This window comes from Athalia rosae, chromosome 6 (genome assembly GCF_917208135.1).
Source record: "Athalia rosae chromosome 6, iyAthRosa1.1, whole genome shotgun sequence".
NCBI lineage: Eukaryota > Metazoa > Arthropoda > Insecta > Hymenoptera > Athaliidae > Athalia > Athalia rosae.
The window spans coordinates 6,743,946-6,815,879 of NC_064031.1; the positions used below are offsets into that span (position 1 = coordinate 6,743,946).

General features: G+C 42.0%; 7 protein-coding genes across 7 annotated transcripts; 3 read left to right on the plus strand and 4 right to left on the minus strand.

Annotated features, from left to right (window-relative positions):
* The first annotated feature begins 6,141 nt into the window (after positions 1 to 6,141).
* LOC105683481 lies at positions 6,142 to 12,392 on the plus strand. Its single transcript, XM_048656639.1, has 3 exons — positions 6,142 to 7,112; positions 9,764 to 9,926; positions 10,022 to 12,392. Exons 1-3 carry the CDS (start codon positions 7,038 to 7,040, stop codon positions 10,549 to 10,551), a joined length of 768 nt encoding a protein of 255 aa, XP_048512596.1. The 5' UTR covers positions 6,142 to 7,037; the 3' UTR covers positions 10,552 to 12,392.
* Positions 12,393 to 21,110: 8,718 nt separating this feature from the next.
* Positions 21,111 to 23,836, plus strand: LOC125501370 (zinc finger MYM-type protein 1-like). Its single transcript, XM_048656882.1, has one exon. The coding sequence runs from the start codon at positions 21,111 to 21,113 to the stop codon at positions 23,691 to 23,693; it is 2,583 nt and encodes an 860-aa protein (XP_048512839.1). The 3' UTR covers positions 23,694 to 23,836.
* A 19,927-nt stretch (positions 23,837 to 43,763) lies between these two features.
* LOC125501329 lies at positions 43,764 to 46,547 on the minus strand. Its single transcript, XM_048656642.1, has one exon. The coding sequence runs from the start codon at positions 46,395 to 46,397 to the stop codon at positions 44,349 to 44,351; it is 2,049 nt and encodes a 682-aa protein (XP_048512599.1). The 5' UTR covers positions 46,398 to 46,547; the 3' UTR covers positions 43,764 to 44,348.
* A 485-nt stretch (positions 46,548 to 47,032) lies between these two features.
* On the minus strand, positions 47,033 to 49,961 carry LOC125501328. Its single transcript, XM_048656641.1, has one exon. The coding sequence runs from the start codon at positions 49,664 to 49,666 to the stop codon at positions 47,033 to 47,035; it is 2,634 nt and encodes an 877-aa protein (XP_048512598.1). The 5' UTR covers positions 49,667 to 49,961.
* On the minus strand, positions 49,762 to 52,336 carry LOC125501371. The gene is made up of 2 exons (XM_048656883.1): positions 49,840 to 52,336; positions 49,762 to 49,787 (listed from the first exon to the last, which is right to left on the minus strand). The coding sequence occupies exons 1-2, from the start codon at positions 52,334 to 52,336 to the stop codon at positions 49,762 to 49,764; spliced, it is 2,523 nt and encodes an 840-aa protein (XP_048512840.1).
* Positions 52,337 to 65,148: 12,812 nt separating this feature from the next.
* Positions 65,149 to 66,340, minus strand: LOC125501503. Its single transcript, XM_048657703.1, has 4 exons — positions 66,220 to 66,340; positions 66,012 to 66,105; positions 65,711 to 65,933; positions 65,149 to 65,605 (listed from the first exon to the last, which is right to left on the minus strand). The coding sequence occupies exons 2-4, from the start codon at positions 66,064 to 66,066 to the stop codon at positions 65,572 to 65,574; spliced, it is 312 nt and encodes a 103-aa protein (XP_048513660.1). The 5' UTR covers positions 66,067 to 66,105; positions 66,220 to 66,340; the 3' UTR covers positions 65,149 to 65,571.
* A 3,785-nt stretch (positions 66,341 to 70,125) lies between these two features.
* Positions 70,126 to 70,983, plus strand: LOC125501372. Its single transcript, XM_048656884.1, has one exon. The coding sequence runs from the start codon at positions 70,126 to 70,128 to the stop codon at positions 70,981 to 70,983; it is 858 nt and encodes a 285-aa protein (XP_048512841.1).
* The last annotated feature ends 951 nt before the right edge of the window (positions 70,984 to 71,934 follow it).

Here is a 71,934-nt window from a genome sequence, read left to right on the forward strand (position 1 = left end):
AGATGTCCGGCTTGCGGATCATTATGCGCCTCGCGGAGGGCATTGCTCCGAAGGTAGTCGGGCAGTACTAATTTCCACGCATCTAAATCCTCTACTAGTTTGCCGAGTAGGGGTTCCTCGCGGTAAAAATACAGCTCGTCGTTGACTATTTTCCATGCGGGATATTTATGCGGGAAGGCGAGAAGGTCTTGTTTACGTTAGGCGTACCTGGTGTCAGCCGGTGGGGCGATAACAGCGGTAACGTCAGTGAGGCGGGATGGAGCATCAGGCACGTGGTTTGAAGCGCCTTTGCGGTAAACTATTTTGAAATCGTATCCCAGCAATTCTAAAGACCAGCGCGTAAGTCTCCCGGTAGGGTTTTTACAATAATGCAGCCATTGCAGGCTACTGTGATCCGTGACGACAGTAAATCTATACCCCTCGATATACGCGCGGAATTTTTGAATCGCCCAAATAACGGCGAGACATTCTAACTTGGTAGCGGAGTAACGGCGTTCCGGATCGGACAGTGATCGGCTGACATATGCGATAACGTATTCTACCTCATCTCGGGTTTGCGTTAGTACGGCTCCGAGGCCTACGATACTTGCATCTGTTTGTAACACAAACGGTAGTTCGAAATCGGGGCAAGTCAGCGTGGGGGCGGTAGTTAAACGGGCGCGTAGCGCGTCAAATGATCTTCGTTGCTCGTCCTCCCATGTCCATGGTTGCGATTTCTTTAATAAGCGCGTGAGAGGCTCAGCGATAGTTGCGAAATTTGGAATGAACCTACGGTACCATGATGCCATGCCTAGGAAGCGACGGATTTGTTTTACGTTGGCGGGTTCAGGATAATTTACAACGGGCTCGATTTTCTCGGGGCCGGTTTCCCGGGTGGTGCGGCATTCATTAACTCGACGGGGTCCTCCGGAAAGTCAACGGCGTCAAGGGCGACACGCGATCGACTCGCGGTACGCTTTTCGGGGCATGATAAGCCAATTCGGGAAGCAGGGAGTTCTCCGGTTTTGGTGGAACTTGGTAACGGCCGGCGTGACGGTAACTGACTTCTAGTCGACGCGCGATATCTTCGAGGTGCGATAGGTTAAGTAATTCTTCCCTTCAAATATTAATTTGATAACGCGGTAACAAGTTGTAATAAGCGTAGTCGAGCTGTTCTTCTTCGGGCCATGCGGGCCGTAGACGATCGCATAGCGCACGCATGCACGTTAGATAATCGGCGACTGACTCATGTTCGCCATGGGTTCGTCGACGAATTCCTTCCCTTAACAGTAAGCGTAAATCTGTGTTAGCGAACCGGTTGCGGAAAGCTACCTCAAAGTCTTCGAACGATTCCCATCCCGGACGCTGACTGCGGTACCAATAAAGAGCGATACCGGACAAAAAGAAGGGCATGCACTGTAATGGGTGTTCGTCACGAATGTTAATTAGAATTCTCCCCTCTTGAATCCGCGTTAAAAATGCTTCCGCATCGGCGGTGCGAGCACCGGAAAAGTGGAGATTCCACTTTCGAAGCGCTTCAAGGCCGGCTAACGGAGTTGGTGCCCTTGGTTCTGGTGCGATCGGGTAGCGTGACTGATGATTGCGGTATTGCGGTACGTAGCGATCGAATTCACCAGGAGCTGAGGGCCCTGGGTGGTCCTGATATTCCATTCGCGTCGAAGGGAACGGAGGACCATACTGGTCGCGATAGCGGTAATTTTCCTGTTGCAGTATTTGGGAGGGAATATGGTCTCGTGGCGATATATGCTGGGGAGTGTGTTCCCCTTGCGATAGTCCGGTTAGTATTCGTTCGTACTGCGGTAGTGGTTGCGATAGTCGTAGCGAGATTTGTCCGTCATGCGGTAGGGCGGGGGGCGCCCTGCGGTACGTTTCGCGATACGGTGTGCGATACTGTCGGTAAAAATCGTTCGTAACTCGGTCTTCGTTGCGGTACGAACGGAGGTCGAGTCGGATCTTGTCCTGTCCTCGGCGAATCGTGCTCAGGAGGTGGAACCTGACTACGGACGTCCTGCGTTTCACCTGCGGGCAGCGGTGGATTTACACTAGGGGCAGTCGGGGCTAGTGCCCAGGGCGGCAAATTTTTTGGGGCGGCAAACTTTAGAAAGTGGAAAAAAATTATTATGATATCATAATCAGTCAAAATTAGTGCAAAGTCTATAGTGCTAAGAACACTGAAACTAACGTTTATTCTAAACACAATTATTTTTATATGTTATGTTAAAGTATTTAATACATAGTAAATTGTTTGCAATAGATTAAAGACTTTGATTTTTCAAAAATAAGATGTCAAAACTGTATAACTTTAAGTAAAATTTCAGTGATAGGGCGGTATTTTTTAAGTGCCCAAGGGCGGCAAAAATTTAAATTCGGCCCTGCCTGCGGGGATCGCACTAGGGCTCTGAACCGACATGAACGGCGAAGCCGTTAACGTGGCGGATCCGGGACGCTCGGTAGGGCGGGAATGTGGTACCTGAATGGAACTTTCATCCAGCTCCACTGGTTCGGACGGAGAGCCGTCCTCGAGCCTATCTTTTGCCGACATGGAGGCACGTGCTTGCCGAAACGACTAGATTACTCTTTAGCGGAGTTCAGGAATAGTTCCTTCGTTCGATGAAAAACGTTGGTGAACGACGGATCGTAACGCAAGTTCGGAGAGTAAATAAACCCACTCGTAGTCTCTATGTGGCATAAGCCGTAAATAAACGGTCGGTTAGTACCGGTTCGGACTAAAAATTTTTGACGTTAATCCTCAACTGCGAAAATATCTAAAAAAACGGCAGGTTTCGCGGCGTAATAGCAACACCAAGTGACCGATCAACGGACTCGAGAATCAACAAAGGATGAGGTGTTAACAACAGTTTTTCACTCAAACCACGCTCTTCATGCGGAAATCCTAAATATTTACTATTTAGAGTAAATTGCGAGTTCGTACCTGAACAGCGGAAATTTGAAAGCGGTAACCCGTCAAGACAACTAAGGTTCATTGCGATAAATTGACGAAGAAGTTAAGCGAGAAAGTTAGCGGAATAGAACCTGCGGATTCCGATATTCAGCACCCTCGTGGACCCACGTTGGACGCCATTTTGTAACAGGATTTTTATATCAAGTGGCGCAAAACCAACGTGGTGCGGTAACAAAAAATGCCAAATCTGAGTGAAAGGGGTGTCAATCAGAAGTTGCCGACTCAAACCTGAGTTCGACTTTTGAAAGAAAAATAAAACCCAAAAAATCGCAGAACTTTGACGCCGGGAAGGCAGCCCGTCGAGAAGAGGAACTAAGGGCGGAAGTACGCAAATTAAAAAGAGCGTTAGAGGCAGGGATATCCGAATGTGCGGCGCGAAAGGCAAAGATATGGGACTTGAAAACCGCCCTAGAAGAACGAAGACCAGAGGCTCAGGTAGAGGCCGAAGCCGAAGCCGCCGCTCCGGTCCCTCAGGCGATCGCCGTTCCGGTCCCAGAGCCAATCGCCCAACCCCACGTGGAGCGCCATTTTGTGACGGGATTTTTATATTGAATGGCGCCAAACCAACGTAGTGCGGTAACAAAAAATGCCAAATCCGAGTGAAAGGGGTGTCAATCACAAGTTGCCGACTCGAACCTGGGTTCGACTTTTGAAAGAAAAATAAAACCCAAAAAAATGCAAAACTTTGACGCCGGTAGGGCAGCCCGTCGAGAAGAGGAACTGAGGGCGGAAGTTCGCGAATTAAAAGGAGCGTTGGAGGCAGGGATATCCGAATGTGCGGCGCGAAAGGCAAAGATATGGGACTTGAAAACCGCCCTAGAAGAACCGAAGACCAGAGGCTCAGGTAGAGGCCGAAGCCGAAGCCGCCGCTCCGGTCCCTTACACTGAGAGAAATGAAATTTCAAGCTGTGGTACCGAATGCTCTATTCTATCAACGATTGCATTATGCTTATGACTCTGTACGAAAAACGGATCAAATATTTCTATATGTATGGCAATATTTACAAATGAGACAAAGAGCTATCCACGTTTATCATCTTGTAGTGTAATATGTGCAAGACGTACCTACTCATTTGCGTGGTGCTCGGCGCAGAATCTCGTAGGGCGAAGAAGACTAATACATCGAATTGTAATTTATGATCCACGTAATCATTTTTGTTGCCACCGATTGTACCGATTTTCGTGATGCGATATTCCGTTATGTGACAATAACGATATGTATCAGTCACTATGTCTAATACTGTAACGAGACTGGCACAGCGTGGCGGAAAGTAACTGACTCGTTTTCAGTATATCTGGCTAATGCCTGGCATCGACTACAATACCGTATGGCAATCGTTCATTATCGTTCTGGGTTGTGTGATAAAGATATAATTCGATTGTATTACCTAACCGATAGAGAAATGGTTAATCAATACCCGGCATCTGCTGCCAACCTGTATGGCAATCTCTTTTATGTGCAAGGGAGTAAACGCTAACATGAATGCGAGCATGAGTGGCGAACTTCATCTACCGACTGTGGCTATTGGTCCGTTTCAGTTCAAACGCGCCGCGCCGAACTGGTTGCTGCACGAAAAGCGGCTGCTACCGTGCTGTATGGCAATTTTTGCTTTCCGCATAGCAGTAAACGCTAAATGAATAGCGTTGTTTGCTAAATAAAGAGCAATCAGTGCCATCCCGGTGTCCCTTATTAACAGATGCAATAGAATTATTCCGTATTCTTGTGGGAACCGTGTAGATCTGAGCATCGCCAAGAATGGATCTTCAACAGTTATTGAGTGATTGGGGGCTGAAGCACATCACACCGGATTTCATAGGTAAGTACAATAATGGAATTGTTTCCACATATAATATGTATCAGTGTACGCAATCAATGAAAATCTCGTGTTTTTAAATTACGATCCATGAGGTTTATAGCTTCAAAATTTGGCTTCTCATTTTCTATGTACTCTTCCAGTACGATAGGAAAATTTCACGTCATCCTAAAAGTCTGCTTATTCATGTATTTAGTATTATATTTCATCGTTTCTCGGATGGCAGATTATCTTATAATATAGGCTACCCTACAAATTGGTAGAGCCTATATTCTCTCGTATATTCTGAGACGCACATGCCGATATGAATTTTTCAGGAAGTTTTCTTTTCAAATACATCTATTTTCGGCTGAGGTATCCCAGTACCTATGAGGAACCTTGGTGTTCAGTTTGCTGCATGATTGTCTGCATCTCTTGTCAGAGATTGTCTGCATGATTCCTTTAATTCCTCATTTGTATTACTTTCTAATTCAGCTGCGGGAATTTCCCTAGCCGATTTCCCAACCCTAAAATTCGACGAGCTCAAAAACATTATAACGAGTGTACACGATGTCGTGTACTTTTTCGAAAAATTAGAAGAGTGGCGTAAGACAAATTTAGGATCATACCCTGAACAGGTATTACAAATCCACCTCATTCTTTTACGTTTTGATTTTTTTTTCCAATTTTCTTAATCCTCGCTGTATTCAATACTGTATTTATATGACATATAATCATTGTTTGTAGCGCATTTGCATGATGATGGTCATTATGATATTGGCTGCATGTATGCTCATATTTGATAAAAGAATCGAATGATTGATTAGAATAGAATCATTTACCTGATCGAGGATAAATTTATGTTCGGATATTATTTTTCACGTCGTCAGATTCACCACAGTGAGGAAAACGACCAAAACACTGTAGGATTCACAGCATCCGATGATTTTCGGAATTGTTCATTGCCAAATACCATGATAATAGATTTGGATAGTCTTATTTCATTACCGGGTAAACAAATTTTACATACATAAAGAGATAGCCAGATTTCAAAGCACATTCATGTCTATTGTTGAAATAACTGAAATTCTTATTTTTTCATGCCTAGAACTGAATGAGTCTCTTTACAAGGCATCGAGTCCCGTTACGGTGATGCAAAATCAGCTACCCTGGTACAAGCAGTACCGTGGTTACCACAGTCACGTCAGACGAAAATGCTTTGGTGCAATCGACATTAAAGAGATTGGTAGGCTTTCAAAGACCTCATAAAAAAAAACTAACTGAATGCTAGAATTTGCAGAATAGTACATCGGTGAGGGGGTATTATAGTCTAGAAATTTGAAATAATCTATTGTTTTTTTTCATATTTTCAAAGCTTGATTTTTTACTATTTTTTGAATTCACAATTTTTTTATTTGATTTTTTTCAAATATCTTTTGAAAAATAATAAATATTTGGTAAAATTATATATGATCAAAATATTGTTCAGTTTTATTTTATTGCAATATAAATATCACCTAAAATTCATGCTTCTAGACCACAATACACGCTTAAGCCTGTGCGAGGCGGTGCATCATATGAGACACTTTCTCTCATTCCAATCCCAATAAGTTTTTAATTTGAACTTGTCACAATCGACTACGTATGCTGAATCCTTATAGAATCTACAAGAGTTTCTGAAAAAGGAAGCGAGGGTAAGGCTATTTTGACAGTCTACGGCAGGACAGGCTATTTAACATCTCGTCTCCGCAATCTTTTGGTTCAAACAATATTAAAATCTAAACAAAACAAAGCTTTTGAGAATATTCTGGTTGGCGAAGAATTTCCTGAATTTAGGTACATTAGTTTTTGAATTTTCCACGTACTTAAAAATTACATAATTGACCAACACTGAATTAATAAATTCGTTTATACATGTCAATGTCACTAGAATCACAACAGAAGAATTTGTGAGCTGGGCAAAAGAGATCCACGAACTGTTTCCCACGGAATCTGTAGCAACATACTACATTCCATATACTAAGGTGCAAGGACAACGAATTTGTGCATCCGGGAAACTATGGGAACATTTCCATTATGTAAAAACCACACTGCATAAGAGTGGTCTCTTACGCAACAAGCGCGGAAATAAGACAAGCACGGTGCAAGAAGATCGTGAAGAAATTCTCGAATTTACAGATGACGATGTTGATAAAATTGACTGGCTGAAAACTCATATTGAGCCATGGAGTCGCGTCTCAGAATACTGGGATAAAACCCATCAAATCCGACGCCACAATTTGATGAGCGATAATACGTCTGTGACGGATTACATGAGAACGTACAGGTGTTTGCAGCAAGAACTGGGAGCTGAATTGGTATGGATCGATGATAAAGTTTGAGCATGCTGATAGGGTATAACTCCGTACACGCTTAATTTATATTGGCCATGTATCTACGACATCATGTTATACAGATGAAACATTGTACATTGTATATGTATGTACTGCAACGTGGCTTCTTAAAAAACTCAACCTTTTTAGTGGCCCCACATTGGGCGCCACTTGCGACGTAGAAGGTTTCCTATTTTCCCCCAGGCGGGTTGGACCCGGGAAAAAACCACGTGCCTTCGGCGCGATCTGTACGAAACTGAAAACGGAAAACGGAACGGAAAACGGAAAACGGAACGAAAAGATTGTTGGGCGCCAGACGCGTGTCGCGTCACTTAACGAAATAACAAAAACTTACGGAATAAACGAATACAGATCCGGCGGAGTGGCTGGCTAGGCACAGGCTGTTCAACAGCGAAATAAATGGTAGAGTGGCGTGGATCCACAACAACAATTCGGGCACAAATAAAATAACGATAACGTAACGTAATTTCGGGAGACTGTATTTTAACAAATTCGGTAGGAAATACAGAATCGGTAGATTTACAATAGGTCGAGAGTAACAAAATATAATTCGTTTAACGGTAGCGGGAGGTCATTTACGGGAGTACAGAATTATAATTTCGATATTCGGAAGGCCTACGAGAGTTTTACTGATTCTTTTACAAATTATCCGAATGTGCGATAATTACGAACGGGAGAAAAGGCGCGGTTTTACACGGAGCGCTTTTCCGTGGCTACTCTACGGTAACAGACGATAGATTTTCCAAATTGATCGGGAACGTAACGGAACGCAAGATTTACCGTAGGGGTAACAGATTACCCAAAGAATGACAAATTAAATACGGGAGAAAATATTACATAAATTATAACAAAATACCATACAGCATCACCAAATATCACCAAGGCTTTCCTTAACGTATTACTTAACTTTTACTTAGTGACTCAACGTATTAACTGATGCCCCGTGCAGCAAATGCACGGGAGGAACGGTAGACGACCAATTAAAGGCTCAAAGAGCGAAAATATAAAACGTACGGTAACCGAATTCAGCCACGAGGTAAACCGGGAGGAATTACAAAATTGCCCAAAAAAACCGAAGAACGTAACGGACCGGACCGTACCAAATTGCGGTGGGGCTCGTTCCCACCGACTTATCAAATTACGGGATGCAGTGGGCCTTTTACCCACTGACTTACACTCTAAATTTACGGGATGCAGTGGGCCCTGTACCCACTGACTTACACACAAAATAAACTGCGGTGGGGCTAGTTCCCACCGACTTACAAAAACAATAAAACAAAATACGTAATATTTTAGGCAATTTGCAATCCCCACGTGGCTACTTCGTGCCTCTCTCTGAAGGTGGAAAACCTTACCTTAACGGAAGGAGTTCGGCACCCACTGACTCTAACTTAATGCAAAGGTTTTAACTGGCTCTAGATTTAAATATACTGTAACTAAAGGGCGGATGGGACTGAATCTAAAGTGCAACGGTAGCGGTAGCGTTAGGTGAGAAACGGTAGCGAGAGACGGTAGATTTAGGACGGCGGAAAAGGAAGATCTGTATTGGTGAGGAAGGATCTAGCCAAAAACGTCCTGTCGGGTCAACGGTATCTCGTAGAGTAGGACGAGTTGAGCGCCGGTGTCCAGGATCTTCTTACTCGGAAATCGTCCGGATTGGCGATTCCCTCTCCTAATTAGGCCACAGGTGTAGGGCGCAATTCTTCGGGTGACAATTGAATTTGCCTATTCGGCGCCTCTCCTCTCCTCTGACGTCATCATCCATGCTTCCTCATCGGCCGCGCTCGCTTTTGAATACTGACCGGCTGGCTGTCTGCGTTCGGAAGGCCATCCAAGGCTGCGTCGACTCAGGCACTTGGAGTCCTCATCCTAAGAGCAACATCTCTATCCTATGTCGTCTCGGGAGTCGGAATGTAGTCCTGGGCTCACTTGTGCCTCGGCTCCTACACACCTTCCTAGGCAGAACGTCATCTCGGGAGGTTATCAAGTTTTACCCGGTGACGGGATCAGTTCCGGAACGGTAGATGTTATTTTGGTCTGGCTCCTGGCCAGTAAGTTACGGGACGGGAGGTGACACTACTCAGTTCATGCCACCCTATACGCCGCCTTCCGTAGCATCCATTCGTCGATAGCAGAGCGTCTTACGCACCTATCGTCTAGCGGGAGATCGTAGACGGGTCGTCTTGCGGTCCTATACGCCGGTAGCGATTCGGTAGATCGGGAGGCGGGAGATGTTGGCGATGCTGTCATCAGCTGGTGGTCCGGTCCACCGCGAGAGAGTGCACATCGGTAGTCTGATTGGCACGGATGACGTCAGAGTTGTACCCTTGGAGGAAAGGGCCCGGGAGGTCCTCGTAGGTCGTCCTGGCTCAACTCGTCGGTATTTTCCCAGGTCACATAAGAGAATATTCGGAACAACAACGAAAATTAGCTTAACATACGGAATATCTCTTATTTCAATTTAGCCTTGGTGATTCGTTTCGGTGTGCTGCAGTTTTCTAGATTATTAACGAAAAACGGGATGAAATTCCGGGAGATTCGGGTGCCGTAGTAACGGGGCTGAAAACGCCACGTTACAGTACATACACTAACTACACAATCAAATGAATTTTCAGATATACCGTGATTTCGAAAAACTGTATCCTGGAAAAGGTCAGTCATTACTGAATAGATGGGATGCTATTCGGACACGTCTTGTCGAATTATTACAAGGCCCCCGAAAGCCAAAAGGCTTGGATAATGAATTGTTGATTACGAAGCTAGAAATTTCAACTCCTGGTAAGTAATATCCCCAAATTTATGGATTGGAAAGTCTGCATGGGTAAAGCTTCACGTGTATACTGGATAGAGTAATACTTCGATGATATTTGCAGAGCGTCAAGATGGCCTAATATTATACCTACTACCAACATTAGTGAGATCAATACAGGTAAAATATCAACCAGCTAGAAAAAGAAGACGAGTTGAGGACGCCGAAAGTAGCTGTAACGGAGGAGCAAAAGCCGCAGGACGAAACAAAAGACCTTCGATCTTGGAATCACAGGAGGCATTTGTTCTACACGTCCATAACGCTGCATCCGTGGAACCGGCGATAGCAACTAGAAAAGAACAGCTACGGCAGCAAGGATTGACGGCGCAACCCCAAATCGTGCTTGTTGGACCACTAGATGATGTTCAAGCTAGCTATGTTGTAGTAGATGATATTAGGTATGCTACAACTTCCCCGTTGAGAGCATTAGACTTGAGTTTCAAACTTTTCTACGCGACCGATTGCCAATATCCTCTTCAGGCATTTCACATCTGGCTCTTTATTCAAAAAGTAGGATACGATATCACCAACACGGGTGACAAATTCGGTACGAATATGAATTCACTTATCGGCGAAATTTTCTCATCCGATTAAGCCTTTACATAGTCATTATGTCGTGTTTCTCGTGTGAGGGTATATTTGCTACTAACTCCGAACTCCTTCGAAATATACGACTTGTACATTCATCTTCTGCTTCGTTTAGATCACAGATCGTTTTGTCACAGAAGTTTTTCTTCATTGAACTCGTTTAGTAAACACAGACTTAAAAACCATTCACCCGAACCATCCACTCTATTGCCTTCTGTAGCCATAAAATTACCGGCTACTACTTATCAACCAGTAAGGTCGCTCGATCTAGAGACCGATTCGATTTCAGAACGGCTTGCGTCAAATAACTTATCACTTGACGATGATTGGTCTGATGATGGTGATGATGTTGATGATGATGCATGCAATTCGAATATATTCCAATCCAATTCAAATATTTCTAGTACAACTATCGCCGGCGACACACTTTCGCAGTTATCTGACCATTTAGCGCAACAAGCAGGTCGTTTTGTAAGCAAGTTGTACAATTTATCTGATCTACCAAGAAAAAGAGTACCGTTTATAGTAGAGGAAGTCACTAGCCTCGCCAATGGAAGTGCTGCGAATATTGTACGAGACGCGGTGCTAGATCGTTTAAAATCTTTGGATGAAAGTGCGGAAAACTTATCACAAATAACTGCATTGTTCGATAGACTCCAAAGGCCATTTCAAAATTTCGAAGCTGAGTATTCTTGTTTTAAACAGTTCGCATCATCTGGCACCTTAATTTTACCTGAGCAAATTCTACTTGGCCAGCGGAATGAATATAAAGAAGAGAACGGCGTACGAAAATTAATACATGTTCCCGTTACTGCCGAGTTTATACGTATTCGCCTGGTATTTAAAAAATTTTTCGAAATGACGAACGTTTATCATGATACGATGACATACATTCAATCCCTGTATAATAATTCTGGCATAATTTCAAATTTTGTACAAGGTTCATTCTGGCAAAAAAAAATTCAATCATTCGAAAATAAGACTGTTCTGCCTCAATTTTTGTATTTTGATGATTATGAAAACAATAATCCTCTTGGTAGTCGTGCTGGGATAGGGAAATGTGGAGCTGTATATTTGAGTATACCCTGCTTGCCAGTTGAATATCAGTCGAAACTGGAGAATATTTTCTTATTCATCTTTTTTAATACCATTGATAGAAAAGTTTTCAAAAATAAAATAATATTTTCTTCGGTCATCGACGAGCTCAAGTTTCTTCGAACACATGGTATTACGGTTTCTACTTCAAGTGGGGATGTACAGATCTATTTTGAATTGGCATTAATATTAGGCGACAATCTGGGCATGCACGGAATGTTGGGCCTTGTCGAGTGCTTCCGAGCAAACTTTCCCTGTAGATTTTGTTTAGTTCAAAGAGACAAAATCAATAGCATTTTTGACGAAAATTTTTGTCAGTTACGAGATGTTGCTAATTATGACTATGGCTTGGAATTGAATGATGTTAGCCGTACAGGAATTTCTGAAGAATGTGTTTTTCATGAACTAAATGATTTTCATCTAGCTCGCAATCTGTCGGTAGATCCAATGCATGATTTGGCTGAAGGTATATGTCCACGTGACGTTGCAAAGGTTTTACATTATTTCATATGTGCAGTTAAATTATTCAGTCTAGAAGAACTCAATTCGAGAATCAGAGGATTCCATTACAGTCTTCACGATAAATTTGATAAACCACCTGACATTACTATTGCGCGTATCAAACACGGTTTTTTATCAATGAGTTCCTCGGAAATGTTCACTTTCGTGCGAAATTTACCAGTAATCATCGGTGACTTAGTGCCGGAAGGAACTATGCCGCACTGGCAGGTAATCATACATTTAAAAGCTCTAATTGATGTCCGTGAACTTAGCTCCGCCATTTTTAAAATGTTTAAAAATGTTGATTGTGCCAGATTGTGCTACACTTGTGCTGCACTGTGCCGAAAAGCCCACGCCAAAATGACAAAAAATGACGAAAGTAGAGCCAAAAAAGGTTTTTTCGAGTAGCTCCGCCATTTTGGAATTGTCTAAAAAAATGATTGTGCTGGACAGTAAAGGATGCACTAATTGTTGTGCCGCTAGCGTATTTGCAAAAACTGCAACGGTTCTTGCACAAATCGAAATTTTCAAAAACCATCCTGGATAAACAAAAAATTTCTCAAAACCATGGTAGCTTAGATGACTAACTTGTGATGCTCATCGAAAGCATCAATTTTCACTCATGAAGTTTTGTTCTGAGTATCGCAGTTTCCGAAATAGGGCAAAGTCAAAATTTCGAAAACTGGAAAAAAAATGAAAAGTTTAAATCGTAGACTTGTGCCGAGTTGTGCTCGTTGAGAGCATCAATTTTCACTCATGAAGTTTTGTTCTGAGTATCGCAGTTTCCGAAATAGGGCAAAGTCAAAATTTCGAAAATTGGAAAAAAATTGAAAAGTTTAAATCGTAGACTTGTGCCGAGTTGTGCTCGTTGAGAGCATCAATTTTCGACCATGAAGTTTTGTTCTGAGTATCGCAGTTTCCGAAATAGAGCTGGAAGCGTTTCTTATACCATAGTTTCGTACTAGTGCATATTCAAGCATGCGCAAGGAACTATCCCCACTACTCTATCACGTATGCGGGACTGCAGTAGAGGCTGAAAGGAGCATTGCGACCTCGTCATGTACATGGTATGGTAGCCACAAGCTGTAGCGGAGCGACTTGGTTATATGCGTCAGCCTAGGCTTGCAACTTTGTATACATCTAGGTTCAGCTGGAAGCGTTTCTTATACCATAGTTTGGTACCCTATATTCTGTATAATTTTCATTTGTCCTTTCATTAATGTTTTACATCTATTGCGTTATTTAAAATTTCTATTTGGAAATTCGAACATATCTTTATCTGAGGGCTAGTTTGCACTGTTTTTATTTGATTATTCTGCTTATAATACGATTTTTGTCAATATAGCGCACCTCTGAGAAGTTTCGTATATTTGTTATTAAGTTAGCCATCGTGCGGCGAGTTATCGTTATTTCAGGATAGCTATTCGCACACAATAGAGACCGAAATCTTTAAAACTTCATAAAAAGCCATGACTGATAAGCCGAGTATCTCCAACCTCAAACATCTTTTAAGATTACCAGAGTTCCATAACGTGATAGAATCCGATGGACGCGTTGTACCACCAAGTTCTGAAATATTTACAAAAATATCATCAGTCATGGAATCGAAATATCGGCTTAATCCAAAATATATTTATACGATAATTAAAATGAATCGCTACAGTGTTTATTCTGATTTATTACAAGAGCGTGATATAGAAATGCCGGTAAACGTTTCCGTTGCTGATAGTAGCATTGATTCCGTGAATAATCAAAAAGTTACCGAATTCCATATCGATATTACGGATGTATGGGACAAAATGCAACCAGAAGAAGTCCACTATCGATTAAAAGGTCGAGCCCAGCGAAGCGAATTCAAGTTAAAACGAAGCGCATGGACTAATGTACTTTTTGAAGCGATCTTCCGTAAGACTAGACTTCCGTGTCCTTTAGCTTTTAAATCTGTAAAAATTTCTCGAAGCGGATTTTTTGCCACAGTTGTTGGTAATTGCCCGGAATGTCAATGTTCATTTTTCGGAAAAATTGTCAATGATCTGAAGGAAGGAGAAAAAATAATAATGGAATGCACGATTACCGATTTCGATCCTGATGCACAGCACAAGAAGAAGCGCCATTTGAAAGGTCAGGTAAGAGAAACTGTGGCTAAAGAATTAGTGGATAAGAATATGCTACCTTGCATATGGCGACGAAAAAAAGCTGATGAGCTAATGAAAATTGGTGACGACGAACCTCCCCATTTTTATAGCAGTGACGTACTACGAAGGGCAAAGTTGGAATATAATGACAGAGAGCTTGGTCTTCCAACGAAAGATTTATACAGTAATTTACAAGCTATGAAATACGATATAAAATATGAGGGAGCGATTCATTCAATTGGGTTAGATCCTATATATGTGCACTATTGGATAAAGGAGCAGCTTGCCATTTTTGAACAGTATCCTATGACTTTATACATAGACGCCACAGGATCGGTGATCAAGAAGGTTTTGTTACCAAATGGGGAATTATGTCCTCACGTTTACTTGTATCAAGCAGTTGGTCAAGTCGGAGATAAAACAGTACCCATTTTTCAGATGGTGTCCGCTATTCAAAACACCAATGCAATAAGTCATTGGCTAAATGAATTTCTACGTGTCGGAGCAATGCAAAAAGCCTCTTTCCCCATCCCTAAAGAGGTGATCACCGATTTTGATAAGGCTCTTTTAGGAGCTGTTAGCCGAGTGTTTGCTCAAAGGCCAAGTCTGAAGGCCTACTTATGTTTTAGTTACGCGCTGCTGACAGGAAAAACTAACGATGTACCTTCTCCTTGCCTCTTACGGCTCGACATTTGCCACTTTATAAATATGGTGGCTCGGTGGAAATGTTTCGCAGGAAAACCAGCTAGGGTTAGGCAGATGTATTTGCGTTCTATGGCCGTACTGCGAAAGCAGGAAACCCTCGCAGATTTGGAAAACGTTGCCAAGGCAATATTTACACTTGCGCTCAGCGAAAACAAAGGGCATGATAGTCCAGCGGAAAGAGCAAGGTCCACGCTAACAGCATGCATCAGAGCCACTGACGGTAAATACTCAGCCGAAATACTGGAAATCGAGGAAGCCGAAGGACTTGACGAAAAACCTATGGACAACAGTTACTTATCAGGAACTGATATTTGGAAATGGGCCGACAAATTATACAGCGAATGCCTTTTGACAATTAATAATGAAACCACGGATCTTGACGACGTGAACGGTTTTTATTGTCATGCATTTGCCAACAAATTAAAATCCTTGCTTCCATACTTTCCTTTATTCAGTGAAGTAATGCGTAGTGTATACAATTATGGATCCGTCAATGCAACATCTGCAGCCGTTGAATCTGAATTCAACGATCTTAAGAATCGTTTATTCAAAAACGTCGGTCTGCCAATGCGGATCGATAAATTTGTAGCAAGACACATTGCTTCTTTTCCCGGTAAATTAAAACTAGCAATGGCAGGTCGGTATCACCAGAGCGATTTAAATGAACTGACTGTCGATAGGGACTGTGCACACGATGATTCTGAACGGTCTACGCATATCAAACAGATTATGATGGATCTGACGTGCAACGAGTCCGGACAAGCACAATATATGCTCGAAAATACCAACTGTTATTCGAACGAAGTTTCGGAGGTTCCGGATGTTGCTGAGCGGGCAATAATTGATGGAAAGACTGACAATACGCAAATTGAGATAGTCGCCGAACTGAAAGAGGAACAAAATTGGAGAAATAAAAATGATAGACCGAACAAAAAATTTAAGTATACTGAAACTAGTTTTCATAACATTCCGGATGCTGCTGACCGAACTACCACGGACGAAAAAGTCACTGCAAAAAAATCGATAAGACACCAAAATAATCGACCAGATTTGAAAAATGAAAAATACTCGGATATGAGCAAAAAGAAAATGCCGAATACATATTTTCGATACACTGACCCGTGTCCTGATTTTATATCATCTGATGCAAAATATACGAGGTTGCCACTTATCGTGAATGCCAACCTTTGTCCATTCATAAGAGACGGATCGAACACTTTTATTATATCTAACACCTGCGGTTACGATAGCTTATGTCAGATCCTCGGCATGGCAGCATCGATCAGCGACATTTACCGTGAAGCAATCAAAAAGATGCAGTCCAATATATTTGCATGCGTGAACACCTTATTATCAGATGGAGTATGTGCTAAATTATATCGTCAGCGTGCAAACGTACTACGGAACTTGTCACAGCTCAAACCGGAAGTAAGACGCAACGGCGTGATAAAAATAACTGGGAATTCAACGCTTTATAACTTGGCTACTTATTTACTCGAAGATGACCCGAGCTGTGTGGAGAATGCCGAATGTTCAATCTGCGGAGTAAAAAAATCAAGAAAATATCCCGTGCAAACCACTAATTATAATGTTATATGTGAAAACGGAATTGGTCACCTGGCGCAGGCCATCGATCAAAGTAGAAGCACTCCGAAATTGTGCTGTGGAAAAATTCCTGATGTCAGGATAACTTACGGCCCACATATAGTGTGTGAAATAGATACTGGAAAGTCCGATAAAACAGCGTTACGTGATTTCCCTGATCAAATTCAACCTTCTCACGCACAGAATTATAGAATCGCTGGCGTTATTGGATACGAAGGTCCCAGAAAAGTTAATTCAATGGGACACTATATCGCATATGTCAAATCTGACAGTCAATGGATAATGTACAACGACACTGACAAAAGCAAGAAATCGCAGCTAGTAAGTGCAGATTTAGAAGTGGAAGCACATATTTGCGTCTATGTCGAAGTGAAAATATAGAGATAAACGTTATGGTTTATTGTTAAAAAATATGGTGGTTTGGAGTCAAAAAATACTGCAGAACTGACGAACTGCGGGGTCCACCTACTTAGAGTATTCTGCATGCCGATGATTAATGGTTGAGAGTAAAACAATACTGCGGTAATGACGCCCCCATTTTCTATTTTATATGCTCTTCAAAAACCATTTTTTCTTTCAATTCGAATACATTTTTCTTTAGTTTTTCATTAAACATTTTGAATAGATTCAAGTATTAATTTTTTTCGAATTTTTATCAGCTGTTCACGAAACAGTGACAATTTAAAATCAATCTACGAAAATAATCGACCAAAATTGCATTTTTTCGACAAGCACAACTCGGCACAAGTCTACGATTTAAACTTTTCAATTTTTTTCCAATTTTCGAAATTTTGACTTTGCCCTATTTCGGAAACTGCGATACTCAGAACAAAACTTCATCGTCTAAAATTGATGCTCTCAACGAGCACAACTCGGCACAAGTCTACGATTTAAACTTTTCAATTTTTTTCCAATTTTCGAAATTTTGACTTTGCCCTATTTCGGAAACTGCGATACTCAGAACAAAACTTCATGGTCGAAAATTGATGCTCTCAACGAGCACAACTCGGCACAAGTCTACGATTTAAACTTTTCAATTTTTTTCCAATTTTCGAAATTTTGACTTTGCCCTATTTCGGAAACTGCGATACTCAGAACAAAACTTCATCGTCTAAAATTGATGCTCTCAACGAGCACAACTCGGCACAAGTCTACGATTTAAACTTTTCATTTTTTTTCCAGTTTTCGAAATTTTGACTTTGCCCTATTTCGGAAACTGCGATACTCAGAACAAAACTTCATGGTCGAAAATTGATGCTCTCAACGAGCACAATTCGGCACAAGTCTACGATTTAAACTTTTCAATTTTTTTCCAATTTTCGAAATTTTGACTTTGCCCTATTTCGGAAACTGCGATACTCAGAACAAAACTTCATGAGTGAAAATTGATGCTTTCGATGAGCATCACAAGTTAGTCATCTAAGCTACCATGGTTTTGAGAAATTTTTTGTTTATTCAGGATGGTTTTTGAAAATTTCGATTTGTGCAAGAACCGTTGCAGTTTTTGCAAATACGCTAGCGGCACAACAATTAGTGCATCCTTTACTGTCCAGCACAATCATTTTTTTAGACAATTCCAAAATGGCGGAGCTACTCGAAAAAACCTTTTTTGGCTCTACTTTCGTCATTTTTTGTCATTTTGGCGTGGGCTTTTCGGCACAGTGCAGCACAAGTGTAGCACAATCTGGCACAATCAACATTTTTAAACATTTTAAAAATGGCGGAGCTAAGTTCACGGACATCTCTAATTGAGATTATCATGAATAAAGCACATATACCAGGAACACACGATTTACTGCGAACGTTGATCACCGAATATTTCGTAGAAATTTCTGAATTGTTTCCGAATTTTCTCACGCCGAAGCATCATTTCTTAATTCATTATCCTCGCCTAATGGCTCAAATGGGTCCTCTATGTAAACTCGCCTCAATGCGGTACGAGAGCAAACATAGGGAAGCAAAAATTACATCCCGTGTTTCAAATAGTCGAGTGAACGTCTGCAGAACGATTGCTGTAAAACATCAACTGAAATTGAACCATCGTTTCATGAACTACGCACCCTACGCCGACTATTCCCATGGTCCAGCTCGAAAGGTGATTTTGACTGAGTTACCCAACTTTGCAGAATTCTCTGTCGCATTGCCGTCAAATATCAGTCAAGTTGTTAATGTTACGGAATGGATAGAATTTTCAGGTCAACGTTTAAAGCGTAATTCGGTGTTGGTGATAGGTACTAGAAGTGGTCCGAATTTTTTCATCATTCGAACTATTTTGCTAGAAAAAACACATAAAATTGTACTAGTGGCAAAGACTATAAAGCAATGCCTTTTTAACGTTCATTATCAAGCGTATGAGGTTCTACATGCAGATGAGGAGGAATGGCGCTGTAGCGTGTGGTCGCGCTTTCGCTACGCAATGCGAATATCGCATAAAGTCACGGTTAATAATGGTAGTACTTTTGTAATAAAAAATTGGTAGTAGTTATAAGTTTTGAAAGTGATACAAAAAATATGACGACTTGCAATAATTATGATATAATTGAATATTGGATTTGAATAAAATTAATAAGAATTTAATTAAATGAAAAATTTTCCTAGCGATTAAATGAAAAATAACCCTTCCTAGATCGAATAATGATGTTCGTAAGATATCACTAAATGATATTTGCAAGGGAACAATTCTCAATTCTATATAGCACGTCCTACGTACCCAAGGAATGCGTTTATTAACATGTCAATCCGGTAGATATTGCCATACGCTGTAAACTATAGTTACAGCAAGGTGTAGGTCAACGAATAGTTCACTCATGTGGGGCAACTGCTACAGTTTCGGCGACGCATTGAGGCGCATACCCGTACATCGCATATTGCCATACAACCCAACAAAGCTTACCTTATTACGCTTGTAAACGATGACCGATCATAGGTTGATATTGCTTTGCAGTTCAGTATCTCAATGCTATATGTAATGTATACCTCGAAATACTCATTCGAGTGACGCGTGTTACTGTGCGTTGCATCGATTGCCATACAAACAAGGACTATGAGCTAAAAACACCGAGGGACATTATGACGTACGTAGATACGGGCTGCCATACAAATTTGGGCAATTAATACATAGATTTCGGGCACACAACGCCAGAAAATCGAACCCCATTTCTCTCAGTGCAGGCGATCGCCGCTCCGATCCCAGAGCCAATCGCCCAGCCCCACGTTGGGCGCCATTTTGTAACGGAATTTTTATATTGAGTGGCGCCAAACCAACGTAGTGCGGTAACAAAAAATGCCAAATCTGAGTGAAAGGGGTGTCAATCAGAAGTTGCCGACTTAAACCTGGGTTCGACTTTTGAAAGAAAAATAAAACCCAAAAAAATGCAGAACTTTGACGCCGGGAAGGCAGCCCGTCGAGAAGACGAACTGAGGGCGGAAGTACGCAAATTAAGAGGAGCGTTGGAGGAAAGGATATCTGAATGTGCGGCGCGAAAGGCAAAGTAATGCGACTTGAAAACCGCCCTAGAAGAGACGTATCAAGAGACTCGGTAGTCTCGCGCCAAGTACATTAAAAGAACACCGGAAGGCAACCGAGTATCCATACAGTCAAGAGATAGGCAAAGCGCTGTAGGACCGACTGTTTTATTTGGTATCCCCTAAATCATTAGCTCTTTGGGAAATTTGGATGCACTTTCGCAATATAAATCGCGGTATAGCTTTCATTTGAGCCTGATTTCAATAACATTGATGTTCGTAGAGATGTGATCTCATGATAGTTATTTATGCTGAGGCCGTTTCTACGATCGGAATAGGGACTTTAGTCATCTCTACTGTACCACTAGAGTCCTGTCGTCATTCAACACGTCTTTACGATCACCTCCTTGTGATCACAGTTTGACATCTGTCACAATACGCAAAACTCGATGATGGCATGGGTCGCATACAGCGCCGTGGCTAGGGGTGGTGCAATGGAGCAGCCGCACCAGGGCGCCTGTGAACGAGGGGCGCCCAAAACTGATCTGATTGTGAAAAATTTCACCACAGCGTCAAAGCGCCTAGGCGAGCGCGGCATGAGCGCCACACACATGCGTCTTCCACCCTAGTTCAGTGATCGGCGCGCTGAAACTAAAGCGCATTCCTCATTAGATGTCGCTCGTTCGCCGTACCAGACTCTCCTGACGTGCGAGCTCCTGCCACGAGTCTCTATAAGTCTATGGACACAAGTCTTCCACGCGGGACTGTACTGTACTATTGTTCCCTCATGATAGCTGCGTTTGCGCCGAATCAATTAGGCCAGAAGCATCTATCTGGAGTTAACGCTCGCCTGGTCCTTGATCGTACATGAATGTTAGACTGGGAGGGTACTACAAGCACTACTTATACTAGCTGCAAGATACTGTTACGTAGAAGCGCACAACAAACTAAATTCTGAACGGTTATGCTCGGATAATTCCGAAATCGAATTGTTTAGGAAGACATTAATATAATTTGTTAGTTTTCGTCACTTCACTTTTGTTTTTCAATTATCATAAGATGGATCGTAAAAAAAAATCTGGCTGGGAATTTAGAAAAAAGCGACTAGCTCAGGAGAAAGAGCTGCAGAAATATAGTCCTATAAGCTCGTTTTTGACTAAACCTGAAACAATATCCAAAAATATCCCCAAAACTGTTCTTGAACCTACTTCGAGTTCCGACCGAATCAAAAATATTATGACATCGGAACCGTCATCTGTTGATTCCGAGTGCTGTAATTCATTAGCAGTTATAGAGAACATTATTTCTGATGCTGAATCTGATACAAATATAGAGCCATCCTCGAAACATCGTAAGATTTGTGATAATTCACATGCCCGAGATGATCACGATGTATCTGTTTTTGAAAAAATTTATGCTGATCCGTCAACTTGGTCATCTCTTACTGATCAAAAAACGCGAGAGCTTATTGTTCGTAAGGGCCCGACGCAAATAAGAAATATAGATTTTCCAGTCCATAATGGAAGACGTTTTTCACCCGACTATTATGCGAGGAGTCTCAATAACGGTGAACTAGTAACAAGACCCTGGTTAATCTATTCGAAGCCGCATAATGCCGTCTTCTGTTTCTGTTGCGTTTTATTTCCTAACCGAAAATCAGCGGAACATGGTTGGCCAAAGACCGGATCTTCGGATTGGGTTCATTTGTCACGAAATCTTTCAATTCATGAAAAGTCTGCCTCGCACGCAGCTGCATTTAAAGAATGGAAAGAATTCGATCTTCGCTTGCTCTCCAATCGCACGATTGATGCTGAAAATCAGCGTGCTATAGATCGTGAAATTACACATTGGCGTAGTGTTTTAGAGAGGATCGTAAGCATAATACAGTTCTTATCTAGTCAGTCACTTGCCTTCCGTGGTGCCTCTGAGAAGCTATACGAACACAACAATGGTAACTTCCTTAAACTCATAGAGTTATTCGCAAAATTTGATCCAGTTATGGCGAAACATATTTCATGCATAATTAATAAAGATACACGGCCCTATTATTTGAGTAACGTAATTCAGAACGAAATTATCTCATTGATCTCCAACAAAATAAGAAATGTTTTGTTGAACCTAATAAAGTCGGCGAAATACTATTCAATTATCCTAGATTGTACCCCTGATATAAGTCACGTCGAACAGATGTCAATCATTATTAGATTCGTGGCAAAACAAGAAAATTCAAATGAATTCGAAGTCCGCGAGCATTTCCTGGGTTTTCTTCCAGTGTACGATTCCTTTGGAGAGGGCCTCACTACTACAATTTTTGAAGAACTTGCAAAATTAGATATTCCAATCGAAAATATGCGTGGTCAGGGGTATGATAACGGCGCTAACATGAAAGGAAAACGAGCAGGTGTACAAAACAGAATCTTGTCAGTGAATCCACGAGCCTTCTTCGTACCATGTTCGGCCCATACCTTGAATCTAGTAGTGAATGATGCTGCTTCTGCTTCCGGAGAAAGTTGGGGATTTTTCCAGGCTGTCCAAAAGATCTATACATTTTTTTCTAGCTCAACGTACAGGTGGGATGTTTTAAAAAAATACGTTACATCTCTCACAGTAAAGTCTGTCAGTGATACTCGTTGGGAGAGTCGAATCGAGGCAGTTAAACCATTGAGGTATCAGTTGGGAGAAATTTACGACGCCCTACTGGAAATTTCGAATGATAAGAAAAAAGACCATGTGACGCAGCATGAGGCAAGATCCTTAGCCATTTCGATTGCTGATTTTCGCTTTATTTGTAGTGTTGTTATTTGGTACGACATCTTGAGTAAGGTCAATGTCGTTTCAAAAATGCTGCAGAATCCAAAATTGAATCTTCTGGAATGTAGGAGTATGTTGCGTGAAACTGTTGCGTTCTTCAATCAATACCGAAGCGAAGGAGGATTCGCTACTGTATTGCAAGAAGCAACTGGAATTGCATCTGAGGTTGAAGTTGAGCCAATTGTCCGTGCTAACGCGATAGCTCGTATACGACGTAAGAAACGTACGTCCGATTACGAATGTGAAGATGAACCCATTTCTGACCCGAAGGATCGCTTCAAGGTTGACTTCTTTTATTTCATCATCGATACGGCAATCAATTCAACTACAGAACGATTCCAGCTTTTGGAATCGCACTGCTCCATGTTTGAATTTCTGTATGACATCTACAGTTCAAAAGGAAGAGCTAAAGAGGAAATTATGAAAAGTTGTAAAGACTTGCATATAGCCTTGACTCACAGCGAAAGTATGGACACTGATGCAATTGAACTTTGCGATGAGCTGATAAACTTAGCTACGCTATTGTCGTCGAGTCAAACTCCAATTCAATGTATCAATTATATCGTCAAGGCCGACTTAGAATCTCTTTTTCCAAACGTATTAGTTGTCTTACGTATTTTAATGACGTTGCCTGTATCTGTTGCATCAGGAGAACGCAGTTTTTCGAAGCTCAAAATTATCAAAAACTATTTGAGGTCAACGATGAGTCAAGAGCGTTTGGTTGGCTTGGCCACTATTTCTATTGAATCCGAGTTGAGCGCATCTATTAAATATAATGAATTAATCGATGAATTCGCGAGAGTGAAAGCTCGAAAGGTGCCTTTCTTGTAAATCATTGATGTAATATATTCCGCGCAAAAAAGTGGTTTGGAGTCGATAAATACCGAAGAACTGACGCACTACGGGGTCCACTTTCTTTGTTCTGATATTTTTTTGATTTTCGTTCTAAATAACTAGTTACAATATGTAATGGTTTGGAGTCTCTAATTACTGTGGAATTGACGTACCACGGGGTTCATTTTCATAGTAACAACTAAAAGTATCACATCAATTAATAACCAATTCAATTTTTAATACTTGTGAGTTCTATGCATATAATGGTTGAGTATATTATCGAAATCAGGTTTTATTGAATTCTCGAATGTTTTTAGTAAATAGTCCAGTGAATAGGCGCTCCCATGGAAGGTTGCACCAGGCGCCACAAGCCTTAGCCACGGCACTGGTCGCATATGTTTATGGAAACTCAGTGATAGCAATAGAGTTCAAGAACCATGAATGTCTTACTCTGGTTCGAGGTACAAACGAAAAAAAAAGTGGTAGAAACGGGTACAAACGATTCCGAAGCGATCTCCCTTGGCAGATTTTGATTATCTTCAAAAACAAAGAAGTTGGGTTTTCGAAAAATCAAAAAATGCCTATCTTTTTTTGGGTCGAGGTACAAACGAAAAAAAAGTGGTACAAACGGGTACAAACGATTCTGAAGCGAGTACCGTTGGAGAAAACCAAATTTTCAAAAGTTGGGTGCGAGTCATTTTTTGAAAACGCTGTAACTTTTTGTCCTTCGAGGTACGAACAAAAATCAAAATGGTACAAACAAGTACAAACGGAGTACAATCGATTTCAATAATCAAAAAATTTTTTTTCGAAAGTCGGGTGCCAGGTTCACGTGGGTCGTATGCGGGCGAAAATGATCAACTCCAGACAACAGAAAACTCCTTCCATGAGATTTCTCCCGTGTATTACAAGAGCGGTAGATAAAGTTGACAGCGTGATCGACAACAATTAGAGGTCAGGCAGTACAATTATTAGCAAAGCATTACAGTCATGAATAGCGGTAAGCGGTAAGCGGTAATAGATTTCAGGTGATAATTACAGCGGTAATGCAACGATAGGCGATATTCTCAGCAGAGGGCTGAGATGCGTCACTGACGGCGATATTCGTCGCGGAATTTACAGCGGTAATCAAATATATTGCGGGAAACTGAAGATATCGTAATTCCAACTTATTCTAATGCAACTGCGTTCAGCCAAAACGGTATTAACCCCTGGGAGTTCAAACGTGACACTTTCTAAGATATTCTATTCTACCATGCACAGCGATACAGTTAATAAATTCGTCTAAAAATCAGTGCACCATTCACTATGAGAACTACTATAACATGCGGTAAGGTTCTGATCAAATCAGCGAAAAGGTACAAAGATAGGCAAAGATATGTATGGTTTAGTCGTGAACATATCCAGTATTGACTTATCCAGAGTAGTGTTAATCCCATAGAGAATACGTTACGCTTCCTTTCAAGTTATGTCTTAGGAGAATAAGAACTAAGCAGGATTCACACAATACATCAATTGTGTTTTGAGATTGATATCTTCTTACAGCATTACCGGCATCCCATCCTCAACTACATTCAACCTCGAGAATCAAAATTATTGCCAAGTAATTATTGTGATGCATCCAAGACCAGTTTGCAAGATTCAATTGACAGTCCTATTTATAATGCGTTGCAAACAATCAATAATGAAAGCATAGAAATAGAGCTGAATGTAGGTTGAGTTGTTGTTACTACGTCCGTAAATATGAGAGCCTTGGCCCTGTATAATAATATTTAGTGAGATATCTCTCCCCAACTTGAAATATAATTTTTTCCCTTTTCAGCATCAAAGTTCCTCAGAAACATTATCACCATCCTTCTCACCGTCAGCCGTTTTTACACCATCATCATCAAGGCCATCCACTTCAAACTCCATCATTGTACGATCTGAATCAAATGAATCTAGAAGTGATGAGCCCTCTTTGCTGACACCCAGCAATACAGTAATGATTGATGATCTGAGTGTTCGTCATAATAATCAACAAACCACAAATATTGTAACTGCAACCTTCAGAGCTTCTAACAATTGCATGTTTTTCTCGATACATGACTAATCCAGTGATTTCCCAGAACCTAAACCTATTGTTGACCGGTTCTTGTGACGGAAAACTTATAAAGAAAGTCTATGTAGTGTAACGTGGCGTTTTCAGCCACGTTACTACGGCACCCAAATCTTCCAGAATTTCCTCCCGTTTTTCGTTAATAACTGCAGCACACCGAAACGAATCACCAAGGCTCAATTGAAATAAGAGATATTCCGTATATTAAGCTAATTTCCGTTGTTGTTTCGAATATTCTCTTATGTGACGTGGGAAAATACCGACGAGTTGAGCCAAGGACGACCTACGACGACCTCCCGGGCCCTTTTCTCCAAGGATACAACTCTGACGTCGTCCGTGCCAATCAAAATATCGATGTGCACTCTCTCGCGGTGGACCGGACCACCAGCTGATGACAGCATCGCCGACATCTCCCGCCTCCCGATCTACCGAATCACTACCGGCGTATAGGACCGCAAGACGACCCGTCTACGATCTCCCGCTAGACGATAGGTGCGTAAGACGCTCTGCTATCGACAAATGGATGCTACGGAGACGGCGTATAGGGTGGCATGGATCGAGTAGTGTCACCTCCCGTCCCGTAACTTACTGGCCAGGAGCCAAACCAAACCAACATCTACCGTTTCGGAACTGATCCCGTCACCGGGTAAAACTTGGTAACCTCCCGAGATGACGTTCTGCCTAGGAAGGTGTGTAGGAGCCGAGGCACAGGTGAGCCCAGGCCTACATTCCGACTCCCGAGACGACATAGGATAGAGATGTTGCTCTTAGGATGAGGACTCCAAGTGCCTGAGTCGACGCAGCCTTGGATGGCCTTCCAAACGCAGACAGCCAGCCGGTCAGTATTCAAAAGCGAGCGCGGCCGATGAGGAAGCATGGATGATGACGTCAGAGGAGACGAGAGGCGCCGAATAGGCAAATTCAATTGTCACCCAAAGAATTGCGCCCTACACCTGTGGCCTAATTAGGAGAGGGAATCGCCATTCCGGACGATTTCCGAGAAAGAAGATCTTGGACACCGGCGCTCAACTCGTCCTACTCTACGAGATACCGTTGTACCGACAGGACGTTTTTAGTTAGATCCTTCAGCACCCGTTAAGATCTTCCTTTTCCAATCTCCTAAATCTACCGTATCTCTACCGTTTTTCACCTCAGGTCTACCGCTACCGTTGAATTTAGATTCACTCCTATCCGCCCTTTAGCTTCGAAAGTCTATTTAAATCTAGAGTCAGTTAGAATATTTGTATTAAGTTAGAGTCAGTGGGTGCTAAACTCCTTCAATAAGGTAAGGTTTTCCACCTTCTGAGAGAGGCACCACGTAGCCTAATGAGGATTGAGAATTGCCCTAAAGTATTACGTATTTTTGTTTTATTGTTTCGTAAGTCGGTGGGTACGAGCCCCACTGCAATTTGGTACGGTCCGGTCCGTTTACGTATTTGGGTTTGAAGCAATTCTGCAATTCCTCCCGGCGCACCTCGTGGTCGAATTAAGTTATCGTTCGTTTTGAAAATTGTATTTATCTGAGTATTTCGTTTGGTCTTCTACCGTTTCTCCCGTGCATTTGCTGCACGTGGAGTCATTTAGTACGTTTCGTAGTTAAGTAAAATTTAAGTAATACGTTAAGGAAAGCCTTGGTGATATTTGGTGATGCTGTATGGTATTTCGCTTATAATTTGGTGATTCAGGTGATATGTTTTATCGTATGAATTTGTAATTTCTTTGGGTAATTTATCAAGAGACGCGGTAGAGTCTCGCGCCAAGTACATTCAAAAGAAAAAGGACGCGCGGGCTACCGAGTATCTATACTGTAACGCATCACATGAAGACCCACGTGATCCGGATAACATGGGGACAATCAGGGTTCCGGTCCCGCCAAGAAAAAGGCCATCAGAGGGCGGCGGGCGGCTGGGCGCCAAACGGAAGATGCGCACAGCGCAAGGCGCAGCTCGAGATGGCGAAATCTAGGGTATAAAAGGCAGCCACCAACCGGGAACGAGGTTGCTCTACCAGCGGTCAGCTGCGAGTCGACACCGGCGCAACTTCACCGTTCAAATTAGCTAGCGAACCAATCTCTCAGATAACCATATTTCATTACGGCATCGCGCCAACAACCTTTTGTTTGTTAGCACCGCGATATCAATTCGGGGTTATCACCCACACATCTTAAAGTATTGGCAAAGGCCGCTTAAATAGTAAAGATAGTTAAATAAGTTAGCTCAGGGCAGATTAAGAATTCAATTAATAATTTTCGTTTAGTTTCCGCCGTACAATCGGTACAAACTTGCCAAAGAGAACACTTTTGTAAAAACCAGTGTCATCAGACTTCTTGTTTTTTCTTTAAATAGTAATTGTTTTGATTTTTCTTTGTTTGATCATTCTATTTGGCCGCTGTTTTTGGTTTTCTTTTCACCCTGTAACAAAGTTCAGTCCTTAGAGCCAGCTTTGGTGGGGCGAGGCGTACAACAGGCAGTACTGGTTGAGCTATAATTGCAATCCGTATCTGATCTTGTGCTCACCGTTCCCCACCCGAGTCTGAATAGACAGGCACGGAGTGCATAAGTGCTCCCTGCTCTGGAGGGGCTATACGACTTTGGTGGAGCATCGTTTCCATCCGAGTTCGGCAGCCATTCGGCCCAATCTGCCCACATCTCCACAGACAGCCTTGGTCCAACTGTGAGTTGACCCGGGTCTGGTTCCCCCGACGCGGCTCTGGTCCAGTATCGGATCCGAGTCCGTATCCTGCCCACATCCCAGCCCACGAGACGTTGATTACACAAGAAGGAGCCGTAAGATAAATAAGTAGTGCAAAAAACCCACCACTACCGGCCGTGTCCCACAAGCTCCGCTTAGGGAACGTCCCGGAAGTTGCAATACCGGTAGGGGATAGGAAAAACGCTGTAGCGCCGACTGTTTCATTAAGTATCTTCCTAAATCATTAGCTTTCTGGTGAATTTGAATACACTTTTGCGATATAATTTGAAGTGAAACTTTCATTTGAGCCTGAATTCAACGGAATCGATGGTCGGAGAGTTGAGATCTGATAATCTTTGATCACCGGCAGACTCATTTCATCAGATTCACCATCGTCGTCATCATCGTACATCCGCTTATATTTTTGCGAATAAGAAACCTTTTCACATAAATGTGATACATAAGGGGAACCCGAAAGTAGTAACTGTCGCGAGTGAGAAAGGTTCTACTTTCTGCCGTCTGGCAGGGAGTGTTAGCGCACCGAGTTTGCAACCACACAACGAATCCTATTCGTTAACCCCCAGAAAGGCAGCGTTTTGATTGGATACCGATCACCGCGCTGGCTGCGTGAGGGATATACAGAACTAGTGGAGGTGAGATGTACGTCGTCTGTTGGAAAGGCTATCATAGCGGCCGTAACGTGACAGTGATAGATTCGTGATCGCTCGAACGTAGGACGTATGGTTGTACGGCACATGGCCCCGTGACGGACCTTTCAGTTTCACAAATGAACCTCAATAAGCGCAGCTCGTTTATCCACCTTATCCATAATTGAAACGTCGGAAGTTCACTCGTCAGAAAGTCGACTACTTGTAAGGTTACGAGGTGACAGCTCGTAAGTAAACGGTAATTGGCAGCGAAAGCGTAATAAAGTTGACAATGCATCGCAATGCAGACGTATTGAATTCAATAAGCAGGGTGTTCAGGGTCGTCGTATCCGCAAGGCAATTACGCGAGTAACAAACATTATTGGTGCGAGTCGATCACAAACTTTGCATTTCTAACGTACCCACTGTATCGAATCAGAACAACTAACATCTTCCCCCAATTCCCAAGCACTACGATATCGAAAAATACAGCAGCTCACATTCCGGTGTTACAAATCAAAGGTTCCTAATCCCACAGGGAAAGTTCAACGTAAAATGGTCCAACACCACCACCTGGATATTACAAAAGGACGCTTTCCCTCCTGGCACGCCACAAACTTGAGTGTTCCCTTCCAATCCTACTCGGTTCTGAAAGCCGTAACGGAATCAGAGGCAGAAAGACTCGCTAACCTGGAAGTCTTCCGTCGATGATTCTTGTCGTTACGCATCGCAGTCTGCAAAACCCAACCTATTTCCCCAGGTGTTCATCGTAAGTCAACCATAATTCATGCTACTATGACGTACCTGCTGTACTGTATCAATACTGTTAACACCTTCCTTCCAACCCCAAGCATACCAAAGGATCCTACTTCCATAGGTGTACCGACACCCACAAATCCATTGGCACTACCTATGCAAATCCGGGAAAGAAGGTATCTCTCCAGAAACGTCACGTACGCAAAGCTCCTCTTCAATCCCACCCGCTCAACAAAGATACAAGAACCCGGAACGGCGGAAGACTATGCAAAACAAAGAAAGTGTACATTGAACAAGGTCGGCCGCAAGATCAAATCTCGATCATGCACTAGGGAGTTGTCGGTAAGCCAACTACGACCTTTGTCTTGCACTAGTACTTACTCCATCGATTCATCACAACTACTATGTGACCATTTCCTATCAGCACATCAATGTCAAAGAATCCAAAAAGTGTACATGAGTCGGTCGTATTACTAACTCTTTTCCTCATAGTTCAAATCATAACCAACACCTTCCTTTTTCCCAATAGCGTACAGATGTAGAACGATTCGTCAGAACCTGATCCATTGCAACAGACCAAGAGCCTCTCCCCAAAGACCAATTCCGAGCGAACTGATGCCGATAAATCCGGAGCCTACTCTCACCTCACCCGAAAGAAACCAATTTCTTTCGTGGTACATCACCCACGAAAAACACCTTTCTCATCACGATACTACCCGGCAACGAGAACGGTAGCGAATCAAAAGGTGAACGAACCTTCTAAGCGTAGATCTATTTCGGATAAACTCTGCGAAATCGAGTCCAGGCCGTCGGACCAACGATTTCTTGTGATTCAAGTACGATATTCAATATCACTCTTCAAACTTGCCGTACGAATCCGTAACGCCTAACACCATCCTCTCTCTTCCTAGCATACCGATAACGATGGAAAAACTGGTTCCCATCCCCATACCAGCAAATCAAAAGTTCCTGTACCCTCGAACAAAGGGCCGCCGCAAAATTCAGAGTCTACCTCAAGCTACGCGAAAAAAGACGGTCTTTTCCATGGCCCCTCACACAACACGAGCTCTGCCGTAAACGTATGCGCTGATCAAAGCTGTTGCTGAACGAAATGGTCGAAGATCCACTGAATTAACGACACATCAGCGATGGCTAGATCCCGTCTTGTAGTCACCTAGGGAACCTATTTTATCGACTCGCAAGCATTTTCCTCAGATGCCGACGCACTGGAACAAATGAGCATGCATGCCGATGCCCCACGCAACAACCGGCGCATCGATCAACGTTGTGACGAAGGGGCATCGAAAGAAAAGTGTGAAATTCGTGCGAAAGCGTTTGTTCACGTAATTCACGTTACCGACAATAACAAAGAACATCCACCACTAGCCAATGTCGACGATCACCGTGCGCGTCTCGTCAAAGTGGCCGCGATCCACGCTTGCGTCAAAGATTCGAATATCGCAGTCCACGAGCGAGCACGAGCCTTGCCGGAGATACCGTAGTCACCGGCGTGAGCGACTTGTTGTGGGATGTCACCCGCGAGGGCTGATTCGGCAGCACATTTGGCAGTAGATGAGCCCTCATAGGTAACATCTTACAACAATATGCCTACGCTGGCGGCTACGCTGACTCCAGCAATAACAAGGCTCGGGCTCGCTCGGAGACTGAGAAATTCGAATATTTCGACGCATTCTCTGATCGCGGCCACTTTCACGCGAAACGTGCGGTATAAGTGTGTTATGTGAGCGGAGTACTGCGTCCCAAAGTAATAGCTGCACATGACAAGCATTAGAATAATTGATGATCTATTTGACGTAGCAGTGATCGCAACGAATGGTAATAAATGGGTATTCGAAACAAAAGACATCAATGTTAGTTTCAGTTCTGGTGTCGCACTTCAACAGCCTATAACCAGCTTTCATCCTCTGTATATTTCCATACCGAACTCAACTTGGTACAAACAAGAGCCGGCAACTTAATATTGACGAAAACGTGAATGCACATAAGCATTACAAGAATACTCGCCTTACATACCTATCAATCATAACTGATCAGGAAACATTCAAAGCCTATTCATACACGATTAATGATCAGCAACAGCTGGTTTAAAATCTTTTGAGGACAACCACTTTTAGGCCGCCGCGAATCCAGCGAAAGAATAAAACCTACTGGGCCATAGTGAGCTACACAGTTCGAATTTGTATAATATTATCTGATGCTTGTTTTGTCAGTGTAAAGCAAACGCGAAGTCTAGCGACAGTTGATCTAAGTTCTTCCAAGTCCTGTAATGGCCAACAACAATTACAGCTAAGGAATAGTCCTGAAAAACGGAGGAAGAAAAAAAAAAGACGATGCAAAGTTCATCAGGGTCTGTACATCACCATCATCAGTTTCATTACATTATCTTTATCAAGCGAAAACGAATTACTGTCGTCGAAAGTCTGCCTGACCTACAATGTTATGCTGAGACTTCACTTCTTGCAACTCCCCCGTTGACTCACCTCTGAAGACACCGTAGGAGGAATTGTCGGTACGGCCAACGGGCGGTATTCATAGTCCGGTCCTAATACGGTGGTCAAATAAGACTGTCTTCGTTAAGTTGAGCTCGACCTGCTCTTAAGCATATGCCATAACCGATACACCCTAGCGCCACCTAATAACTCCAAACAAGACGGTCTAATGACAAGAGGTCGAATGCTGGTCCAGCTAGGAATTAGATTCCGCTCTATCGTAATTTAATATATCATGGTCCACTCGGTGATAGATCTTAATTCGTAGCTGAGGTTTGTGACGGATCCAAGAATACCGTCACCTAATACTTAGGAGATACCCCTTATCTTTGGGAGCCAAACGAATCAAAACCTAACGTTTCCTTTATGCATCTATCTATATATAAAGATGATCTAAACAATAATCATAAGTTAAGTCAAAATATAGAGTTGACATATATACATACGAATATGTAATATGATATGTATTTTTAAGCAAACAATCCAATGGAAAATTCCATTGGACTTACGACCAAATAATGCGGATCCCCGATTTGTTTAGATTAACTGCATATAAAAGCTGGGCCACTAGGACCCAGAGCAAGCATTTATTAACTAATCTTCAACCGACTACTGTCAGTCAAAACTTCAATATATACCTCTAACTCGGGACCTTTGTCCTCTTAAATCGGGTATCCAGCATTTTCAATATCTCTTAAATCGGGACAACGTCCTCTAACTCGGGTATTGAATTTGTTAAATAATTTTATATCATTTATATCCTTATTTTTAGAATCGCATTATTCATCAATCACTGGCATTAATAAAATCAGTTCAAAAGTGTAATTTACCTACCATCATTTCATTTTCGACTTCAACTACCCCATTGTTCGTTATTTAATCAAGGTAAGAGTTATTCTTTCATTTCATAACTATCAGAGCGACATCATTATCTCCATATAGACTATTTCGGAAGATCCTGATTAATCCCAGTCCATATCTCCTCCTTGTCCCCTAATTCGTGATATTCTTCCTCCTCGCTTACACTAGCGAGGTCCCGAAACATTCTTTTCTCTCGAATTCTCTCTCCTCGCTTGCACTTGCGAGGTCGCGAAACTTTCTTTTCTCTTTAATTCTCTCTCCTCGCTTGCACTAGCGAGGTGGCAAAACATTCTTTTCTCTGATATTCTCTCTCCCCGCTTACACTAGCGAGGTCGCGAAACCTTCTTTTTTCTCTTTAATTCTCTCCTCGCCTAAACTGGCGAAGTTGCAAATTCTCTTTCTCCCCTCGCCTTCACTGGTGAGGTCGTGAACCGCTCTCTTTCCATTTTCTTGTTGGCAAACCATTTATCTATCACCTCGAAATTTGCTACGTTTTTCCCAACTTCCCTGTCTTCGCCAGGTCAAGGCGAAGTCTCACCACCTATGTATTACTCCTAGATGTTCCAGACCAAAGCCGAAAGAAATAGGAAATACCGCAAACGTGGAGGGGTCAAGGTACGGCAGCGTAAACAGGCCGCAATAGCACGGGATCTGAATCAGATCAACGAACTAATAGAGTTGGCATATAAAACAGCCAATCTCTCTCCGAATCCACAACCTTATCACACAACCAGAGTGACTCTACCTGCCCCTTTTCGCCGCCAACACCTCAAAGTTCTCATTCCCCAAGTGACAGTCCTTCACCTACCGACACCCTGTCTCCGGTACTTTTACCACAGTTTCCGAATCACCAGCATTTCACCAATCATCCCACAAGTCATCAGGGTACATCCACCTCCCCTGCATCCCCTGAAGTCATCGACCTTACTACGGAACCCGACATCTATTCACCGGCTGTACCTCACATCACCTCCATCCAAACCATCACCCATACCCGATATACTCTGCTCCGCTCAGTCACATTTTTACCATTCACACCCGCTACGCCTCAAGACCGCTCTTAACTCCCATAAACAAACTTATATAAACCCAGCCACTTACACATATTACTATCTTAAATCGCCCACCCACTCCGTCGTCAGAGCAACAATAACTGGTACCTAGAATTGTAATAGTAGAAATATTGATAACAAACGCAATTTTAGTTGTAACGTCTATAAACATACATCCTTCAGACCCCTCCTATTGACTACTTATATCGAGTCACTCTCCGGACGTGACAGGTTGCAGCGTGCACTTTTAGATTACATTGATCTTTATGAAATCTCAATAATTTTCGGAGACGGAGTCGTAACAGTATAACCCACCCACAGGCTTTATATTGTGAAAAGTGCATCTGCATTAGTGAGGGAATAGCTAGGCTAGGTCCAGTGGGTATATAGGCAAATAGGTGAGTTAAGATAGATAGGTTAGGTAGGATAGAACGTCATCTATCTCCAGAAATCTCACGATGTCTAAATCAGGCTGCTTTAAGCGCCATAATCTGCTACTTTACGTAATCAGATTAGTTGTTGCTATTCGCACAACACATTGCTGCTTTACGCGCATAACGAAGAGATAGAGGACTTCAAACTAATTCAACTATTGGTCAACTCGCAATCATGAGCAGTCTGCAGATACCAATTGTTAATGACATGTTACTAAACGTAATCCAATCTGGCGAATGGCTTTATGATGATCACATAGATCATTTCTCATTGCTTCTGAAAAAATGTTCAGAATATGCACCTCAGGAGACATGGCGGGTACAGATGCCTGATACAATAGAACCTGTTTCGCCAGGCGTCAAGCACGTGCAAATTTTGCATAGTGGTACGCAAGGAGCTGAACACTGGGTTTGTAGCTACTACGATACAAAATCGATATTCATATACGATTCTTTGAATTCAAAGGTGCTCCACAAGGATCATGAAACATACTTGAGGGCGTTGTTTCCCTTCTACAACTTCTCACAGAATCCTGTACAATTTCCTACAGTTCAGCGGCAGCACAATGGGTCTGATTGTGGAGTATTTGCGATCGCTTTTGCTACTTCCATTCTAAATGGGAAAAAACCTAACCAGGTAACATATCATGCAACCCTTATACGGGCACATTTGCTAAAATTATTCAAAAATAATGAAATTCGACCGTTTCCATGCACGGTCGGAACGAATAGTGTTTCAGCAGTCAAAGGAACTGTTCTTCCCTTGTCTCATCGTGACGACAATCAGCTAGTTAGTGATGAGATTTGTCTCACAACACAAGTCTCATCTGTTAATAAAAATAGAGAGAAGATAGCACTTGAAAATCGTAAAAGCGTGTTTCGTCTCACACCGAAGTTGGATGCTACGTCCAAAGATATAATAACATCTGCTGGGTGGTTGACCGACGTATATATGGATCACTTGAATCACTTGATTGAAAAATATTCACTATTTTCGCCTCAAGAAACGTGGCGAGTTCAAATGCCAAACACAATTAAGCCGGTTTATCCAAATGAAAAGCATGTTCAAATACTGCACAGCGGTAATACAGGACTAGACGGGCACTGGGTATGCAGTTATTTCGGCGGCAAATTGCTACGCATATACGACTCATTAAATAGGAAGACTCTTCATGAGCACCATGAGATATACTTGAGAAAACTGCTTCCTTTTTATCAGTTCCAGAGGCAACGTATCAAATTCCCACAAGTTCAACAGCAAAGTAATGGGTCCGACTGTGGAGTCTTTGCTATTGCATTCGCAATATCGCTTATCAACGGTCATAACCCATCACAAAAAAATTATGATATCTCTCAGATGCGAACACATCTGATAAAAATATTAGAAAGCAACGTCATAGAAAACCTTCCATGCGTTAACAAGCAAAAGGCTACCGCTTCGAAATATAATGGTTCCTCCAGAAAACGTCAGGCACCTGGCGAAATTGTCGCGGGACAACGTACACAACAAAATAAAAAGAGAAATACGTTGCACAAGGTAGCACAAGTCAGAAATAACCCTCTGTTAACGAAAATGTCGCATCCACCGCACAAGGATATGAATAATAATAATGATGACAATAATATCAAAAAAGATGATGACAAGTCATGGGAATCGATTCAGAAGGATATAACCTCAGCAAAGCCCCCAGTGGAACCACGTGACAGCAACACATCCGGACGTACATTGTCGGTCGTGGATGATCGGTTACATGATCGCAACGTACAAACCATCCTTTCCACGCGTATCTCAGTTGTTCGAAAACGTAGAGAACAACACAAAAAATGTTATCATATGAATATCGAAGCGCAGCGGGCTCGGCAGCGAGAACGTTACGCCCTAAATGTCACGAAGCGCACAGCTCGACAACGAGAACTTTATCTCTGTAATAAAGAAACACGCCGTGCTAGAAAAACATATAGATATCTGCTTGACAATGATAATCAGCGAAGTCTGAAACGTAAACGACATTTGTCCTATATAGAAAAAGAACATGAACGGCATCTCAAGCGGCATGCTGCCCAAATGAACAGAGAACGCGCGCGATTGCGAGCCAATTATTCACGCCGTTGCGATCCTCAGCGTTCGCAGATGCAGTACAATGAATGTAATGACAAACTAACCAAGAGGAATGATGACGTACGACAAAAAACGAGTGCTGCCAGCAAAATCATTAGAAAATATCGACTTATCCGCGCGGCTAATTCGATGGCAGTCAGGCAATGTAAAGAGAAATATGTTACAAAGATATTACCAAAAATCAGTGAAAAACGCAGAACTGAGAGCAGATTAAAAGCAGAATCTATAGTAAAATGGTGTCTCCATGAAAGAGAATGTAACATCATAGCGTTAAAAAAAAAATTAATGGCCGTTAAGAAGCAGGCACAAATATTGTCAACAAAAGCTGCCGAATGTCACGATTACAGTATTGAGGATAAGCTGATGCTTTATGTGGTCCATCTAAACACATTGCTTCCGGTGAACCCTATTTTGCAGAAGCCGCATACAAGAGTGTTCACTCATCAGACGCGATCATAATCAACCGAACAGGGCAAGCAGTAAACATCTTGCCATTGGCTGAGCCAACGAAAAAATCAAAATGCATGAATAAAAGTTGGCTCTGCGGTAACATGTGCAAAACCCAAGACATACATCAGCTGAATAAATACCTCAGTTTTATACAAATCATATTGAATTGCTCGTTGAAAAATATGAATAAATTCATTGGGCGATTGGATTGTACTATGAAACACATAGACGTCAAGCTAGGTCATTCACAAGTGTGTTACATGGATAATACCAGCTGCAAATCAATCTTTTTACCCGTCCAGATATTAGCACCACATTTTCCTTCAGTGCGATACATACAGTGGTTAGTATGCAAGACAGTGAACTGTTTTGAAACAATACTCACTATAGACAAAGCTCTAGAAGATGGCGACATAACGAAATTGAAAGAAACATCAGAACTTGCCCAACACAAAGCAGATACTCTCGCCAGTAATGTTACGCAAGAAATAGATCTCAACGAAGAAAATATAATATTGTAATATTTTATTTTATTATTACTTTATATGATCTCATAGCTCGTAGTATCAATCAATGTATATTATTTATTCCCTTTTTTAAATACTATTTTTCCTGGCGTTCATTATGAACATGATTTAAATAATGCTTCGGTTCTCTTGAGGTACAAATAGACTGGTCAATAAATAATGAGACGCCACCAAATCACAATATAAATGAATAACAAGTATAAGTAGAATAAGTAACAAACGAATAATGTAAAGTAACGAGTAAAATACTCTATGTGTATAAATAAAATAAGCGACACGTAACGGGTATTAAATAAAGTACAAAATAAATGAACGCGTGCTAAAAGTGTATATGATAAAAATAAACAATGAAATAGTAAGAACGGGATATAAATATAACACAGCACCATAAAAATCACAATCGTTAAAAATCCTATGTTCAGCTCGATCTCCCTGGCGTATTAACATTTATTGAATATATATATATATGCGAAACTTATCTTAATTATAACGTGCGATGCTCGCAACTGCCCAGGGAGAAGAGACGGATCTTAATTTCGCCTTTCGGCACCTTCCTCCTAATTCCCCCCTACTCCTACCTATCTCTTTCTCTTTCCATGTTTTTCCTTTTTCAATCAGTCATGTTTGACCCGTTACATCATCCCCCTTTGCATGGAGCGCACTTGTCAAGCTGCATGCACAATCTTTTCCTATCTTTGACGTCATATTCTTACTTAAACAATACAATATAATTACTTACATACTAACAAAAAGAACATTGACTACCCTACAACTACAAACTAATTATTCGCCTAGACAGTAGCGGCGTTTGGAGGTAGGTGCGACTTGTCTGCGTGTTGAGTAGCCTGATAATACATTCGCAAGCTTGCACGATTATATGTCCCTCTGACCTTGTTTTGGTCATCTCGTTCCGCTAACACAAACGCGTTACCACCAACTGTTTTAATAATTCGATATGGACCCTCAAACAAGTGAAAGAATTTGTGTGTCACTCTTTCTATGGCATTCGATTGGTGAGGCACTCGCAGCAGAACCAAATCACCATTCGTCAACTGGATTCGGCTCTTAGTTTTTTGTTGCCCTTTCCTTTGATTAAAACATTTCTCAAGACGCTCCTTTGCCAACATAATCTTTACCTCATGAGCTTGCTCAATTGCTGGTGGATACTCAACAATTTCCCTTATTTTCTCTTGCGGATTAGTTCCAAAGTGCAGTTCATGCGGACAAAATCCCGTACCGTGGTGTGTCGTTACATTGAACAATGTTTTTATTTTAGGGACGTATTTGACCCACTTCGTATGTTGCTCCGCACAAAATGTTCGAAAGAATCTGCCTAACTCACGCATTACCCTTTCTGCGGGGTTAGACTGAGGGTGTCGTATGGAGGAGTATGTTACTTTAATATTGTGTTTTTCTAATTCATTTTTCCATATCGGCGATGTGAATTGCGTTCCGTGATCCGACAATATGCACTCAGGTTTACCCCTTTTTTTTATGTAATCGTCAATAATTTTCTTTAAAGTTACACGGGTCGTAGCCTTCTTCATTGGGTATAGAGTAACTAGTTTGGAAAACGCGTCTATTGTTACAAAAATATATGCCACTCCCCCGATCGAGGCAGGAAGAGGCCCATAATAGTCTACTGTTAATAACTGATTTGGTTTATCGGCTTTTACCATCTGAAATTCGCCCTCCATCTTGATTGTTAGATGTTTTACCCTCTGGCATAAATCACACGTTATAATATACTTCTTTACATCTCGTGTCATTCCTCTCCAATAATAGTATTGCTGTAAATATTTTTCCGTTTTATATATCCCTACATGACCGAGCTTGCTGTGTGTTGAACTGACTATTAAATGTTGCATTGACTTCGGGACCGCTATTTGCCAACTTTGTGCATTTTTGTTTTGATGAAACCATATTCCGTTATAATTCTGAAACCTGACCCTATCATCCCCCTCGCACGATCTACGGATGAACTTGTTCAATTCTAGATCCTGCGACTGTTCAGTAGCCAGTTTCTTGAATTGCTTACGGAGTATCGGATCTATCTCTAATTGGCACGCTGCTACAATCGCTTGTACACTGGACGTCTCTCCGTAGCATGCAAAATATGCATCAATATCTGCGATGACTAGTTTGTCCGTCACTTCTTCGCTGAACCGGCCACTTGGGTTCCTACTGAAAAAATCTGCGACGATGTTATCACTTCCCTTACAATATTTAACCGTGAACGTGTACTCTTGTAAGATCAGACTCCATCTACTTAGCCTCGCAGTCTGATAAGGTGTAGTATTTAAAAATGTTAAGCCTTTATGATCCGTTATTACCTCAAAGCGCGTTCCGACTAGGTATATTCTAAATTTTGACACCGCATAAATAATCGCCAACAACTCTTTTTCCGTCGTGGTATAGTTTCTTTCTGCTGGAATCAAACCCCTGCTGACTAGTGAAATAATCCGTTCATGGTTTTCGTCATCGATTTGAAATAATATGCCGCTAATTCCTTTGTCGGATGCATCTGTTTGTACCTTAAATTCTTTATTCGGCAACACGTGACTTAACGTCACTACTTTTGTGAAATTTGATTTTAATGAAATAAATGCTTGGTTATGTGATGGTGTCCAGATCCATTTGGCATCTTTCTTTAATAATTCGCGGAATGGTTCTACTAATCTAGAATGCGCAATACTAAACTGCCTATAATAATTACATATACCTAAAAATCTCTGCAACTGGACCTTGCTATTTGGAGGTTCAAAATTTTGTATTATTTTCAAACGGTCTTCATCTGGAAAAATGCCTTGAGAGGTGAGAGTAAATCCTAGAAATGGTACCGATTTCCGGACGAACAACGATTTCGTGAGGCGTAATGTGAAATTATTTTGATACAAAACTTTGAAAAGTTGATCCAAATGAGCAAGATGTTCGTCGAATGTTTTAGATGTAACCAATAGGTCGTCTATGTAATAAGTCAGAAAATTTTGCAACCTATCACCAAGCGCTAGACTCATCGCACGAATGAATCCACTCCCCGCAGTTTTCAAACCAAATGGGATTCTTGTAAATTGATAAAGACTGGAACCATGGAGAAACGCCGTGTAAGGCCGCGATTCCTTTGACAATGGGACCTGCCAGTATCCATGCGTTAAATCCAGGGTAGTGAAATACGTCATGCCATGGTGCTTTTGCATAATCTCGCTAATTATGGGTGGAGACTCGTTATCTCCATCGATTGCATCATTTAGAAATCTCGCGTCTAAACACAGCCTAACCGCTCCTGTCTTCTTTTTTACTACTCGCAACGGATTGCAAAACGGGCTCACTGAACGTTCTATAACGCCTGCTTCCAGCATCTGCCTAATCTCTTCATCCACCGATTCCCTAAGCGACATCGGTACCGGGTAAGATCGTCGTACAAATGTTTTATCTTTCGATAGCCGAATTTTATGTTCATATGAGGTTACGCAACCCGGTTTGTCCGAAAAGAGAATTTTATGGCGTAAGATGGTCTCGACTATTTGATGTTTCTGATTCTCAGTTAATCCTATCAGCTCTCGCGCGATCGCATGCAACTCCTCGAAGAATGTTACGTCCTTTTCTGGCGTTTGTTTGACTAATTCCTTTACATCAATATTCGTCTCTAAAATCATTTTCTGATTCGGGTCTCGTATTCTTTGTAAATCATGTGACACGTCATCTACATTATCCTTACGTACTAAATCATTCCGTCCATTGACTTCGTTAATATTAATATTCGTCTCTACAATTGACTTCTGATTCGGGTTTTGCCTTTTTCGCAAATCATATGACACGTCATCTACCTTATCTCTACATGCTAAATTGCTGCGTTGGTTAATTTCGTTCTCTTCGCGAACAATGCGGAGATGTGTGATTTGTCCGTTTCTTGTGGACTCTAAATTCTCCGGGGTGTTGCACTCGAAAAGGATCGACCGTCGATTCACTTCACATCCGTCTAACCACATTCTATTGTTTGCGTAGTCGATAACCGCTCGGTTTCTTTCTAGCCAATCGTTTCCTAATATCATATCGGACGTTAAAAAGGGAATTACTAAGAAAATTTGCTTAAAATGTTGTGCTTCAATGTCAAATTCTACAAGTACTTGGCGTCGTACCGTCGTCGTTTTGCTACCAATGGCGGGGGTTATATACACGTTACTTACTGGGAATTCGCTTAATACTATCTCATGGGCTATGTTCTTATATGTCAATTCAGAAATACATGTTACCTGACTGCCCGTATCAATCAGAGCGTGCATGGTTTTGCCAGCGACATGAACTACGGCATGTGGGCATGCTTTTATGGTTACGCGAGCTCTTCCCTTCACCGATTTATCTCCTTCCACCTCATTGGATAGGTCCTCAACAAAGTCAAAAAATTTTCGGGACGTTACCGGACCACGTTGTAACGCACCCGCTTCTAGTTTAAATGTTCGCACGAATTGCTATCTGATCTTTGATTTTGGTAAGCTGGTCTACTTTCGGTGTTATTGAACTGATAGTAATGCATCCTGGCGCCGTCATTGATTCTGGGCGGGGGAAACCTGGTGTCTGCAACTACCATACGGTCTTGGTTTGAATATGAGGGCCTATTTTGTTGTACAACTGCTACCTGTTCTGCTTGACTTTGGCGCACTCGCCAATTTCCATCCCCCCGATTTTGACGTGGTCTTTGTGCCTGATATCTTTGGTATCCCCTCGAAGCTTGCCAATTTTGTTTGTCTGCAACCGTGATATTGCTCAAATTTGCTGATCGTATATTTTTATTGCCGCTATTCTGACCCTGATTATTATAATGATGACCATTGACCCTGCCTGATTCTCGCTTTTCATATTCTTCGTGAACCTCATCCAACTGTGACAGGACTTGCACAACCAAATTTGTATTTGCCAGATCTACCGTGGCCAATGCCGTTCTAACTCGCGATGGCAGTTGTTGCGCAATTAAATAATTGATTTCATATGTTGGAAGTTTCGGTTGGAAATGTCTTGTGTCCCTCAGTTGTTTGTAAAAATATGTTAGCAACGAACCGTCTTGTTGCCTATATCGACGTGACAACCACTGGTTCTTGAATCTGACTTGAACCGGAATGGAATAAAATTCTGCCTCGAATGCTAACCTAAATGCCTCATAATCGTTTATTATACCTTTTGTCACCTCATACCATATTTTGACTCTTCCCTCTAGAATACTTTCAATTACTAACAGTCGGTGGTCACCGCGAACATTCTTATATTTAAAATACCTCTCAAGATCTTCCAAAAAGTCCACAGGGTGGCCATTTTCGCTAAATTTGGGTACCTTCACGTCTATGTGCAAGTATTGCAAGTGCTCTACCAAACCACTCACCACCTGATCATTGTCCGGAATTTGTATTTGAGGTTGATCAGCTTGGCTTTGCTGTATCATTTCTAACCGAGTTCTCTCTAAGTCTGCTCTTTGCTGATCGATTTTTGCCTGCTCCTCCTTCAAACGCCGCCACTCCTTTTGTATTTCCATACGCATTATGTTATCCTGTATGCCATTAACCTCTACGTGCTGGTCTGACCTGATAATTGGAACATTTGAATCAGTCATTGTCGTTTTCTTATTTGTATTAGTCTTACTTATCTTTTTGATTTTTATTTTGTTTTCGTCGCTAGAAATAATCCTGTATTCGCTTGTATCAGATTGTTTACATGACCGTGTGACTGGTGGTGACCGTTCGACCGGCATTCGAAATCTGTGTTAATTCGAGTCTATTGTTCGGGCGCCAATGTGATATTTTATTTTATTATTACTTTATATGATCTCATAGCTCGTAGTATCAATCAATGTATATTATTTATTCCCTTTTTTAAATACTATTTTTCCTGGCGTTCATTATGAACATGATTTAAATAATGCTTCGGTCCTCTTGAGGTACAAATAGACTGGTCAATAAATAATGAGACGCCACCAAATCACAATATAAATGAATAACAAGTATAAGTAGAATAAGTAACAAACGAATAATGTAAAGTAACGAGTAAAATACTCTATGTGTATAAATAAAATAAGCGACACGTAACGGGTATTAAATAAAGTACAAAATAAATGAACGCGTGCTAAAAGTGTATATGATAAAAATAAACAATGAAATAGTAAGAACGGGATATAAATATAACACAGCACCATAAAAATCACAATCGTTAAAAATCCTATGTTCAGCTCGATCTCCCTGGCGTATTAACATTTATTGAATATATATATATATGCGAAACTTATCTTAATTATAACGTGCGATGCTCGCAACTGCCCAGGGAGAAGAGACGGATCTTAATTTCGCCTTTCGGCACCTTCCTCCTAATTGCCCCCTACTCCTACCTATCTCTTTCTCTTTCCATGTTTTTCCTTTTTCAATCAGTCATGTTTGACCCGTTACAAATGATATAAGTATGTCTATATATAATACAATAGGTAATTTCTTCGATAAACTATGATGATTACGGAAATTTAAGCGATTAATATTGGTGGGGTGGTGTTTTGTGGTCGCGGGATGTGACACCTCCCCCCTCAGTTTCAAATGTTAAACGTGTGTTTGGCATTTGACGTGCCGCGAGACGCTTCTGCAGGTCTTCTATAGAATCAACAACTGGTTGGTATACGGTTACAGAGGATACATCGGGTTCTTTCGTAATCAGTGAAGGAGGGGCAGAGGCTAATTCTTCGTCTTCATCAGGGGTTCTCCTTCCTTCACGAGGCGTTCTTCCTAGATGGATCAGCAGTGACGCGACTGATGCCCATAAGGCTCCGATCAAGTGGATTGACCACCCATAAACGGTATGCAAGGCATACCCGTGCACAAGAGTATCAATAATGAGTTTGATTAGTTGGAATATGAAGTATATCCCAATACCTCCGGCGGCAATGGATCCAAATGACGTAAAAGAGGACCAAATCTTGCTCCAGGTTGTTTTTGCAATATTTTCCAGGGCTTTCTCGTCAAGTAAATTTAGCATAGAGAGTCCTTGTCGTACAGTTGGTTGTCCATTGGCTCCTCGAGCTATGGTGTGTAGGACAGATGGTCTCTCCACGGGGAACATGATGCGTTCGCGTAAATTTTCCAGATCTTCGCTGGCGTAGATTCCGCTCGTTGCCAACTCTCCCGGGTTGGTATATTTCCATGTAGGTTTCGTCAGGGGTTCCATTACTGTAGGTGGTATGCTTTTTACCGGGTTAGGTAAGAGCTTGTACCATCCATCGATGAGAAAATACATAGGCGGAAGGAATTCGTTGCAATTTACTTGGGTGCCGGTTCTGACTAGCACATGAGTTCTTGGCGAAAGGAACATTGTTTCATTTCCTTTTTCCACGGGTAGCTGGTTGTAACACTCCCTGGTTCTGAGTACGCGTACTTCCACAGGTATACATTTGACAATGTGCACCACCTCTCCGGCACTGAGAGCCATGTAGCCGGGTCCTTTCATCAGGTGATAAGCGAATTCGTCGGGCGAAGAAGTAGCTGTGGTCAATGAGTTGCGTAATACTTGTTTCTCTAACTCACACCGTTGTACTAGTATATCTTTGTACAGCTGATTCATTTGCGTACGCACGTGCCGCTCAACATAAACGAACTTGGAGTTGACATAGGCAAACATGTCGAGGTTCTCAACTGCAAGCTTCCTTCGGGCAGGTACCGCTTCCTCCCTCCTTGTTTCTACAATTATCAATTTGGGATGTTCGGTTTTTATCATGGTATATCCACATAAATGTTGTTCTCCTCGTTTTGTTAAAGCGAACGTCACGTCGCCTGCTGTCACGGTATACATTATAATTTTATCGTTAGATGTTGGATCTTCTATTTTATTTCCAATTCCTTCATAGAGTACATCGTATTGGTTGAACCGACAGTTCTCCTGGGGTAGGGTAGTCCAAAAGGTGTGACCACCGTCAACATCGACACATGCTTCGTCGCTGTAGGTGCACGTAGTTCCTGATCGAAGATATAATTTGTTATTCTCCAAATTCACCGAGGCTCGGTACGTTCTTAGACTGATCGTCACTGCCGCTTGTACAACTACGTCATCCCAGCTTCCGTAAGGGTCTGCATATTGGGTTCCCTCACAGTATCCTCCTGGTTGAATTTTCCCCGCCAAGGTGATACTGGCTGTGGTAGTGGAGTTTGGTTTTATTCCGGAGACTTGGTTTTCCCTGTTGTAGTAAAATATTCCGGTTCGATGCATCTCTTTGCATGAGTCCTGGCTAACCTCTGATATATATTGCGCAACGCCGTTTGGCACGCCCGATAAGTGAGAATGCATTCCACAGTAAAAGATATTTCGGTGTATCTTCACGCTGCATTGCGTGACCATACTATGTTCGTATTTCGCCAGCTGGAGTAATTGGATATAAGGGCTCGTTGTGTTGGGGTTTACGTCCGGGATATCGCAATCTCCGACGTCAATAAGGGATACAGTTGATATATTAAGATTCGGCCCACCGCAATCGTAACCAACCAGGCCCAATGCCCTTGTGGGTAATAGTAAAATAAGTACGATCGCTATCATCATCGTTTATCTGGAAACAGACGTTCCCTAAATTAATTCTATAATTTCCTTATATATATCTACATACATATATATGTGTGTGTAGGGTGGAGTACATGGGTTACACATTCTTTCTATTTTGTATTTTGTTTCTACTTTTTAGGAAATATTCTCCCTTTTTCTTATTCATCTAAAACCCTTTTTTTTTTTTTAATTTTTTTTTTTTATTTATTTATTTTTTTTTTTTTTACATAGTTGTTTCGGACCCTTCTATTTTAAAGTTTACAAATTTGGTTTCCAAATTAATGGTGACCCTGGCCGTGCCTAGGGTGTGCCCTTCATTGAAAAGAATTACAATGCTGTATGGTCCAGCGTTCATAGTATAACGATCCCAATCAGGTTTCGTTATGGTGTTGCCCTGAACATCGTCATAAATGAATTTGAAATACCCCGGTTCCAGATAACCCTCCAGAACTAACTGCGTGAGCATGTTATCCTTTTCGCATCCCATTGGGTTATTATAGAAAATGAATATTTCCTTTTGACGGAATTCTACTGTCATCAGGTTGTCTATTAGATCCCAATTTTCCCGTATAACGATTGGTCTGTCCCTAGTCATTTTCGGCATTTTCTAAAATGAAAAGGTGCATACATGAGTTTTATATGCGAGTAGGGTCATATGTTTGGTGCATCATTCTTTTTAGTTTATTACGGTGCACTACCCGGTTATTGTTTTTTACTTTGATCCTAACGTTCTGATTGTTTAATATCTCTAGAACCTTGTACGGACCCGTATAATGATCTCCGAATTTGCCATCCCTTGGTTCCTTTAGCAAAAATACCTCGTCTCCTTCACTTAAATGCAAAGGGTTTATTTTCCTGTCGTAATAATATTTATACCTTTCTTTGGCCTTTATCAAATTTTCTCGTGCTTCCGTCTGCAAATTCTTTAGCGTGGTAAATAACTGTTTCAAGTAATCCTCGTAACTCCTGTCGAGTCGTTCGTCTATCGTCGTATGTTCGGATGGTAACCTAGCTAGCCTTCCGAATACTAATTCGTGGGGCGTGAATTTAGTTCCTTCATGCACGCTAGTATTGTAAGAAAACATAGCACAATCCAACCATTCATCCCAGTTGTTGGTTTTCTTTATATATTGTTTTAAATATTCCACCAATACATGATGCGATCTTTCTATTGAACCGTTCGATTGAGGGTGAAATGCCGTTGTTCTACATTGTTTAATCCTGAATTTCTTAGCTACAGCTTTCATAAGTGAACTAATCAAATTAGCGCCCTGATCTGTTAATATATATTTTGGGGCTCCGAATTTAAAGAATACATTTTTTATTAATGCTTCTGCTATTTTGGCTGACGTTGTGGTTTCGAGGGGTATTGCCAAGCAATATTTAGAAAGCTGATCCTGTATGGTTAATATATATTCATTCCCTGAAGGGGAGGTAGGTAGAGGACCTACGATATCCATTGAAATTTTATCAAAGCTAGCACCGGGTGTATCGGTAAGAACCATGGGTTGCCTTGTTTTTACTCTGGTCAATTTTTTTAACTGACATTCCAAACAATTCCTAATATATTCCTCAATCTGGGCTTTCATATTTGTCCAATAATAATATTGTCTGATTCGGCGATATGTCTTAATCATCCCCTTATGTCCTCCTATCGGTGAAGCATGATATTCCCGAATTAGCGATATTCTTTCATCCTCTGGGGGTATTTTAATGAGGTTTTTGCAAACTATAAATTTACATGGGGTATCGTAAAAGAGCTGCTGTAATTGAAGTTTAATTTTGCTCCAGCTAAAGTGATCTATGTTTTGTGTCTCTGAAATTATTAGGGTGTCCAATTGTAATTCCCGTACTACCTCGAGTAAAGATTGTAGTGCATCCTTGAATATACCCTCATCTAAATTCGTATGTATGGTTTCTTTTATTGCTAAACCGACATAGCGGGTTTTCCCACTCTCCTGAATTTTTGGTCTGCCCAGCATCACGTCTGTAAAGGGGGGCAGTTTACCCGCGGATTGGAGATTTCTAGCGCCCTCGTCGCATGGTTGGCCATGTGTGGTTATGAAAAATACTAAATTTCCCTTCTGAAGTGCGAGGTTGTCTCGAGTTTCAGAGAATTGACGCGGCTCTGGTTCCATCGGAAAATCGTCACGTGGCCCTGGCAAAGGGTTGTCCTCGTCTTGGCTTGGAATAATTTCTGAATTGGAGTCGGTTGAATACTCGATATTAGGTCTAAACCCTGCGTCTCTTTCGTCATCGTCAGAGTCTTGATCGCTGTCTTTATTGTCGCTGAGTATAAATTCCCGCGAGTCGAAACGTGGTTGGTCATCCTTATCTGTATCGCATGATTCTGAGTCACTCCTGTTATGTTGGTTGGAGCTTTGGCGGCTGCAGTCATCGTCAGTTATGTCGTCGAGATTCTGTGTATGGTTGTTTCCATTTAGGGGATCAGAATACCACTGTGGCTTTCGAATGTTGTTTCTGTCGCGCAATATTCGGTGCGGTATTTCTATTTGACTATGTTTGGGTTTCGCTGTTGATGGCATCGGTGTGGCGCAGTTGGCGTTTGAGATATCGTTTTCACTTGGCGGTACTTGATAAGGGTCGTCCTTAGCTGAGTTTGTTATTGGACTGGTTGGTTCGCTGGTACTGTTTATTTTATTCTCGTATATTAAGATCGTGAAGGGCTCGGGAAATATGATTCGTATTTTTTCTTCGACATCCGGCCAACTTAATTTATCGAGTCCACAACCTATCTTGGGCATAGCTATCTTATAACAGTTTAATTTAATGCAGAGATTTCTTAATGCGAATAAGCTTCGTTCGATTGATTTTATTGTCGGTTTACCGTAACTGACTTCTTTGGTGATAAGGTAAAATATATATCTCTTGCCATGTGGTAGATAAGCTACTTCTCCGATTGTTTTATTTTGGTTCTTCAACATGCGGACTCCGCGAAATCTTTTCCTAAATTCAAGGGCTATTCCTGCTCCCATTCTGAAATCTTTAGCTACGCAGTGCGCTAGTGAATATTCTTCATTTGCTGTGAATAAGTCTCCTGAGACTATTTTTATGTTGTCGCTTGTATTTGGTCGTGTTTGATTTATTTTGAGGATCTGCTGATTAATTTCTATCGGATTTCTGGATAATGCGTCCGCGTTTAAATTTATTTTTCCTGCCTTATACTGGACTTTATATTCGTATTCGGCTAATTTTAATCTCCATCTCACTAGTCTAGAAGTGGGATCCTTTACGGAATGTAACCACATTAGGGGTCGATGGTCCGTGACAAGTGTAAATTCGTTTCCATATACATAAGCCCGAAAATGATTTACCGAGTATACTATCGCAAGAAGTTCTTTTTCTATAGTTGAATAATTTTGTTCTGCGCTATTCAATAATCTTGAAGTATAGGCTATCGGAAGGTCTTTTCCTATGGGACCTTGGCTTAGAATTCCGCCTATCGCGTAGCCAGATGCATCTGTAGTTATCACGAAGGGTTTTGTAAAATCTGGGTATTGTAATATTGGCTTACTGCATAATTTATCGCGTAATTCTATAAATGCTTTTTCCTGTGATTCTTTCCCATGAAACGGTATTCCTTTTTTTAGTAAGTTTGAGAGAGGTTTCGCTATTTTTGAAAAATCGGAAATAAATCTTCTGTAATATCCGGCTAAACCGAGGAATTGTTTGATATTTTTAGCGTTTTTAGGTCTTGGAAATTCTTTTACTGCTTCTATCTTTTTGGGATCCGGTTTTAATCCGTCATCACTAATTATGTGACCTAAATACATAACTTCCCTTTTTAAAAATTCGCACTTGTCAGGCTGCAGTTTTAAATTTGCTTCCCTGAGTCTTTCCATTAAAATATTGAATTTAATTTCGTGATTCCGTATTGAACTGCCGTAGATTACTATATCATCTAAGTACACAAAAAGTTCGTTTCCTTGTAATCCTGATAAAACCTGATCCATTAATCTTTGAAAAGTTGCAGGCGCGTTCTTTAGTCCGAACGGCATTCTAGTGAATTCGTAATGTCCATAAGGTGTAGAAAATGCAGTTTTCTCGGCATCTGTTTCTTTCATTTTTATTTGATGAAACCCTGAGGCTAAATCGAATACTGAAAAATATTTAGCGCTTCCTAATTGATCTAGTATTTCTGTGATATTGGGAAGAGGGTATGCGTCTCCTACTGTCTTTTCGTTTAACGCGCGATAGTCGATGACCGTGCGCCATCGTTTATTGCCTTTGGAATCTGGCTTTTTGGGTACAATCCATAATGGCGAATTATACGGTGAAAGAGAAGGTTTTATGATGTCGTTATCTAACAAGTCTTTTACTTGTTCAGCTATTTCTTCTTTATGTACCGGAGGAAATCTATACTGTCTCGTATTTATCGGAATGTCGTCTGTGGTGGTTATACCGTGTTTAATTGTATTTGTGGCTCCTAAAGGCTCACCTGGAATATGGAACATGTCTTGATTTTTCCTAATTAATTCGTTAACGCTTTCCCTTTCTTCCTGATTCAAGTGTTCTAATCGCAGTAAATTTATTATTTTGTCATAACGTTCTTCGCGTATATTTCTTATATTGTTTTCCGTATTATCCGAATAATTTATTCGCATGAGTTTTTTAATTCCAGTATCAATTCTTTCATTGTTAAGGTTATTCGAAGGTTCTCCTGAAATTTCAATAGTTAGTCGTGACACATTATTTTTTAAATTGTTTTCATCGTTATTTGGACTCTCATCGTCTTGTTGACGAGGAATATTTGAATTCAATTGAAATGGGATCGGCCCGTTAGGCTTATTGGAGGATGACTCATCATCGATTGGATTCTCAGCGTCTTTTTGACGAGGAATATTGGGATTCAATTGAATTTGGATCGGCCTTTTAGGCTTACTGGAAAATGATTTATCATCGATTGGATTCTCAGCGTCTTTTTGACGAGGAATATTGGGATTCAATTGAATTTGGATCGGCCTTTTAGGCTTACTGGAAAATGATTCGTCATTATTTGGATTCGATGTTGGATTTATAGGAGGGTCTGACTTTATTGGATCTTTTGATATCGTATCGGAGCTAAACATGTGTAATTGGCGGTGATTTTTTTGGTCTTCGCCCGGTCCTAAGACCGAAGTCGAAGTCGAAGGTTCGTGAAGCGTCTCCACGGTTTCCTTCCCTATTCTTACGCAATTATTTTCGATATAAGAATTTATCATTGACGTTCCGTTTTTTACCAGAGGATGAATCGCATCGCTCACGCTATCCCTGTGCTTGTCGTATTCTGTAATTGAAGTACTTCGCAGTGGTTTCGCGTCCTTGATCGGTAGTAAAGTTACGGTCGGTATTACCAATTCTAAATCGTCTTCCCTCGCGTTTATTGCTCTAACATATGCTCGCCCGTTTACGTTTTTTACTATTGCTCCTCCTAAATATAATCCTTCTATCGTGTTTAGTTTTGGTAAATAACCTTCTTTCATCTCCTGGTTTCTTATCTTGATATAAAATCCTACGTTTGTTCTCCCGGGTAAGAGTACCGTCTCTCGATTAATGAAATGAAAAAATTCGTTATTTACTTCGACCCACTCGTTTTTATAATTTATGGTCGCTCCGTGCGTGTCGAAAAAATCTGTTCCAAATAGCGCGTCCTGTTGGATCGGAAAGTCGTTGGTGACTAAGTGGAATTCAACTATTATATCGCGGATATTTAGTTCGACTGCACCTAAAGTTTCTACGTAACCGTCGGTTATTCCTGACAGATTTAATATTTCGTTCGGATTGATATTCGTCGAGGTTGCTAGTGCTCCGATCTTTAGCAAGTTAGGTTCTGCACCGGTGTCAATAAGGATGTTTATATCGGTCCCTAAATCGTCCGAAGATGACCTCTGTGAAGTTGGCCCCCCGATTTTACGGAAAATTTTTGGAAAAAATGCCATCGATTGTCCTCGGTTTGCCAATGATTGCCGTGTTCTCGTCTTCGAATGCCCCGTTTTTATTTCGAAAATATCGAATTTTGAAATTTCGGGGGGCCGGCGTTGTGAAGTTAGCCCCCCGAGTATAAAATATCAGAACTTTTGTCGGATGAAAACTGTTACAAATCGTTAGCCAATGTTTGCCATATGTTTGTGTTTTTCTAAATACGCATTATATTCTCAAAATCCCCACTTTCGGGTACTCACTATGGTGAATTGAATTCGCGTTTTGTGGCCTATCACGGTTGCAACATAGATTATGACGACCGAAGACTAGAAGTAACCTGCAGGGGAGTAAAACCATCATTCCCTGAAATATTTCAAGCGACTCGAGGTATTCCACCCCCTTGAAAAAATTCTGCGAGGGCGGAAACTCACCGAAGAGCGGATTAAGGTAAGTGTTCCGAAAGTTATAGGTAGCTAGTATCCATTCTGGGAGGTGGCGAACGACAAAACTTGGCAGGGTGGTTCGAAATCCATCCCTGAACATATTCTGGAAGACTCGAGGTATGCCAACCCCTGAAAAAAATTCCACGAGGGCGGAAACTCACCGAGGAGCGGATTAAGGTAAGTGTTCCGAAAGTTATCGGTAGCTAGTATCCGTTCTGGGAGGTGGCAAACGACAAAAGTTGGCAGGGTGGTTCAAAATCTATCCCTGAACATATTCTGGGAGACTCGAGGTATGCCAACCCCTGAAAAAAATTCCACGAGGGCGGAAACTCACCGAGGAGCGGATTAAGGTAAGTGTTCCGAAAGTTATAGGTAGCTAGTATCCGTTCTGGGAGGTGGCAAACGACAAAAGTTGGCAGGGTGGTTCAAAATCTATCCCTGAACATATTCTGGGAGACTCGAGGTATGCCAACCCCTGAAAAAAATTCCACGAGGGCGGAAACTCACCGAGGAGCGGATTAAGGTAAGTGTTCCGAAAGTTATAGGTAGCTAGTATCCGTTCTGGGAGGTGGCAAACGACAAAACTTGGCAGGGTTGTTCAGAATCTATCCCTGAACATATTCTGGAAGACTCGAGGTATGCGAACCCCTGAAAAAAATTCCACGAGGGCGGAAACTCACCGGGCAGCGAACTGAGGTAAGTGTTCCGAAAGTTATAGGTAGCTAGTATCCATTCTGGGAGGTGGCAAACGACAAAACTTGGCAGGGTGGTTCAGAATCTATCCCTGAACATATTCTGGAAGACTCGAGGTATGCCAACTCCTGGAAAAAATTCCACGATGGCCGGGAGTCACTGAGAAACACTGTTTCGATAATAATCTACTCAGACGTCCTCCAGTAATTTCTAAGTATGTGCGTTAGGGTGACCCAAAATTCACTTCCATTCTTCTATTTTCTGTCTTACCTGAAAATTTCATTATTCATGGTCAGATGATGAAATTTGCGGAAACTCTTGTTCGACAAAAATTATTCCAAGTTCGCTCAACAATTTTGAAATATTTCTCAATGATTTGTATTTTCCAATCTCTCAAAGTTCTTACCCCCAATTTCATCTTATTGTTCGATGTCTAGTTCGTGGTTCAATTTTTCAATAAATATATTAAGGATCAATGGTCGCTGAACAATTTGAAAATTGTTTAAACCATTCTGACACTCAAAACAAAAAAGAAATTCATTGGGTTCGCTGGATTTTGTTGGTTTTTTCAATTTTCAAAATTGTTTAATGACTATTTGATGTTAATATATTCAATAAAAATTTTTACTACGAACTAGACATCGAAGAATAAAATGAAATTGGGGGTGAGAACTTTGATAAACGAAAAAAAAAAATTTCAACATTGTTGAGCGACCTTCAAATCATTTTTCTCAAGCTGCAGTTTCCGCGAGAATGATTGTCTGACCGTAAGCAACGAGATTTTCGGGTGAGACTAAAAATTGTAGAATAGAAGTGAATTTTTGGGTCACTGTAGTGTGCGTGTGTCACGTCTAGTTTTTTTTTCTTCTACAGACGGAGTACTTGTAACATATTGTCGCGATGGTATGTTTGATCTCACTCCGAGGCCCTCATGTATTCAATTATCACGGGTGTTAGACAATTCTTGGATAACGATTTTTCTGTAAGAAACACGGCTTTTGGTTCAAGACTGTCACGCTTCTCCCATTGTCCAGTTACCCTACGACAATAAGCTCATAATGCCCTATGCCTCCTGGGATTCGTGGTGGAATGAAATGGATGAGACCTAATTAATTATATTTTGCATCTTTTACGGTCAACGTAGAGGGTATTTCCTAAAGCGAAACACCCTCTACCGCTTCCATACCACCAAGCTGCATAGGAAGTCCATACAAAAAAGGATGTTCCGTGTCAACGAACAAATGGTTTTGAAATCTTTTTTTCAGGGACACCGTTGATATTCTGCAAGATTTGCAGTAAATGTTTGGTTTCGCCAAACATGAAGCATCAATGCTTTCGGGGAGACCTGCTGTCAAGCCCCTGGCGAGAATAGGATTAGTATTAATCAAAAAAAAATCATGGATTGCAACATTTCGTAAAAATTATTTGAATTTTGACCCAAATTTTGCAATTGTTATTGCTTCGAAAAAATTATTTTATCAACAAATTTTCCAAAACAAGTAAGTTTATATAGAAATTAATATCATACAAAAAATGCGCGCAAAATCTTCGCTTGATTGATAAAAAACGTTTTGAGTTATAGCCCACACCAATTTGAAAAATATAGTTTTGAGAAAAAAGCTTTGAAAGTTCAGACACATAAGAGAGAACGCTAAGTATAGAGAGGACTTGTTTACAAGTTAAGACATGAAAAATACCTCAAATTAGGTTTTGAAAATTTGGTGACATATTCTTCAGATATACATTTTACAAAAAAAAAAATTTTAAGTGTATTCTATCTTCAACTATTCTCTGTCAAACAGTTTAAAGTTACTATGACAGTAGTTTCAACGCCGTGAGTTAATTATTTATAAATTTATTCGAAAAAAAAAAGAATTATCAATTCGCATGGTTTTTTGCAATTACTAGGTAAACTAATTATAATCGAATTTTTCACCACGGCTCACTACGCCAAGTTTGGTGTAAAGCAAGAGTAGCCTGCTCCTAGCTGCGCAACGGTACCTTCGCGTCGTTCCCCTTCCATGCTCTCCTCCCACCACATCCCAAGACCGATTTGCCCCTACTTCATCCTCACGCGCGACGCCGGTGACCGAAGGAACTATCTTCAGCCAGCAGCTCTGCTTGTGAACCGTCGTATGCGATTTATTCGAATACTTCTCGATTGAATTTCAGCGCATCCCAGATAACCCATAACTCGTTTCTTGAATGCTAATACTTATCGATAGGTTACTTTTATAATTAAATTTGGTTTTTATTGCTTCAAAACATTTTGTTCACGCTATAAACATATAATCTATAAATAATACATACCGATTTCACATTAAATACCAGTAGTTAGAGAATGAAAATTGATCACATTTGATATCAACATTTCCCAAGCTAGCTTTTTCATCGTATAAATACTCCTGGAGACCCAGGGAGTGATCTTAAAAACATGCCAGTTAAAGCTACTCTTTCAGTTGAGGCAATTGTAGAGAAAATATCCAATTTGGATATTTTTGAAACTTCTGGCGACAATGCCGGGGTGTTGAGGGCGAGATCCGATCCCATCTGGAAAATAGCATGTGCCTTACTTGACGACTTGATAAAAATACACTAAGCACAACAATTAGCGGGCCACCCTGTTTTTGCTCCGAAAAACGTCCAATTTCAGAAACTCATAACTGCTCGAAAAATTGAGGTAGAGAGTTGTAAAAAAAAGTATTTTGAAGCGTGAAGCTTCACCTTTCAGATCCCACAAGTCGATTTGAATTGCGTTTTTGCGTTCACTAGTTGTACTCTCCTGATTCAATTCATGTCGAAAACGTCAAGTGAACTTTTGACTTTGAGAAGGTGCACCGAGTGTCTCAGTCGGTAGATTTCAATTTTTTTGATGTCATTTCGAAGGTTGAAGTGTTCCCTTGAAAACACGTCCCTTAAATTTTTCGTACGATTTTTTTTGCATGAGTTATGCGACTCTGAAGCAGTTATTGTCCATAAATCTTTGATCGAATACCCTGACCGACCCAGTTATCGTATCGAAGTTTTTCAAAAACGAATTTGCAGCTCAAAACTTTGACTTTACGAAACCCTATCGCAGTATTTCCTCATCTGAATTTTCGAAGCTCTGTTACCTTCCGTGTGCACCCCTGCGCATCTCCGTGTGAAAGCTTGAAGTTTGACCCCTTGTAGGTCACGTAAAAATGGCAGGATGGGTTGCCCGTGATACCAAGTTCAAGCTTGAACTGTCCCCTATAAAATGCGCACTTTTTTTTTTTTTTATCTTTTTTTTCCATCGCGTTATTCAACTCAGAACGCCAACAGAAGATTTAACCATTACCTCCGGCATTAGCATTACCCAAGGTGTACCACGTGGAGGTTGCTCGGTAGGATTTACACCTCAAAACCTTACCTCGTGTGTAAGTGTGCATGCATTTCGTGCGTACCAGAGATCAGGACCCCATAGTTCGTCAATTCTACGGTATTTTGTGACTCCAAACCCTCTCTGGTACGTGTATGAGCGATTTGCTCGTGGCTGTGTCTCTATTTGCTTGCGTGTGTGTGTATGTCAGTGTTTGACTAAAATCTCGTGTTACCGCCTCTTTGCCTCATAACTTCGCGGCATCTCTCGTGCATGTTGATGCAATTGCGGATTCGATATTGTGGTATATCCCGCCAAATTTCGCGCAGCGCTTGACCCAACTCCGCGAGATTTGACAACAATGCGATTTTCATGCTGACGATTTGTATGACCCGACCTACATGTTTGAAAAAAAAAACAAAAGAAATTCTGCTCTGAATCTTATCAGTCAACAGCCTAGAGCCGTTAGAGAAAGTTGTGTTTGTTTATTCGAATCCAGTATTTTTGCACCATGCCCGTGCAATTAACAGAGGTGGAGGTTTCGCGTCTCGTGACCTTACTCCAAGAAGGTCACTCTCAGCATTTCGTGGCCAGAGATATTGGAGTCAGTCGGTCCGTAGTACAAAGGGCTTGGACTCGATTCAACGAAACTGGCGGATTTAGTCGACGATCTGGTCAGGGGCGAAGGAGCCTCACAACTCCGCGAGAAGATAGGGCGATCGCGAGAATGCCGTTGAACGACCGCACGATCACGGCTAGAGAAGTTCAAATTCGAATGCGCCATCGCGGTCAAAATCTTTCTGTTTCTACGATTCGCAGCAGGATCAGGAACGCCGGAATGCACTCGCGCAGGCCGGCAACAGGTCCCGTTCTTCTCGTTCGTCATCGCCGTGCACGATTGGAATATGCCCGCCGATACATACGGTGGCGGCAAAGACAATGGAACCGTGTGTGGTTCAGCGATGAATTGAGGTTCACCCTTTATGGGAATGACGGTCGTGTACGCGTTTGGCGCCGCGAAGGAGAACGCTACCGACCGGATTGTATAGTGCCGGTTCACGCGTATGGCGGTGGCTCGGTGATGGTTTGGGGTGCGATTTCAACCCATGGCCGCACCGAGTTAGTCGTGATTGGATCTCCGTCGATGACTGCTCAGCGGTATATCGCAGAGGTTCTGGAGCCGCATGTTCTCCCGATGCGGTTGCAATACGGCAGAAATTTTGTTTTTATGCAAGACAACGCACGATCACATACCGCGAGAATCACTACTCGGTTCTTCTTAGAAAACGACATCTCTCTCCTGAACCACCCAGCGGTTAGTCCGGACCTAAACCCAATCGAACACGTCTGGGACATTGTTGGACGACGACTTAGACAACGCCATGTGCAGCCGGCGAATCTCGCGGAGTTGGGTCAAGCGCTGCGCGAAATTTGGCGGGATATACCACAATATCGAATCCGCAATTGCATCAACATGCACGAGAGATGCCGCGAAGTTATGAGGCAAAGAGGCGGTAACACGAGATTTTAGTCAAACACTGACATACACACACACGCAAGCAAATAGAGACACAGCCACGAGCAAATCGCTCATACACGTACCAGAGAGGGTTTGGAGTCACAAAATACCGTAGAATTGACGAACTATGGGGTCCTGATCTCTGGTACGCACGAAATGCATGCACACTTACACACGAGGTAAGGTTTTGAGGTGTAAATCCTACCGAGCAACCTCCACGTGGTACACCTTGGGTAATGCTAATGCCGGAGGTAATGGTTAAATCTTCTGTTGGCGTTCTGAGTTGAATAACGCGATGGAAAAAAAAGATAAAAAAAAAAAAAAGTGCGCATTTTATAGGGGACAGTTCAAGCTTGAACTTGGTATCACGGGCCACCCATCCCGCCATTTTTACGTGACCTACAAGGGGTCAAACTTCAAGCTTTCACACGGAGATGCGCAGGGGTGCACACGGAAGGTAACAGAGCTTCGAAAATTCAGATGAGGAAATACTGCGATAGGGTTTCGTAAAGTCAAAGTTTTGAGCTGCAAATTCGTTTTTGAAAAACTTCGATACGATAACTGGGTCGGTCAGGGTATTCGATCAAAGATTTATGGACAATAACTGCTTCAGAGTCGCATAACTCATGCAAAAAAAATCGTACGAAAAATTTAAGGGACGTGTTTTCAAGGGAACACTTCAACCTTCGAAATGACATCAAAAAAATTGAAATCTACCGACTGAGACACTCGGTGCACCTTCTCAAAGTCAAAAGTTCACTTGACGTTTTCGACATGAATTGAATCAGGAGAGTACAACTAGTGGACGCAAAAACGCAATTCAAATCGACTTGTGGGATCTGAAAGGTGAAGCTTCACGCTTCAAAATACTTTTTTTTACAACTCTCTACCTCAATTTTTCGAGCAGTTATGAGTTTCTGAAATTGGACGTTTTTCGGAGCAAAAACAGGGTGGCCCGCTAATTGTTGTGCTTAGTGTAGATAATCTTTACCTACGAATAAAACAGAATCGGGGCGATATTCTAACAAAAATTAAAAAAAAAACGCGGAATGTCTATTTCCGTTTTGACAACAAATTCGATTGAGGATAGTGTAGCAGAAACTTCCTTCGAAAGTAGAAAAAGTAACTTTAACGAGGAGTTTGAAAATCAAAATCGACGGTGCCCTGAACTATTGTACCATGTTGATATCGACCCGAAAACCTGGGAAAATATAAAGCCAAAAAATGTTTTATACAAAGATCGTGGCTATTACGGAAACAGACGAAGGTACAGCGTACTTCAGCAAGGATGGACTGAGAAATTACACAATCTGTGTTGGAAAAAAACAAAAGTCCCTGTGCTTACTCTTTCAAACGAGCGAAAGTTTATGAACGTGGTAGCATTTATCTTAAAATTTCTGGAAAATGCAATGAATGTGGCTCACTTTTCGATGGTCATTGTCTTGAAAAACCATTGGTCGGTCAGAACGTGAAAATTGTTATTAAAACTTCTGATACTAGAAGCGTGCCTCATACTAATAAGCGTCAACTGAAAGGTATTGCACGAGAGGCGATAGAAGGGGAATTAAAACATCGAAAGGCTTCGGCATGGCGCATTGATGCAACAAAGACAATGGAGTACGGTGATGACGAACCACCTCATCTTTATAGGAATGATGTATTACGAAAAGCGAGACAAGTTGGCAAAGATAAGGAGTTGGGTTTGAATACAATTCATGACTTAGTTAAGTCTTTGCAAATACTCAAATACAATGCAGAATTCCCTGGAGTAATCCGAGAAATATCGCTGGACAAATTCTATTGCATGTATTGGTCCGAAGAGCAATTAGAATTATACCAGACTATCATCAAAAGTAAGGTACTTTTATCTATAGATGCGACTGGATCCCTCGTTAAACAGATACAGCGACCCAATGCAACTTCCGGAGCTATATTCTTGTATCAGGTGGTTATTCAGGGTCAATCTGGAATCTTCCCAATGTTTCAAATGCTTTCCGAAAAGCATGATACAAATATCATTTGCTACTGGATCAAGGAGTGGATTCGATGTGGCGTTAAATTCCCAAAAGAAATTGTGACAGATTTCTCGTTGGCGCTGTTGAACGGTGTTTGCTTAGCTTTCAATGAATGCAGTGTGAAATCATACATTCGAACCTGTATTCGGTGTCTCTCGGATACTGCAATGAAATCAAACTGTATTCCGCCTTGTTTCTTGCGTATTGACATTGCTCATACAATTAAGCTTGTCACGCGATGGAAATGTTTCGGCGGAAAACTTTCTAAAATCAAAGATTTCTATGTTCGTTGTGTCGGCTTAATGAGCACATGTGTAAGTCGTGCCGAATTCGAAAAATTGGTTTCTGCTGTGCTTATCACTGCAATGTGCGAAGCCGATGATACAGAATCCGAATGCGCGGAGCAGCAAACTTTTCTTCTCAATTCTATCCGCACTTTTTCTGTCCATGAAGAAAAATCAAATATAGTTGATAGTTGCTCGGTTGGTAATTTCGAACACCTTGAAGATGAATCCGAAACGGAATTACCCAATTTTAATGTTATCAAAAGAAATGCGGAAGATATAGCGATTGCATCACAGAAATTTGAACGTCCCAATCCATATTATCTACCAGATTTTGTAAAATCATTCTTGCGACTCTGTCAGTTCTATCCTATTTGGACTAATGTTATGTTGACAGTCAGTAACACAAAATATGATGTTGCTACCTCTGCAAGATCCGAATCATATTTTAATATTTTGAAAAATAATATCTTAAGCGATGATGGTAAGCCAATCCGCGTTGATAAGTTCTTGATAAAGCACATGCGTTCAATCATGGGAATCTGCAAATTGGAACGGGCAGCCCATAACACTAAGTTGAGCCAACGTAACGATAGCTCATTGATCTCCGCAATGGACAACTCAGAAAATATTACGATTCCTATTCAATCTGGGGTGAAAGACGATATCGAATCAGTCCGAGTGCAACGGAGTCTAAAGTTGACAAGCCCTGTGACACTGAACACCAGTCCCGTCAATGACACGAGCTTGGAAAAGACTATCTCAGAGCGGACGTTCATATACCAACCGGAAACTACCCACTTGAATGAACAAGAAAACTGGCGGGGAAAGAACAAATTGAAAGCTACATACTCTAATGACGAAACATCAAGTCCTCTGCCTAAGCGTGGAAAATATCTTCGGCCACATCCCGATATAAATCTCATCCACAATCGACCGTTAAGAAGGCGTAAAGATGACAACATCCAGAATGGCTCATCAGTTCAGATAGACAATGAAAGAATCAGGGTGAATTACACCTGTCCACTTGATTCCATAACGGAGCTTGTGGCTACTGGTCGTTCTGATTCTTCGCGTTATAAGACCATAGTGGAGAATGAATATGGGCATTTGTTGTTCAGCAGATTAGTTGCAGATTATGTTACAAATGGTCTGAGTAAAACGTGGTATGTTGAGAGAACACTTTTGTTATCGACTTTGTTCAATACACAAAAGAACACCATTGATTGTCATGCAAATATTTGCAACTTTTTGGAAAAATTATTGAATGAATTTCCGAGTGCGATAAACGTAATTGATTGTCGATCATGTAAAACGCAGGTAAAGAAAAATGTTGCAGTATTGCAAATTGACACTAATCCTATTCTCGTCAGGGGCTTGATAGCAGGTCTTCAAGAAAGCATTGATGCTTCATGTTTGGCGAAACCAAACATTTACTGCAAATCTTGCAGAATATCAACGGCGTCCCTGAAAAAAGGATTTCAAAACCATTTGTTCATTGACACGGAACATCCTTTTTTGTATGGACTTCCTATGCAGCTTGGCGGTAGGGAAGCAGTAAAGGGTGTTTCGCTTTTGGAAATACCTTCTACGTTGACCGTGGAAGATGCAGAATATAATTTAATCGACTCATCCATTTCATTCCACCACAAATCCCAGAAGGCATAGGGCATTATCTAGCTTATTGTCGTAGGGTCACTGGACAATGGGAGAAACGTGACAGCCTTAAACCAAAAGCCGTGTACCTTTCGGAAAAATCTTTATCCAAGAATTATGTAACACCCGTGATAATTGGATACATTAGGGCCACAGAGTAAGATCAAACATACCACTGCGACAATAGACCCAATATTCACTTTTATTTTTTAATTTCCAGTCTCACCCAAAAATTACGTTCTTTACGGTCAGACAATTATTCCTGCAGAAACTGCAGCTTGACAAAAATGATTTGAATGTGTGTGAACTTGGCACCGCCATTTTGGAATTTGAAAAATCCAAGAGTTGTGCTGCATTGTGCCACAGTTGTGCCACACTGTGCCGCAAACATTATTTCAGAATCTCAAAGAACAACGCAAGAAAACGCAAAACAAACTTTTTGCCCCAGCACCGCCATTTTGTTTTTGTTCAAAATTCGATGTTGTGCCAGACTCGTGTGTCCTTGTACAACGTTGTGCCGCAAGCCAAAACTTTCGTGGACTTGCCGATCTCTGGCAATCAACAAATTTTGAAAATTTGTCAGCACCGCCATTTTTGAATTTCCGAATTTTTTTTTGAGCATCGTACGTGTTCAACTTTGTGCTGCGTTGTGCCGATGACACAATATTTTTCTGACCATTGGTTCGTCCGATACACGCAATCGAACTTGAATTTCCCGTGTAACTCGATGGAGGAGAAGGACCTCTGAAACGAACAATCTTTCGATTGTGCTACATTGTACTATGCATTAGTAACAACTATCTCTCTTATCGAATTTCGCTAAGACGCATGGTTCACCGATTTTTTTCATATTCGAAACTCAAAAAACTGAAAATTTTGAAAAAGTAGAAACTTCTCGGTTGTGCTGCATTGTGCTACGCATCAGTTATAACTATCTCCTCTGACGAATTCCTCTCAGACGCATATTTCACCGATTCCTTTCAGATTCGAAACTCAAAAAACCGAAAATTTTGGAAAAGTAAAAACTTCTCGGTTGTGCTGCATTGTGCTACGCATCAGTTATAACTATCTCCTCTGACGGATTCCTCTCAGACGCATATTTCACCGATTCCTTTCAGATTCGAAACTCAAAAAACCGAGAATTTTGGAAAAGTAAAAACTTCTCGGTTGTGCTGCATTGTGCTACGCATCAGTTCTAACTATCTCCTCTGACGGATTCCTCTCAGACGCATATTTCACCGATTCCTTTCAGATTCGAAACTCAAAAAACCGAAAATTTTGGAAAAGTAAAAACTTCTCGGTTGTGCTGCATTGTGCTACGCATCAGTTATAACTATCTCCTCTGACGGATTCCTCTCAGACGCATATTTCACCGATTCCTTTCAGATTCGAAACTCAAAAAACCGAGAATTTTGGAAAAGTAAAAACTTCTCGGTTGTGCTGCATTGTGCTACGCATCAGTTCTAACTATCTCCTCTGACGGATTCCTCTCAGACGCATATTTCACCGATTCCTTTCAGATTCGAAACTCAAAAAACCGAAAATTTTGGAAAAGTAAAAACTTCTCGGTTGTGCTGCATTGTGCTACGCATCAGTTATAACTATCTCCTCTGACGAATTCCTCTCAGACGCACGGTTTACTCGTAACTAATCCAGCAAGCACTTGCACAACGCACCAAGTCAACTCGTTCCTTCGAACTTGGTACCTTTTAATCATTAAACTATCGTCTTCGATCATCAAATCATCTTTCACGACCATTACATTCCCTACAGTTGTATTTAGTTACGTAAAACGAGAAACGAACCTAAATAATAACGCCGGTAAACATCGTACCGACGTAATATATATTTTTTTTCCCTTTTTTTTTTGTTTTTTTCTGATTTTTCCGTTTTTTTTTTTTTAATTTTTCCGTTTTTCTTACTTAATTTTTAATCATGGTAATTTTATATTTAATTGTAAATGATCTCAATATGGTTGGTATGTATATTCTTCTCATATACTCAATGTACGTTTTTCATTCATGTTGTTATGTTATATATTTTTTGATAAGTATTATCATATCTCTTATACTTTTTTTTCTCATTTTACGACAGGGCATAAATACAAAGAACAACTTCAACTCGTTCATCAGCGCTAACTATAGTGTATTTTGGTTTTTTATGGTCATCGTCGTAATGCAACCAGCGAGCTGTCTTCACGTAGGCGGTGTAATGACCCACGGACGTCAATTCTCTACCCCCTTCATAACCCACGACTCCAGCGAGACTGTAGTTTCGATCTTTCCCCATAGACAATCGTGCTGGAAAATCGTGGAGACGATCTTTTCTACCTGTACCGCAGTCGGTTTCGATCAACAGGTGCTTTCCATACAGGTACTTCACGGTGGGTGTGACTCCACAGCATTTTTGAGGCGCATGCGAACCTTCTTTCAGGGCTTCCAAAATACTTACAACTCCTTGCTGCGTGAGGATATCGTAGTTGGTGTTCAGCACGACCTTTGTACGTTCCCTTGAACGAACACATTTGCAGCACAATGATGTTTCTACGCAGCTCGGATCTTGGTGCAGCAAATATGACGCTAAATTCCAGATGTTGGATGCTGCGTTTATCTTTACGATATGTCTTCGTGTCTCAGGATGTAGTTGGGATATATTCGCGAGAACATTCGCACGTGCCCTAAATAACTTTGAACTTAAGCCGTCGGAAATCAAGGCGTTCACGCAAGTATAGTGTAGCGCATCACATGAAGACCCACGTGATCCGGATAACATGGGGACAATCAGGGTTCCGGTCCCGCCAAGAAAAAGGCCATCAGAGGGCGGCGGGCGGCTGGGCGCCAAACGGAAGATGCGCACAGCGCAAGGCGCAGCTCGAGATGGCGAAATCTAGGGTATAAAAGGCAGCCACCAACCGGGAACGAGGTTGCTCTACCAGCGGTCAGCTGCGAGTCGACACCGGCGCAACTTCACCGTTCAAATTAGCTAGCGAACCAATCTCTCAGATAACCTTATTTCATTACGGCATCGCGCCAACAACCTTTTGTTTGTTAGCACCGCGATATCAATTCGGGGTTATCACCCACACATCTTAAAGTATTGGCAAAGGCCGCTTAAATAGTAAAGATAGTTAAATAAGTTAGCTCAGGGCAGATTAAGAATTTAATTAATAATTTTCGTTTAGTTTCCGCCGTACAATCGGTACAAATTTGCCAAAGAGAACACTTTTGTAAAAACCAGTGTCATCAGACTTCTTGTTTTTTCTTTAAATAGTAATTGTTTTGATTTTTCTTTGTTTGATCATTCTATTTGGCCGCTGTTTTTGGTTTTCTTTTCACCCTGTAACAAAGTTCAGTCCTTAGAGCCAGCTTTGGTGGGGCGAGGCGTACAACAGGCAGTACTGGTTGAGCTATAATTGCAATCCGTATCTGATCTTGTGCTCACCGTTCCCCACCCGAGTCTGAATAGACAGGCACGGAGTGCATAAGTGCTCCCTGCTCTGGAGGGGCTATACGACTCTGGTGGAGCATCGTTTCCATCCGAGTTCGGCAGCCATTCGGCCCAATCTGCCCACATCTCCACAGACAGCCTTGGTCCAACTGTGAGTTGACCCGGGTCTGGTTCCCCCGACGCGGCTCTGGTCCAGTATCGGATCCGAGTCCGTATCCTGCCCACATCCCAGCCCACGAGACGTTGATTACACAAGAAGGGGCCGTAAGTTAAATAAGTAGTGCAAAAAACCCACCACTACCGGCCGTGTCCCACAAGCTCCGCTTAGGGAACGTCCCGGAAAGTTGCATTTGGCGCCCAACGTGGGGCTCTTTTCAGTTGTAGTTAATCTTGGGGTTTGCAAGGGTCAGAATTAGATTCATAAATCGACTTGGGAAACTTACATTCAGCTTGGGGGAATAGATTCAACCAGGGGAGTTGAGAGCCAGTTATCGGACCAATACCTATCACAATGGCCGACAAGAATAACATGAGTCCAAACCACTCGGTGGGACACGACGGGATTTCTGGTGACACCGGATTCGTTGATAAAGAGACATCCGATTTAACAGACACTAGTCTGATGAGCATAGGTGCCCTGATGAGCCCAGACGGGGCCTTAGCCACCCTTTTGCATTCAGTAGAGAATCTCAGGAAGATTACTGAAAGAATAGATAAAAGGTGAGCGAAACAGATAGAGCAGGTGGAGCGGACCATGCACCAATTGCATTTAACTAACATAGAGGCACTTGCCAAGACGGAAGCATCATTAAAAAAGAAAATCGACGAGAGCACCAGCTCAGGTAGCCGTAGGGTTGATCAGGTCGAGACTCGGGTCCAAGCCATTGAAGAGAAATGGGATGCCGACATAGCCAATATCCAAGCCAGGTCAATAGGATCTGAAAGAACATTGCGAAGTGAGATCACAGGAAACTTCGAGTTGTTAAAAAGTAAAATCAACGAGAGTCATCGTATTCAGGATGACCGGTTGAAAGAGTTAGAGCACAAGCATGAGACGCTCAGGATAGGAGTTGAAGCCGACGTGAGACGATTGCAAAGACGACCAATAGGGCCGGTCTCAGAGGCAAACAATTTCAACGTTATTTCAAAGCAGATAAAAATGCCGACTTACCATGGTAAGGGATGGGAAAAACCGACAAATTATCTTCGGGAAATAGAGGAATATTTTGACATTTTGGGGGTCGATGAAGAATTGAGTTTGAGACTGGTAGGACAAAGCCTTAGCAGCGACGCAAAGGACTGGTGGATTGCGCGGCGTGATGGCGTCGGGTCATGGGACGAGTTTAAAGCTAAATTCCTTGGTAGGTTCTGGGGTGAAGAAACCCAGCGGGAAATCAGGAGGGATATCGAATTTGGATATTACACGTACGATTCGAAGGTAGCGTGGTCGGAGTATGCGAATCGGAAGTTTGCGGCGGCCTCCGGGTTGGACCCTCCGATGCAGGAGCACGAAATTGTTCGAAACCTAATCCGGCATTTCGAGGAACATGTAGTAGAATCGGCGAAGGCCCGTAGTATTCGCGAAATCGATCCGTTCCTGGCTTTTCTTGACGAGATGCAATTTGGTGGCCGGTCCAACGCGCCAAAGTCGTATACCAGTAGTTATCACAACCCACAACGGCCAGCCACTCACTCCCATAGACAGGCCGACGATAATCGGCAAAAACACAATCCACCGACCCCGTGGCGGACTAACCCTAATCCGGCAAGATCGAGCCAGGCATGGGAAACCGGTAACGCGTCCGGCCCTCGGGATAACCGGCCGCAACATAACCAAAATCAGAGCCACGAAAATAAACAAGCGAGTTGGAGGTCTGCGCGAATAAATGAAGTGATCGAGGGGGAAATCGATCAACAAATCGAAAATGTTGACCCGTCGGAAAACTAAGGGGCGCTGCGAGCAATCTGCCGCGGTCGATAGAGCCGCAGCGCCAACTAGAAATAGATGCGGCAAAATTACAATACGAACAAGGGGAGGCCGGGATTTTTGAGGATCCCGCGGAATTCTTGTTTGAAGATGAAAGCAAATTAGAAAACCGGGACAACCAATGCCCGGAGATAAAATGTAGCATTCAAGGGATCCCGGTACGGGGGTTAATCGACACCGGCAGCCAGGTCACCTGCATCTCAGAAGGGTGGTATTTGAGGAATAAAGATAATTTGCGAGAATGCGAGAGGCTCCCGGTGGTAAACTTACAAATACTTGGTGTTGCGGGGAAAAATCCAGTCAGAATAAAAGAGCAGGTTTTCGTTCGGATTGAGATAGGTAAGGTCAAAGACCATATTTGCTGTATTATAATCCCAACAATGCGCAGGGAATTTATTATCGGGGTTGACACATTACACAGATGGCGAGCCGACTTAGATTTAAAAAGTAACTCAATAAAGATTCAGATAGATTTCGAAACAGAACATGTCCTGCTAGCGCCAGATAGCCTCCCAACGAGTGGGGTTGAACGGGAGGTGAGCTTACCGGACCGCGTAAAGCCAGTCCAGAGGGAAAGCTGTACGGCAGAGCTGGGGGATTGCCATGTGACCAATGAGGAAATTAGCGAAAAGGTCGCAGGGTGTCAGGGGTTGAAGCAGATTCGAAAGAAGGCGTTTGTGAAGATCCTCCAAGAGTATGGGGAGATTTTTTCCAAGATTCCGGGCCGGGTGTCGGTCTACGAACATCAAATACAAATTTATGAAGATAGGCCTTTCTTAAAGAGGTCGTATCCTATCCCGTTGATGCATAGAGAGAAAGTCAGAAAAGAAATAGATAAAATGATGGGCATCGGGGTCATTGAAAGATCATTTAGCGAATACATAAACCCGCTGGTGGTGGTGGTAAAGAAAAACGGAGATATCAGATTAGTTTTAGATGCTAGGTTTATTAACAGATTGATTGTACCAGACCGGGATTGTGCTCAATCGACCGAGGTTTTATTTCAGAAGTGTGGCAATGCCTCAGTAATGTCGAGCTTGGACCTCACCGCAAGTTTTTGGCAGGTGCCGTTGCACCCGGAATCTAGGAAGTACACCGCGTTCATGTACGAAGGGAGGACGTACCAGTTCACCGTTACCCCATATGGGCTAAGTACGAGTTTAGCGAGCCTCATCAGGGCGTTGGACTTGATCCTGAAAGAAACAGAGCAGTTCACGATTAATTTCGTCGACGACATATTATGCGTATCAGAGAGCGTAGAGGCACATGTATCTCACCTGAGGCGGTTGTTCGACGTATGTAGGAAATATAATCTGACGATCAATTTCAAAAAGTCTGAGTTTTTCCGGAGAGAAATAGATTTTTTGGGCCACGTAATCACTCGCAACGGGATAAAACCGCAGCGGGATAAAATCCGGGCAATAGCGGAGTTTCCCAGACCAAGCAGTGTGAAGCAGCTGAAAGGGTTTTTAGGGCTCACGAACTATTACAGTAAGTTTACCGAGCGATATTCCGAAGCCACGTATCCGCTGTTGGCATTAACCAGAAAAGGGGTTAGATGGAAATGGACAGAAGAATTAGAATCCGCGTTTAGCAAGGTCAAGAAACTGTTTTGCGACACCATGATTATCCACCACCCAAGGCCGGACAAAAGATATTACTTACAATGCGACGCCAGCAATTACGCAGTCGGCGCAGTCCTATACCAAAAATCGGACAGCGATGAGGACCTCGTGGTAGGGTTCGCGAGCCGGACAATGAAGTCGGCAGAGCTAAATTACTTCACCTCAGAAAAGGAACTCCTGGCCATAGTTTATGGGTTGGAAAAGTTCAGAACGTTCATAGTAGGCGCGAAGCTAACGATTAGGACCGATCACAAGGCGCTGAGCTTCATGCTATCGTGCAAGCTGGTTAGCTCAAGGCTAAGCCGCTGGATACTTTTTATCCAGAACTATGACTTCGAGATCGAATACGTGAAAGGCGGGGAGAATATCGTCGCCGACGTGCTGAGTAGGTACCCGCCAGTAGAGGCGCCTGAAAAAACTGAAATAAACCGCGTTAGTGTCAGGACGCCCCTGGCCAAAGAAGTCAGCACGGGGTTACAAGAAGACTTAGGGCAACTGAGTCAAATACAGAGACAAGACAGCAAGATCAGGAGCTTAATTGACATGCTAAAAGAGAAAGTGTGCAAAGGGCTTACCGTCAGGGATGAGGTGCTGTATAGAACAGAGCCAGGAGGCGGCATGCGCGCTTACTTACCCGAGACGATGGTCAGAAAAATTATCATAGAGTGCCATCAGATTTACGGGCATGTAGGAGCGGACAAATGTTACAAGGTACTCCGGGAAGGGTCCGACAAGAAATAGCCAGGTGCGATCGATGCCAGCGGTGCAAAGTGCCAAATAGGTACAGCTACGCGAACATGCAAAGCATTATCCCAGAAGGCGTCGGGGACTTAGTCTCCATCGACTACTTCGGCCCGCTGCCTGCGAGCAAGGGTAACTATAAGTGGCTGCTCATCACCATCGATGCGTTTAGTAAATTTGTGAGGCTGTATCCTCTGAAAAAGGCGAACGCGCAGTCCACCATCCGTTGCATTTTTGACCAATACATTCCTGAGCTCGGTAAACCTAAAAAAATGCAATTTGATCATGGCACACAGTTCACTTCAGTGGCTTGGATAAGTAAACTGACAAAGGAAGGAATAATACCTATTTACTCCTCGATCCGACATCCGCAAGGAAACATTGTAGAGCGGGTTAACCGCGAGCTGGGTAGGTTTTTTCGTACATTCCTGACCGATAAGCATACCTCGTGGCTGAATTGGGTTGAAATCATAGAAAGCTGCATAAACGAGGTGCACCACGATACCACAGGGTTCACACCCATTGAAATCCAGTTAAATACGGCACCGACCCGGTTTTGGGAGAACTGGGTAACAACAAGTAGGATCAAACTAGATTCGGAGGTAAAGTTAACATTGGTGAGAAGTAATATCGAGAGGAAAGGCAAGGTCAGGGCAAAGAGGTTCAACCAAGTGCATAAAATGGCGAAATTTGAGTTAGGAGACCTAGTTTTAATCAGGGCACTAAATGTGTCGGATACAAAAGAAAAAAAAATGGCAAAGTTCTTCGCACTATACGAGGGCCCATATCGAGTAGCAAGACAAGTCGGAGAGGCAACGTTTGTACTCGAGCACCCAGAGACGCAGGTCGAAAGGGGCAAGTTTCATGTCAATATGTTTAAACTGTATATCCCACCAGGTGAACCTGGAACCTAGAAGCACAGAGAAAATCGAATAGGTTAAAGAGTTTAAAAAAAACAAAGGTTGTTGACAAACTGAGAAGGAGAAACTAAAAAACAAAAACAAAAAAAAAAGGGGGGAAGGAAAACAATTAATAGAGAAAACAAATAAGGTGATAGGGTCAAGTATAGGTAGGGATAGACCTGGGGTCCAGGCACCAGAGCACCAAGGAATTCAGTCAGTTCATCACGAGCCTCAGCCAGTGATCATCATGTATGGGTATACGAGCGTACAGGACAAAGCGATCCAAGTCGACCTCGAAGAAGAGGAGCTACTGCAGGACCTGGGCAGCGGTCGGCAGCTATCACCCAGAGGGACATTCGCTCCTGGAAAAGGGCGTTATAAAGCAGGGCAAGCCAGCCAGACCCGAAAGGTGCGACAGGGGACATCCACAAACCCCAGGAAGAAACAAAGAGTGCGTGGGCTTACCATTTATCAGCCACAGTCAATCAGGCCCTCGACTACCAGGGGAACGGACCTCCCCGCTTCGGAGAGGTATGGGCTTGAGATTGAGGGGGCTCCAACTACGTTCACCGAGATCTGGGATGCCGTTAAGTTCTTGGCCGCGAAACGTCATGAGGAGGAGCAGCCGGCCAGCATCCCTGAGCCCACAAAAGTCGATCTGAACAATAACAGAGAGGACAAGCTAGACCCAGGAGAAGCGTACGCACCATGGAAACTGACGCCGTTCGAGATCCCTGAAATCAGCCAGGCTGAAAGAAAAGAACACCGCCACCAGATGAAGCTACTACAACTGTTCGGTAGTTTGGACTAACCAGATCAAGATGCAGCAAAGACACCAGGGTATGTTCGGAATTTCGACTATACCGATCCACTAGGGTTAAACTCGGCCACACCATAAACAAAAAAAAAAGAAAACTGGCATTTAAGATCGATGCAGCTACATCACCATCACTAAGCCATGAC

Bases quoted from the DNA above. Each gene is read 5' to 3' on its own strand.
- LOC125501370 (XM_048656882.1), top strand. From the start codon at position 21,111: ATGGATCGTAAAAAAAAATCTGGCTGGGAATTTAGAAAAAAGCGACTA.
- LOC125501371 (XM_048656883.1), bottom strand. From the start codon at position 52,336: ATGGCATTTTTTCCAAAAATTTTCCGTAAAATCGGGGGGCCAACTTCA. The intron at 49,788-49,839 runs GTCCCATAGGAA...ATTATTGAATAG, and splicing joins AGGCGGAATTCTAAGCCAAG to CGCAGAACAAAATTATTCAA.
- LOC125501329 (XM_048656642.1), bottom strand. From the start codon at position 46,397: ATGATGATAGCGATCGTACTTATTTTACTATTACCCACAAGGGCATTG.
- LOC125501372 (XM_048656884.1), top strand. From the start codon at position 70,126: ATGCAAAGCATTATCCCAGAAGGCGTCGGGGACTTAGTCTCCATCGAC.
- LOC125501328 (XM_048656641.1), bottom strand. From the start codon at position 49,666: ATGTGGTTACATTCCGTAAAGGATCCCACTTCTAGACTAGTGAGATGG.
- LOC125501503 (XM_048657703.1), bottom strand. From the start codon at position 66,066: ATGCAACTTTCCGGGACGTTCCCTAAGCGGAGCTTGTGGGACACGGCC. The intron at 65,934-66,011 runs GTGGGTTTTTTG...GGATGTGGGCAG, and splicing joins GTGGGACACGGCCGGTAGTG to GATACGGACTCGGATCCGAT. The intron at 65,606-65,710 runs GTGAGCACAAGA...ACTTTGTTACAG, and splicing joins TCAGACTCGGGTGGGGAACG to GGTGAAAAGAAAACCAAAAA.
- LOC105683481 (XM_048656639.1), top strand. From the start codon at position 7,038: ATGAGCGATAATACGTCTGTGACGGATTACATGAGAACGTACAGGTGT. The intron at 7,113-9,763 runs GTATGGATCGAT...ATGAATTTTCAG, and splicing joins AAGAACTGGGAGCTGAATTG to ATATACCGTGATTTCGAAAA. The intron at 9,927-10,021 runs GTAAGTAATATC...TGATATTTGCAG, and splicing joins GCTAGAAATTTCAACTCCTG to AGCGTCAAGATGGCCTAATA.